This window comes from Cucurbita pepo, chromosome LG11, assembly GCF_002806865.2.
Source record: "Cucurbita pepo subsp. pepo cultivar mu-cu-16 chromosome LG11, ASM280686v2, whole genome shotgun sequence".
NCBI lineage: Eukaryota > Viridiplantae > Streptophyta > Magnoliopsida > Cucurbitales > Cucurbitaceae > Cucurbita > Cucurbita pepo.
In genome coordinates, this window is record NC_036648.1 from 6,341,234 (window position 1) to 6,410,507 (window position 69,274).

Below are 69,274 nucleotides of genomic sequence, written 5' to 3' on the forward strand. Positions count from 1 at the left end.
GAATTGGCATCATGCACAACCCCGATATACGCATGAACTAGGAAAACGATCATTATGTTTACATAATGCTGCTATGTCGACTGCTATTCCTAACAGGTGTCCGACATCAATAACTACCAGAGAATGCTCGCCCGACAAGAAAAGGGCCCAGGAGGTGTACAAACCGACTGGGGGTCCATACTCATACGTGGGGGTTGTGTGTAGAATAGTAAATACACATCTAATCACTCGCTTAGGATAGCCGCCGTAGGAATATGTACTGATATGGGGTCCATACTCGTACGTGTGGGTTGGGGGTCACTTACTGAGTATTTCTTAAAATACTCAAGTCATGTGCTACTCTTACTTTTTCAGGTAAAGGTAAGACCCCGTTGTACGGTTGATGGTGGCATCGCAACCTAAGAGACTGTGGCACATGCATAGAGTAATTTGCGATAGTAGCATATAGGTCAGTATATGACATTTTTACTTTATGTCGTTGTCAATTTTTATTATTTTATTTAAAGCCCTTCTAGATAGCAGGTAAGACCAAGGTTATGGTTTTATTATAAAGTTTTGAAAGAAATATTTCAGTGTAAAATGTCTATGATATGTATACAATTAATACTTTAGGTTAAGTAGAAATTTAGTGTCATTACACTGAGTGTATAAAGANTTTTTTTTTTTTTTTTTTTTTTTTTTGTCTAAAAAAAACTGTCTCCTTACCCGATAGTTACAGGCGGTTAGCCGTTGTTATTGTCTTTTTGCTTGCATCACATATAACACAAATTTCAATCTATCAGATCTTGCTTTCAAAACTTTCTTTTGAAATCTCTCTGCCCTCGTGTTCTAAAACTTTCTTCTTGAACCGGGGCTAGAGGCTCGAGCATACATCGCTTGGTCGTAAGCGATGCAAGAATGAATTAGCTTAACTCACTTCTTGCTGGGAAGTGAGTGTCGCATAATCGCAAGTCCGTTGCCATAAAAAACGTGATTGTGATGCGTTCACAATTTTACTTTTGGACTATTTCATCCAAGAACCAACGGGTTAAAATAGATTGAATTAAATTTGCTATCTACCTCCTCGTTTGACTCTAAAAGTTCTTAGTCAAGTTCGCCATATGAATTTTAGCAACCACTACAACTCGACGTGCCTCTCAATTATATGCGCCATTAGAGAGCTCGATACTCTCGAAGACACCATTTACTACTTGTTTAACCAAAAAAATTTTTTATCTTTTATCCTTAAATTTTGTACTTTAAAATAAAAATACTATTAAAATTTTAAAAGTTTCAATAATATTCTTAAAACTTAAAACTTAAAAGAAAAAATATAATAATAATAGTTATGGACGGAAATATTAATATTTTTAAATTTTCGTTAGTATTTAAAAAATAAACATAACTATTAAAAATATCCTTAAACTTTGCCGTTTTCCTAAAAAAAAAATACACGTAGCATTTATAAGTTTGGATTGTACTCTCAAACTAAATAATAATAATAATAATAAATAAATAAATAATGTGAGCGACTATTAATATTTTGTTTCAAAAATATTATTTAACTTTTAAAAAATATACCTGAGTTTTCAAAAATTTCATTAACGCTCCTTCATTTTTTTTAAGAACTTCAAAAATACTTTTACCGTTAATACCACATTTTAAAAATATTTGTGAACTTTTAAATATAATATTAGAAAATTTAAAGATAATTTATGAATTGTCAATAGACAGCTTTCGTCTATATAATGATGATATGATTTTTTTTTTAATTTTTTATATAAAGGTAAAAGGTTTGATATACTTTTAACTTTTTATAGTTTCATGGATCTTTTTTTCGGTATTTTTGTATTTTTTTAAAAAGGTTGAAAGGTATTAATGAAATTTTTTAAAGTTTAAATGTATTTTTGAAACAGTTAATATTTTTTAAATAAAATATTAACAATTTCCTTCCCAAACTAATTTAAAGTTCAAGTGTATTATTGAAACATTTTAAAGTTTATGAGTATTTTTTTTAGACAAAATACAAAATTTATGAATATTTTTATTAATTTAGCTTAACAAATATCTGGAATTTTGAAATTTTCAGTAATACCCTTCAACTTTCTTAATTATTTCAAAAATACCCTTGCCCTTAATATCATAATTAAAAAATACCCATGAAATTTAAAAAATGACATTAACATCCTCAAACTTTACAAAAAAAAATTTTAAAAAAAAATTAAAAAAAAAATTAAAAAAATCACAAAAATCACAAAAATCAAAAAATTTATTACATATATATGAACAAAATCCGTCTATTTACATCTCATAGATCATCGGAAAAATTAAAAGTTTAAGGATATTAATGTTTATTTTGAAAGTTTATAAATATTTTTTTTCCATATAATAAGGATGTATTTTTTTTAATTTTTTATAAAAGCTCAAAAGTCTTATTGAATTTTTATAAAAAGTTTAATGATATTATCGAAGTTTTATCTCAATAATACTTTTAGACTTTCAAAAGTTTTCCTCTCATTTCTGAAACGCTAAATTAATAAAAATTAAAGGTAATAATATTTTTGAAGTTTTTAGAAAAATTTAAATGTGTTTTTAATTATTTTTAAAAAAAATTAAAATTATTTTTAAAACAAAATATTAATAATTTTAATTGAATGAATATTTTTTAACTTATTTGAAAATTTAATGATACTTTTGAATGTTCAGTTTAAGAATATTTCTAAACATTAAAAAAAATATTTATAATACCTAGTCGTCCACCACTACCAGATATTTGGTTAGTTGCATATCACTGGCAACATTTTAGTTCGTTATTTAGTGTGGTTAACAAACACTTGTTACTTATTGTTATTAGCCTCGCGACTTAAAAATGCATATGGTATTGATAGATTTCTACACTCTTGTAAATAATGTTTCGTTTCTCTCTCCAACGGGTATCGAGTTTTGTTTCTCTCTCCGACTGTTGTGGAATTTTATTAGGATAGAATTGAATAGGAAGCTAGAAAATTTGTATTTTTTTAATTAAATTTTCAAAAATGGAAAAAAATCATCAAAATCTCTTTTTTCTAATCTCTGTATTTGGTAACCTTAAAAGAATATACACAAAATCAATAAGCTCAAAAAATCTACGGCCAACGTCATAATCACTGCCATGCCATTCTATACCCCTCCGCCGTCCGAAACCCAAACCACCGCCGCGTCAGCAACCTCAACCGATCATCCCTAACCTCACAGAACTTCCTCGGCCAGTCCGGCGGCTCCACGGCAGTGTTTCCGAGGCCCGGTGCCCTATCTTTCGACGTCGGATTAGCCGGATCCTTCCAATCCACCACGTACGTTGACACGCGCCGACGAAACTTCATCCGGAACTCCGGCCACGCCTGGTACTTGTAGTGATTCACCACCGCCTCCGACGACTTCATCTTCCTCCACCGGAACTCCTTCCTCAGTCGAAAATGGTGAATCACATTCAACAGCGACGGATCCACCGCCTCCAATAACACAATCGATTTGTGCCTCTCCTCTGCTTTAATCCTGCAATTGTAGCCCTGCGTTACTCCCTCCGCCGGATGCGAGATTCGATTCGACGGCCCGTAATCGTTGCACATAATCGTGATCATTCCGATTCCGTTATTCTCCGCTGGAATTAGCGATTTCAACATGTTCTTCGATGGTTCCAATGAATTCAACCACGACGGAGAGAAGACGAATTCGTCGATATCGACGATCATCATCCATTTGCACGATTTCTTCGAATACTCCGCGCTGTGAGAAAATCCAGCCTCCTGTGTTTTAGGCCAAATCCAGAACACGATCTCGATTTTATATCCTTCCAATTTCAATTCCTTCACGATCTCTGAAATTTCATCGTCGCTGCCATTGTCGTACAGTATGAACTTCTCAACGCCGATGCTCGAGTAGTAAATCACCCACTCCTTCAAGAACTTTCCGACATTGTACACCATCGTACAAGCACAAATCATCGATTTCGCCTCGACTGAATCGCCGCCGTAGCGCGGCGAATAATACGCGACGGACGGCACGAGGACGCTTTTCCCTCTCGCATCGAAAATTTCCAGAGTGATTTTCATCTTGTTGTAATCATCTCGCGTTGTTAAATTCGGATGACGGCATCGGAAAACCTCCTGCTCAGAGCTCGTAACGGCGGTTCTAATGGCGTCGTCGCCATCGCCGAACACGCATTTCAAATCGCTCGGCGGTCGATTAATCCCTCGGCGATGGTTTACGCCTTTGACAAACAGAACGACGTCGTCCTCTGTTTCCAAAGCTTCGTAAGCTAGAAAAGTCCATCTCATTAATTCCATCGCCGGAGAAGAAGAAGAAGAAGAAGATAACTCGTTCTTCGGCGATTTAGTGAGCAGCGGTTGAAAAAACGGCCGGAGACGACGGACGGACGGCGGCATACGACATTTAAACGTAGCACGACCAGTAAAATCCAAAATACCAGAGAAATTAGCCGGTGAAGTAGCGTTATTATGAAACAAACAGAGGAAATCCCGGAGAGATTCCGGGGAAGAAAGCGGCGTATGAATTGAAGAAATCAGAAGAATCTCCCAATCGGGGAGAAGAATCGAAAGCGTGGGGATAGAACGGAGAACGGAGGAGAGTTGGCGATTCCGATGAGCTAAATTAGCTTCATGGATAGCGTAATGAGCGACGGAATTCGTCGTCGACCGAGAAGGGAGAAGCTTATCGGAAGAGAGGGACGGGAGATCGCCGCCGGAGAAGAAGGCCTTACGGGAGATTTGAAAGGAGAAGATGAGAAAAACGGCGCAGGAGAGGAGGAGGCCGGCGAAACAAGGCTTCCGGCGCATGGTTTTCAGAGGAGAATAATCAAGACGGACATGGAGAGGAATTGAAGCGGACGGTGATGGGGCTTGCGTCACAGGGGGATTTTATATATATCCAAGGGAGAAATAGGACACGTGGAAGATACTGATTGGTGGTCATATAAGGATGAGATTTTTTTTTATCAGCTAAAATGACTAGGAAACGGAGATGATATTATTCCCTCTCCCTTTCAAAATTAAGACTTAAAAGATAAATTTATTATATAAATCGAAAATTTTAATTTTGGAAATTCAAGATTATTAGATTTTATTACAAAATTTTAAATTTTTTTAAATAAAAAGATAAAAATGGAGATTGAAATCGATGGTGGAGATGTGGACATCTTTGCTCAATAGACGGTGGAGATATGGACATCTCTACTCGTTTTACCTCACTCTATTTTCCATTATTTCTTTCTAATAAGTATATTAATATATTTAAAAGGCATTAAATTCCACAAAATAAAAAATTTATATTAATTTACCTTCGTAAAATAATTATTTAATTTCATACTATAATAAACAACAAAATTAAACCAAATTAAACTGAGTAAATAAAAAGGGTGGGAAATAAATAAATAAATAAAAGAAGATATGGGGTTAATTAAGGAATATATAAGAAGTGTGGGGATAGAAAAGGAAAAATTAGAATAACGTGTGCAATGGATAAAGTTGACTCGTAAAGTATAAGGAGAATAATAAGATTAGTTGGTGTCCGTCCAACCCTACTTAATTTACCCTTAACATACGGGTCCGTTTGCTTTGGTCGTTACAAAAAATGTTCGGGTGGTTACCACAACCCTAGCTCCAAATTTATAGTAGGCTCGATTGAGTCGTCCGTGGTAGTGAGGTGACCGTAATTTTGCTATTGGAACCATATGACGATGGTTGCTAATCGTGAGCGGTAGTAATAGTCGTAGTGGTGATTGTCGGTGATGGGTGTTGGTAGTCAATGACATGATATGAACTAAGCTATCAATCATGGTCATAAAATATAAAAATTATAACTTTGGTAACGACCCAGGTAAAATTATGAGCTTTATTATAAAGTCGATTTAGGTAGTTTAGATTGCATGTTTAGAATCATTCAAACTAGACATGATCAATCTTACTTGTGGAGTGATTCGAATCTCAAACAAGTGTTCTTACCTTAAGGTATTGGATCAACAAAGTAATCCAAATCTTACTTTTCTTGTAATGATTTCTTATCATTTGGTATCAGAGATTTCCCTTGAGTTGATTCTTTATCAGACAATAGTGACGATAATTGCGGGTAATTATCGATAATGGTCGTTGTTAGTTGCCAGTAGTGAGAGGTGGCGGTTGTCAGCAGCTAGTAACGACTGTTGGTGATTGGTAACGATGGACGGTAACGGGCATGCGAAAATGAAGGTAATGTCAATTTTCTTATATAATATAATGTTTATGTGTTAATAAAATAGCATTTATTAAGAAATGGCATATGAAATATGTGAATATAGAATATTTGCCATTTTGCATCAATCTTGCCGTCACGATGAGGAAAAGGTTCAAATGATTAAGGTTGTCTCTTTTATTTATTTCATTTTTCAGACATTATGTGTAACCATAGCTGTCTGTACAACGTCGGAGGACACCAATGTTTTTAATATTTAAATTAAATAACACAATATTTTAATATTTTAACCCGAGACGAGAGGAAGACGAGAAATATATTTCAATGTTCGACATTTTTTCTTTTATCTTTTTATTATATATATTTTTTAAAAAATATTTATTTTAAATAATTTTTAATTGATAATTTCCATTCACCCATATAAATTCAATAATAATATTTAAAAATATAAATTAATATATATATATATATATATATATATATAATAAAGGTGAAGACAGTGACAATGAATATAATGTCTATCTTTGACTTTCAATTAAGGTAAGAAATGTCTCTCTCATTCCCCATGTAAATGAGGATTCTCGACCAGGTTCGGAATGCGCTCACATGGAGCATTAGCCGTAGCATATGTGTCAGGGTGTTTTTTTTATTTATTATTATTTGTGATTTTTAATCGAGTGTTATTTAAAAATCCTAATCTCGAAAAACTTGTTTCTTTTCTACGTATATACTCTCCTCTTTGCACAAACCCTCCCGAATTTTAAATTTTTCTTACCTTAATCAAGTCCTAACACAAAATGATTTCTCGTTAGTTCATCGCATCCCTCTACTTGATCTCGTAAAAGCTGTAATATGATAATTAGTCAAGTATCTTCGAAATCAATTATTTTATACGACAAAAGGGGCATATACACATACATTGTAACATTCTATGTCCAAGATTTGGAATATGGATTTGATACCTAATGACCCCGACATTCTCCTGCATCCTTTGCGACATTATCCTGTTACTTGTTTCTCTCCCACAAACCAATACGAGGTTTTTTCAACATGTTTTGTTCTCACTCACATATTTTCTAGTATAATTTTTAGTAATATATAATAGATTTTTTTATTTCTAATGATATATATATATATATATATATATATAAAGACATTAAAAAATTGTTAAATTTTTAATTTTGTGATTTATTAATTTTTTACCTAATCAATTATTTAAAAAATAACTAATTTATTATATTTAATACTTAATATTGAATTTTATGTGTAATAAGATTTTTGAATTTTAAAAAATGTCAAATATTTGAATTATCTATTAAATATAAAATTAAAATATTAAAAAAAACATAATATTAAAANAGAGAAAGCCCAAAGAGGACAATATAGTGGTGAGCTTGGACAGTTACAAATGGTATCAAAGTCAGACACTGGGCCTCGAAGGAGGGTGAATTGTGAGATCCCACTTCAGTTAGAGAGAGAAACGAAACATTCTTTATAAGGGTCTGGAAACCTGCGTTTTAAAAACCTTGAGGGGAAGCCCAAAGGAGACAATATCTACTAGAAATGAGCTTGAACAGTTACAAATGGTATCAGAACCAGATAACGGGAAGTGTGCCAGCAAGAACACTAGGCCCCGAAGGGGGTGGATTGTGAGATCCCACATCGATTATANATTTAGTTGTTGGCAAACTGCCAGCTCATCAATTGACTTTCCAGTTTCTAAATATTTTATAATATAAATTTGCAATCACAACGACCGTTTCCAAACACGACCTTACAATTTCATTCAACTTTGTATTTTCATTAAACAAATCAAAAGTCCAGCCAATCAGATTTCTCCACGTGTCCTTAAATTTATTTTATTATATTGAAAATTAGAATCCATTAATGCTCATACCTCAAACAATTCTCTTATAACGTGTCCCATAGGAATCCTTTGTAAGGGCACACGTCCTTCCTCTTTCATGTCTTTTTCACGTTAATCTTAAAAAGTACGTTTTTTTTAATGTAGTAGTCAGCTCCTTAAGATTTAATATTCTATGAGTTTCGTTGATACCCTAATATTGTAGGGGTGGTTTAGATCCTACGAGCTTTCTTAACATTCAAATGATTCTTCTATGACGATCATCGACCTAGAATTCAATAAACTACAAGTTTCATTGACACCCGAACGTTGTAGGATCAATTAATATCCCACGAGTTTTCTTAGCATTCAAATGATTCATCTATGTCGGTCACTTATCTAAGATTTAATATCTTACGAGTTTTGTTGACACCCAAATATTGTAGGGTTGATTTAGTACCCTACGAGAATTCTTAGCATACAAATGATTCTTCTATGACGGTTATCTACCTAGAATTTAATATCCTACAAGTTTTGTTGACACCCAAATGTTGCAACGTAAGATCCCACATCTAGTGGAGAAGGGAACAAGTGTCAGTGAGGACGCTGGGCCTCGAAGAGGCGTGGATTGTGAGATCTCACATTGGTTGGAGAAGGGAACAAAACATTCTTTATAAGGGCGTTGAAACCTCCTCCTAGCAGAAACATTTTAAAAATATTGAGAGAAAGCCCAAAGAGGACAATATAGTGGTGAGCTTGGACAGTTACAAATGGTATCAAAGTCAGACACTGGGCCTCGAAGGAGGGTGAATTGTGAGATCCCACTTCAGTTAGAGAGAGAAACGAAACATTCTTTATAAGGGTCTGGAAACCTGCGTTTTAAAAACCTTGAGGGGAAGCCCAAAGGAGACAATATCTACTAGAAATGAGCTTGAACAGTTACAAATGGTATCAGAACCAGATAACGGGAAGTGTGCCAGCAAGAACACTAGGCCCCGAAGGGGGTGGATTGTGAGATCCCACATCGATTATAGAGGGAAACAAAACATTCTTTATAAGGGTGTGGAAACCTCTCTCTAGTAGACGCGTTTTAAAAACTTTAAAAGGAACCCTGAAAGGGAAAGTCAAAGAGGACAATATTTGCTAGCGGTGGGCTTAGACTGTTACATGCAAAATCGATTCAAAACCCTAAGAGTTTTCTTAGCATTCAAATGATTCATCTACGACGGCTACCTACCCAAGATTTAATTTCCTACCGGTTTCGTTGACACCCAAATGTTGCAGGATTAATTTAATATCCTACAAGTTTTCTTCGTATTCAAATTATTCATCTATGGCAGTCACATACCTAAGATTTAATATCTTACCAATTGTGTTGATACCCAAATATTATAAAGTTAGGCAGGTTGGCTCGAGCATTCATGTACGTAAAAAAAACAAAGTTTATAAAATATGATTCCAAATCGTGACATATTTGATTTTATGGGTTAGTTGTGTCGATTTTGTTTGTTTTTTAATTTTGTAATTATTATTTTAGGCAATGTAATAAATCTCTTAAATGTTTTTCCTAAATACTTTGATTTATGTGTATATATTAATATTAGGTTCATAGGTAAATAAAGTCTTTAATTTGAAATTTTTTAAAGGAAACTTTTCAACTCAAAAACTCAAGAAAAATCAAAATGATAAATTGTCAAGATTTGATTTTTATATATTTTTTTTATAAGAAATAAAAATATATTAAAATTTTGTTTGCTAATTTTTTTTCATTAAAAAAAATATTTCCATAAAAGGAATTTTTTTAAAGAATGAAAATTTTAATGATATTATATTTACATTTAATTCCACACCAAATAATAATAATAATAATAATAACAAACATATTTTTTAATAAATTAATTAGCTAATATATATATATATATATATATATATATATATATATATATGTATATAGTTGTTAATTAATAACAAATATACTTTTGTATATATATATATATGTATGTATGTATATAGTTGATAATTAATAACAAATATATTTTTGTATATATATATATATAGTTGTTAACTTCTCCTTGCCCGAATAGTTATATACTGCTAAGTTGTTGTTGTTGCATTTGCTTGCATGAACACCACTTTTAATCTCTCATTAAATCTTGCTTTCAAACTCTCCTTCGAAAATTTCTTTGCCCTCGTTTTCTAAAACTTTCTTCTTAAATCGGTGCTAGAGGCTCGAGCATACGGTGCCTTGTTGTAGACGACGCACAAACGAATTGGCTTAACTCACTTATTGCTGAGAAGTGAGTGCCACATTATTGCAAGTCCGGTGCTAAAAAAAGAGCGATTGTGACAAGTGATATATATATAGTTGTTAACTTCTCCCTGCCCCGAATAGTCATATGCGACTGTTGTTGTCTTTGCTTGCATGCTATATAACATCGTTTTCAATCTCTCGTTAAATCTTGCTTTCAAACTCTCTCTCGAAAATCTCTCTGCCCCTATTTTCTAAAACGTTCTTCTTAAATCTGGCCCAGAGGCTCAAGCATACGTTGCCTTATCGTAGGCGATGCGCAAACGAATTGGCTTAACTCACTTATTGCTGAGAAGTGAGTGCTGCATAATCGCAAGTTCGATGCTAAGAAAAGAGCGATTGTGACAAATGCTATATATATATATTAAACGCTAGGATAAAAATTAGGGAATAAAGAAAATAATAAAAAATAAAGAATATTATTTTTATTTTTATTTTTTTGCAAAGGCCACTTTCTATAAAATAATATGAGAAAAATAAATGATCGTTCATGGAACAATTGTTACGTGGCAAAAGAAAAAAAAAACCTTGAACGTTTTTAGGACGTTTCTCATTTCTAGGACGTTTAGAGCTAACTCTTTGAGCTAATTCATTCTCTGGGTGTACGTAAGTCTAGACTTTAATGGGTTCACGGTTCTTAGGTGCAAGGTCTACTAGAAACATATTGACCTAGGTTAGCATGTAAACCGCTCTAGCTATAGCACCCTAATCTTGGTTCACTCATGTATGCTTGTTAGGGAGATATTCTTATGGAGCATCTAAAGGCAGTTAGGTGAATTAACGTGGACTTTCGACTCTAGGATACTTTATTATGACTCATTGAGTCTTTCTTAGTCTCGAAGCACTAGGGTTTGGATCCTCTGACTGTCGCTCATGTTTGTAAGGTATTTATTCTACTAGAGCCATCTTGACCTAGGTCATCGTCTAGCGAATCTAACTCTAACGCTCTAGTTCTAGCTATGTGCAAATAAACACACTCTACACGGAGAACACACGATCAATTACCGGGAGCTAAACATACTATAATCATGCAAATATACAAGCTTGACAGGGAGATAACATCCATCAAACGCTCGGAGCATAGATCACAATAACCAATCCTCTATTCTAGTACAACGAAAAACATATAAAATTGTATACGCCTCAAAATCTTGATAACATTTTGGTAATTATTCTCATTATGCATTTGCTTCCATTTATAATAACCAATCCTCCATACACGAGTACTATCATACATATACCCTTTCTAGCTCGACGAAAAGCATAAAAATCAACATGCATCTCATAATCTCATTCTAGGGGTATTTCAGTAATTTTTCTAACATACTTACATACTTATCAAAAAAACGTCATTCTGAGGCCCTAAACATGCATTTTGAATAAGTCCTATGACTACTTACATAGATGACACGTGTCTTCCCGAGCAAACTTTTTTTTTTACGTTTTATGAGCTCCAAATTTCCTAACAGAAAAATAAAAGTCGAACGGAGCAAAAAAGAAGACTGAAAACAGGTGGGACGTCACCCACGCGCAGGTACACGTGCGAGTACAGACATGCTTAGGAGAGGGATACGCACGCTCTCGACATGCCACGTGGTGCACACTCATTAGCACTTCTAGAATAGGGCAAGTTAGGTGGGCAGCTCATGTTATGGGTGTTAAATTGCATTGCGCCTCGATTCACAAGTCGAGTGTAGTGGATTAAACGTAGGTCAATTCTAGGGTTCAAGTTGAATCCCTCCAACTAACTGCACAACCATGATGCCTTCTTTCTACCTTGACACACGTTCCTCTCCTCAGCTGACACGTTTTGTCATCTTAGCTAATCGTGCGACCCCATCCATCGCTTGACACGTGTCATTTGTCCTCACAGCCTGCACGTTCACATTTTCCAACATTCAAAGAGTTTTTCGATTCAATTTATTTTCTTTGCATTTTCACAACTTTTCGAGACACGAGTCTATATGCCATTAAACATGAAATCATAGTTGTATGTGCTGCAATTTACGACCTCACCTCAGTTGTGGGGTCACTCACTAACCATATTTAAATATTCATCTTATTATTAATCATTTTTAAAGTAAAAACAAATATTCTCTTTCATTTTTTATTTTTATTTTTTTTAAATATATAATCAAAATTATAAAAGAAAAAGAAATTAAAAAAATATTTTGTCTTTTACCATTTTTTATTTTCATCTTTTTTCAATTTAATTTAAATTTAATAAATATTTTATTATATATTATTTTCTTACTATAATATTAAAAAATAAAGAGAGAGGCCTAAAATGGTAATTTACATCCTAAAAACAGTATAAATCAAGAATTAGTTCATTATTTTTGTTTTACCCTTTTTGAAATATTATATTGAAAAAATAAAACCCATTATAATTTTTATAAAGTAATAAATATTAAAAATTCTCAAAATTGTTTGTGTCGGGCTGTCGTTAGCTCGTGCCGTAAGGTGTTGGGTTAAGTCTCGCAACGAGCGCAACCCTCGTGTATAGCATGCAAGTCGATCTAACAACTGTGTTGAAATACAAGACAACTTTAGCTAAATGAATTGAAAGAATTTAGGCTCTGTGCGGATAAGCATGTGAAGATCTACGTTCAAGATGGTGTTTAGGGCGGTGAGTTCTGAAGTCGGAGTTTAGGAAGTCAATGTCTGAGATGTTGAGTTCTGAAGTTGGAATTCTGAAGTCGGAGTTCAATGGCATAGAAGATTAGCATGGCCCCTGCGTAAGGATGACACGCACAATTCGAGACCATGACACATGCATAGGATAGTGGTATTTACTTTCTTAAACTTAGGCTAAAATAAGATGTTTTAAACTTAAACGCTTATTTATTTTATTTCGGGTCTTTTGTTGTCGTTTTAAAGATGTTTTCAAAATAAGTAAGTCCATGGCTGTGTTTTAAGATAAATGTTATGTTTTATGGAATTTGAATGAATTCAATGTTTATAGTACGTATACAGTAGCGACTTTAAATTAAGCAGAAAAATTTGGGTCGTTTTTTGTCCTTCTGTCGTGATGCAAGACTTTGCAGCTAAGTTGTTTGCATATCCATTGTTTTCCGTACAACGTCAATCATTTATGAGTTAATAAAAATCTTTTCCTCTTTCCTAATTGTGACAACGTTTTGGTTTCAGTATACTTTTTGGTTGACGTTGTCAAGATTTTCCTGATTGTGGATTTGAGACGTAGTACAGTATCCTTTTCTATCCAAATCTGATATACAGGTCCAAACATCTTGGCAATTATCGTGTACTGCTTCCTGAGACTCTGACTTTACCGTCTACAATTGATGCCCCTTTCTAGTTACAACCTGGTAACTTCTCTCCCACCAACCGTTCTAGCTAATATAGGTACCCGAGCTTAAATGTCTCGCTGTTTGATCTCCACCCCTCTTTCAGTAGGGCCACAAGCACTTAACTAGCTTTACATCCTCTATCGTCGACCATCAATACCTTCTGATTTTTTTAGTACATGTCGTTATGTTGTTTGTATATGTTGAAAATTATTTCATATCTTCCTTGGAAAATGGGTCGTGATGACAAGTGTGACATCAGCCCAAAACGTTTTTGGCCATTATTGTAGGATAATGCAATTATCAAAAGAAAATTTGGAGGCAGTTGACTTCACGGAGATTAAAAATATCATAGCTTACTAATCCATGTTGAGTAGAAATCGAGGGTGATTATCGTCGATGCTATCGTACTGTTATTCAGGGTATCAATGTTATCTCCTTCTTGCTTTTTTTTCCAGATCGTGTAATTTATTGGCCTCTAATCTTGCACGAGCCGTTGCTAGTGACATGAATAGAATGAGCAAAAACATAGATAACAAAGTGGTTCGAGTCGATCGAGAGTACGATATTACTAACTGAAAACTCATCAATTAAAATGAGTGGAACCTCGGCTTTTAGTGCAACACCTCCATGTTAGTGTCTTCTTTCTTTCTTTGGTTTTTCCTCTCGTCAAACTCCCAATTCTTTTCCCTCCACGTGCATGAATTGGACTCGGACATTTTTTAGACTCAACTTAATTGTTCGAGGTGTTGAAAATTTTTAATTCAAGACATTCTCATTAAATAATAAAATACATAAATATTTTATGTCGGCCCGTAATCATTTATTTAAAGTTTATTTTTTTAATAAGTAAATTATTAATAGATAAAACATTCGGTTATTTATTTTCAAACATCTTATAACAATTTTTTTTTATTAATAATAAATTTAAAATGATTTGAATTTTTTATTTATTTAAACGTAACTCAATTTAACGAGTTGATAACTAGAAATGTCCAGTCAACCGGATAGAACCGAGAACCTGTCTCCTATTTCAATTCTTGTTCCATCGAAATTTTTCATTTATTTTTTTTTATAGAAATTGAGTATATATTCTCTCGAATTTTTTCTCAACTTTATATATAAATATACATAATTAAAAAAATAGATAATTTTCATATTTTAATAATAACTTATATTAAAGAAAATAAACTATAATAATAAATTTATAAGTAAAAATATGATATAATGTTATATATATATATAGTTATTAAAAACTCAAATTTCATAATATTCAACACATAAATAAATAAAACAAATTTATTTATTTAAAATAAAGATATATAATAAATTGCGTTTGTTTTCTTTTCTTTTATTTTTTTAATTTTTTTTCTTTTTTTTTTCCGCCATTTTCTTTTTCTCCCTTCCTTCTCTTCCTGGACCGGCGAGAAGAGCGAAATCCGCACCGCGTAGAAACTCCATCGCCGACGAAAGACCATTGAGAAACCTCAGTCTGCCGATTTCCGATATCGTCGAATCAGGGCTGCTAGGGTCACTGATTGCTTGATGAATCTTCTTCCATCATCGCCAAACTCCTCATTTATGCATGGAGTCTTCACTGCCGTTCGATGCCCCACGATGATTAGAAATTCCGCCGTCATTATCAACTCAGGTCAGCTCCTCATCGTTCATGGATTCAGGCTTAGATTCACATTTTCACTCACATTTAAGTTCTTCACATCAACTGCTTCTCTTCCTCAAAATCTTCCTGTAGAACATGATATATCCGCGCAGCTCTTCTCCATTCTCTCTCGCCCCAATTGGCAGAAGCATCCTTCTCTGAAAGTTTTAATCCCTTCTATTTCTCCGTCTCATATCTCTGCTCTTTTTGCCCTTAATCTCGATCCCCAAACTGCTCTTGCGTTTTTCAATTGGATCGGGCAGAAGCATGGATTCAAACACAACGTTCAATCCTATGTTTCTATTATAAATATCCTTGTTCCCAATGGCTACCTCCACATTGCTGAAAAGATGCGGATTTTGATGATTAAATCGACGGATTCCTTAGAGAATGCTCTGTTCGTGTTGGAAATGCTGCGGAGCATGAACCGCCGGGGGGATGATTTCAAATTTAAGCTCACTCTTAGGTGCTATAACATGCTCTTGATGTTGATGTCGAGGTTTCTCATGATTGATGAAATGAAAAGTGTGTATTTAGAGATGTTGGATGACATGGTTACACCAAATATATATACCTTCAACACAATGGTAAATGGATATTGTAAATTGGGTTATGTAGTTGAAGCAGAGTTGTATGTCAGTAAGATAGTGCAAGCCGGTTTGAGTTTGGATACATTTACTTATACGTCTTTGATATTAGGATATTGTAGGAATAAGAATGTAGATGGTGCGTATAGAATTTTTCTATCGATGCCGAGCAAAGGTTGCCGCAGGAATGAGGTTTCTTATACTAATATGATTAATGGATTTTGTGAAGCCAGGAGGATTGATGAAGCTCTTAAATTGTTTTTACAAATGCACGAGGATAATTGTTCGCCAACTGTTCGTACCTATACGATTCTCATACATGCAATGTGTCAATTGGGCAGGAAAACAGAAGCATTTAGTATGTTCAAGGAGATGACTGAGAAGGGTTCTGAGCCAAATGTATATACCTGGACGGTCCTTATTCATAGTTTATGTGAAGACAACAATTTTGATGATGCCAAGAAAATGCTAAATGGAATGCTAGAGAAAGGATTGGTTCCAAGTTTGGTCACGTACAATGCCTTAATTGATGGTTATTGTAAGAAAGGAATGAGTATGAGTGCCTTGGAAATTTTGAGCTTGATGGAATTGAATAATTGTAGTCCAAATGCTCGCACTTATAATGAATTGATATTGGGGTTTTGCAGGGCTAAGAATGTCCACAAGGCCATGTCACTACTTAATGAAATGCTCGAGCGGAAGCTTCAACCAGATGTAGTTACCTACAACCTATTAATCCATGGACAGTGCAAAGAAGGGCATCTGGATAGTGCTTATAAGTTGCTTAGTTTGATGAATGAAAGTGGTTTGGTTCCTGATGAGTGGACTTACAGTGTCTTTGTAGATACACTCTGTAAAAGAGAGCAGGTTGAAGAAGCTCGTCTTCTCTTTGACTCTCTAAAGGTGAAGGGCATAAAGGCAAATGAAGTAATATACAGTGCTTTGATTGATGGCTATTGCAAGGTGGGAAAAGTCAGTGATGGCCATTCATTGCTTGATAAAATGCTTAGTGATGGATGGGTTCCAAATTCATTTACTTATAATTCCTTGATTGATGGATATTGCAAAGAGAAAAATTATCAAGAAGCTCTTTTACTTATGGAAATAATGATCAAGAGGGGCATTAAGCCTGCTGTTGATACTTACACCATTTTTATAGAAAATTTATTAAAAGATGGTGAGTTTGACCGTGCTCATAATATGTTTGATCAAATGCTTTCCACGGGTTCTCATCCTGATGTATTTATATATACTGCATTTATTCATGCATATTGTAGCCAGGGTAGACTAAAAGATGCAGAGGTTTTAATTTATAAAATGAATGAAAAAGGAATATTGCCAGACACTCTTCTTCATACACTATTGATTGATGCATATGGACGGTTTGGATCAATTGATGATGCTTTTGACATTCTGAAGCATATGCATGATGTTGGTTGTGAGCCATCTTTCTACACATATTCTTATTTAATTAAACATCTCTCGAATGAAAAGCTGAAAGAAGTAAATAGTAATTCGGAGTTGAGTGATTTGTCATCAGGGGTTGCCTCCAATGATTTTTCCAACTTTTGGAGGAGAGTAGATTATGAATTCGCTTTGGAGTTGTTTGGGAAGATGGTCAAGCATGGCTGTGCACCTAATGCCAATACTTATAGCAAGTTTATTACAGGTCTTTGCAAGGTTGAATGCTTGGAAATAGCCCAGAGGTTGTTTGATCATATGAAAGAAAAAGGACTATTGCCTAATGAAGACATTTATAACTCTCTTCTCGGTTGTTCTTGCCGATTGGGATTGTATGGGAATGCAGTGAGATGGTTAGATATCATGATAGAGCAAGGACATTTACCACATTTAGATTCTTGCAAGCTGCTGCTTTGTGGATTGTATGACGAAGGAAATAATGAGAAAGCAAAAACAGTGTTTTATAGTTTACTTCAGTGTGGGTATAATTATGATGAAATGACTTGGAAAGTACTTATTGATGGCTTACTTAAGAAGGGCCTTGTTGATAAATGCTCTGAATTATTTGGCATCATGGAGAAACAAGGTTGCCAAATTCATCCTAAGACATATAGTATGCTGATTGAGGGATTTGATGGTATTCAGGATATCGATTAATCATTTACAGGGTCAAGGAGGACAACCCTATTTTGTCTTTCAGTTTGTTAACTAATGAACTGCAAATTTGTTACCCACTTGCCCACTCTTTATCACCTTTGCAACGAACTTCTCTGGTAATTGAAGGTGATGTTGTTCAGTGGAGGGTGCGCGTTCGGATTTTTTGGGTGGGTACCTTATTACGGGCAACCACGTCTTAACAAGTAAAACTTCAGCAACCATGCGAAGGCAAGCTCTTTTACTCTTTTGATTTTGTATATTCTTATATACATTTAAAGTTCATATGTTTGTTTTTCCTTTGAGCGATCTTCTCCCGGCAACTAACCTGACATTGTTTATTAATTGGAGAGCCTTTTTTAACTTTTTGGTTTGGAGGTGGTTTTTACCTTCCTTTTGTACATTTCAATCAATAAAATGATTTGTAAGGGGATTTATGTTACTGAGTTAAACTTCACATTTATTTGTTGAGCTTGAGATAGAGCCCAAGTGTCATTTTTTCATTAGGCAGTCTGCCATGAAGATGAGCATTTCAGGAAGATACGAGTTTTGACATAACATTAAGATAATAACTCTTGTTATTCTTCTCTCTTGATGTTTATATTATTTGTCTATGAAGTATGGATAATATAAATTAGTTAATGTGTTCCTTCACATATCGAACATCTTGACATTTTGGCACTTGTCAAGAACTCTTATACTAGATAGTCAGTTTCATTTTTGTTTTTTTTTAATTGTAGGCTCGTGGACATAGCTAAAGAAAATATGTTGAGGAAAGTTGAGGCTTCAGTAGAAACACTTGCTCATTCTTTTAGCATATTACTGAGTGAATATAATTCATTTTCTTTTCATTGGATCGTAAAAAAGCTTTGTACAAGGCGTAATTATTACAAAAGTGGAAAATGGGATAAGGTGTCACCTCAATCTAGGCTAAGGAGGAGGTTACATAAAGGTTCTCCCGTTAGCAATGGTGACAGGACTAAGTATTATGGTTTCTATCTGGGAGTTCAGACTAGAAGCAATTAGAACAATGGTACGAAACTCTCTGATGTCTTGATTGAGGATAGGGATTATCTCAATGCATATTATAATTCTTGGACTGTCTCAGAGAAGAGTCTAGAACCCGGATCCGTGAGTTCACCAGCAACTTCTTTTCTAGTGTCTTGATGATGACAGAGAGGTAACCCGACAATATTAGGACCATTTGGAACCTTAGGATTGCAGAGGAAATTGAGTCCTCCCGATACAGTTTTTGTTTTTTGATATCTATTGCGGTGGACTAATGGCAAGCTTGACCTTGTAATGTTTGCTCCCCCACCGTAATTGATGTTTATTGTGCTTTAGTCCCAACAAGAGCTTGGACTACTTGTTTATTCATTGCCCTTTTTCAGGAAGCATGATGTGAGCCTCTGTTTCATAAATTTAGTGTCTTTCTAGTGGCACCATACTGTTTCTAAATTTTTGTTAGGATCCCAATTTCAAGGAACAATATAACTATGTTGCTGTATCAAAAGAGAAATTACAATATCAAATAACCTTTCAAGAGGGTTATCTCTCTCCCATACTACTATGGACTTACTTTTCAAAACTATGCATGCCCTTACAAGTTCCTAACCCCCTCTAGTTATAACCACCCTTTCCTAATAAACTACCAAGTAATTACAATTGTGCTACTAATAATATTCCAAATATAACCTTAATATTACTAAAACTCTTTCGGCTAATGGTTGAACTGATTGACCCTTTCTGCTAAAAGCTAGAGTTGAGTGTTCTGGTGAAATATCCTTTAGTCTCTTTGCTATAAACGATTGGTTGGTGTAGGATCTATGCCTTTTCCTGCTTACACTTTTTGTTCAATTTATTTTTAATAGATTGTTCTATTTGATTTTACTGCAAGCATAGAAGTTTGTTGATAAAATAGCAAGAAAGGGGAGATAAGGAGTCTCTTGACAGTCCCAGAGCAGCACGAATTATTGTGAAGTACTCTCATTTCAAATTCATATAAAAAGGAAAAATTACTGAAGATCACTTGAAGAAGAGACAGTGAATTATACAATTTCCCGAAGATTACAAAAGGATCTAAAGTCATATCCAAAGATTTTTCTATTTCTTTCCATCCAAAGCAACCAAAAATAAAACCTTAGCGATGTTTCTCCGAACTTATGATCAGAACTAGAAATTGGAGTAGAAATTAACCGAAAAGTGCTGTTATAAGAAAGGAAAATCACAAGTTTCTTAGACCTCGAGTTGTCTGGACAATCTCCAAAATTAATACCAAATTCTTCCCATCTTTCCAATACTGGTACTCACTATTCATTACCCTTCACTTAACAAGTTTTATAGCAAAAAACTAATAAGTCCTCCTAATATCTTAATAATATTCCTATTATCTCCCCACTTCATTTTACTTTGCCTATAAAACACACCCTGGCCACATTGTGTGGATTTATTGATGGAGTAGAAACTCACGCCAAGTTATTCTCTACTGCAAATTCAGAAATTATAGATGAATAAATTTCATAAAAGGTACAAAACTCTCCCGTGGTGTTAAGCTTCCCATTAAAAAAATGTACAAAACCTCCATCCACACACTGGCTTGTAAGACCATCTTCAATGATTCATTGGTTGATTAGTGTAAGTTTGTTACTGTTGCAAGCATGCCAACCTTCATCTACGTCCTAACCTTAGATTCATCTTGCATTGCCCATGTACCAAAATTTAGGCAACCCCCTTTCTTATGCTTCATATTGTTTTATTTTTGGAAAACCATCCAAGCAATATTAGGGTTATTTTCCTCCAGTATGACCAATCTGCCACCTCCAAACATATCTAAATAAATCCGAATCCCTCCAAAGATTCCTTTTTGGTTCGTAAGTATCTTCAACTTCGCCTGATATTAGAAGTTTCATTCCACCCAAACCATATCCAACGTTCTTGACTGGCTTGCACAAGGGGGATGGGATGCCTCACTTCAATAGCTCCAATAATATGTTGGCCCACCCACAAAACTTATCTTGCTCATTCATTTGTGCAAAAATATGGTGTGTATTAGTTTTATGAAATGGATCCTGTGTATTTCGGTTAGCCCAAACCCATTCGATGGTCTTCTTTCAACTTCTAATTAGCGTTAACAACAAGAGATTAGTTGTCTTGAATTTTCTGTTGTTCCATAGGTTCTTCAACCCAGTTATCTTCCCTCCTTTCTCCCATTTTCTCAGGCATGCATAGATGCATTATCCTTCCTTTTACTGTACCTTTTTTTGTGCCACGGTTGCTGCCTATAGTTCCACTGACAACCACAATTGAAAACTTCCTCCATTGGTCATTCTTCTACTTGTGTTAGTCGCTCATCTCATTCCTTCTGTATTTTCTCCCTCCATCTGATACCTGTATGCTTGTAATTTTGTTTCCATCTAACCTGCTCCTGAACTTCCTTGCATCTCTGTCATCTAATCTGTCTCGCTGGTGATGATAATTCTTCATCTTTTCTTCCTCTCTTTCTGTCCAACTTGGTCATAGTTGTATCGACCTCTACCCATACTGTTTGGAAGCGCAAAATGTGTTGGGATTCACCCTTAGCTGCCACCCTCCTATCTAATAAACCTGGCATCGGATAGTTGGCTGCAAAATTTAACATTTTCTTGCCTCAATCTTGACAGAAGAGAAGACCTTAACTAAGCTCTGCCAATGGCTTTATATTGAACAATGTCATTTCTTCTCCCTTTTTTTTCCCTATTTCATACGTTTCCAATAATGTATACCTTTGAATCCATTCGCAAGATTTATCTGTACCAATTTGATACAAGGTATTAATTGACCAAAAATGCTTTATAAACATTAGCTTACCTATGTTACGTGTGTGATATCTGGCAGCCTCCAATCCATCTTTATGAGGTTTAGTTGATAGTTTTTACTTACCCAGGATGGTGGATAAAACTGACGTTTGTATTGGGAAAGGTCTTACTACTTCAACCTTCATTTGAAATTTATGGTTTTAGAAGTATTGAAACTAGGATGTTTGTCATTAATTTGAATTGGAAATTGACTCGCATTCCCATGCAGAATATAAATGTGAAATTGTTGATCTTAGATTTTTATTTTTATTTTTTTATTTTTTGAGGAGATCTTTGTGCCTTTTATATATATATATACACTTTGCTTTGTTAATTGGATGTCTATAAGTGAGCTTAAAAATATTGAAGTTTAATTATTTTGTAATTGATTAGAATTTAAAAGTGGGTAACAATAGAGAAGTTACATTTTAGGAGTTTAGCTGAGAATTAATAAAACTATGTTAACTAAGCTTATTCTTCGCTCTGTGCAGTTTTGAGCAATTATTCATCAAATACACAAATATAAAGCTGCCATAACTCTTCAACCAGGTATTCATCGTTTCTTTCTCTTATTCAGTGTCAAATTTGAATGCCATAATGATATTTAGCACCAATTCAAGACAGAGCAAGAAGAAATTGATCAAAGCTGGCATACTATTTGTTGATATTCAAGCTCTCCTGTATCCCATTTAGAAGGTTCATCTCTCCTCTTTAGAACTTTGATCCTTGAGTTATGAGCTTCTACCCATTCTTTTGCAGTTGATTTCTTTTCATTTTAAAAACTTACAGAAATGATAGTTCTAAGAAACTATATCATCTAAAGTACAAAAGGGTGAAAGAAATCCTAAAACTTAAGGTTTCTTGGATCAAAGTTTATTATATTTGATATGAGTTGCAAAACATTTGCCAAAACTGTCCTTAACCATTTGCAAACTGAACACAACTCCCTTGAGAAGACTTAAATTAAAAAAAGTGCTACTGAACAATTTGTTAACAAGAAGAATGCCATGATGAACCTGTTTATTAACAAACAAATTGGATAGTCTGAACCTGAACCGTAAGTTCAACCTGTTTGAACCCTTCGTACCCAACTTAGCCCCTTTTATGCTATGGAAGTAAAGAGCAGGGTAAGCTTATTTCCTTAAGTAAAGGTTTGTGCACTCTTGGACAATATTATTTGAAATTGAAGGGAGACGGTGAATAGTATTGAAGCTTTCATTCAAACCAAAAGTAATTATTGTTTTTTAGGAGTTTTTTTTTTCTTTCGTTTGTGCTGTCTGGCCCGTGTGGACCATTTTATATTTTCAATCACCTCGGCTTCGCTCCTCTCAAAAAAGGCCAACAGCAACTATTGTGGTTTTGTTTGTGCAGAGATTGAACCTCTGAGTTCTTTGGTCGGTTGTGATACAAGGATTGTGTTAAACTTGGTGATTTTTGCAAACATCAAACTTCTAACTGGACAACTGATTGGTTTTCAAGTAGCAAATACATTGTGTGTCCATATCCAACGTGGTTATCACTGGCCACAGGATATCTGCTGTCTTCTGATTTTTCATACGTGAGTGCGTATACCTGCCTGCTACAATGAACACCCAACAAGTACTCAACTCATCCTGGTTGCAGTGGTGTGGTTCAGTCAGTGTCTCACATTATTTCTGGAGCATTACAAGAGGAACACTTGGCGCAGCTGTAATTGAAGTAGAAGCTAGAAAAATTGTAGTTAGTAAATGAAGGCACAGATGAAAAGAGATATTTTAACATTCAAGTGCTTGACATTAAAAATATGTATGAGATTCGTTTAGTTTTCATTAAATTACTGTAAATATTCAACAGGTGTCCTGAGACTAATTCTATCAATAAAATGGCACCTGCCGTTCATTATTTCGAACATTTGCCTGAACATAAAAATTGTTTGTTTACATTTTAAATGAGAATGAATATAGTCTTCTATTCTGATTGCATGTTTTCCCCTCTGAAAAATGATCAGGAAACTTCAATATTATCTTGAAGCTGGCTTAATATTATTCATGTGGACAGACTTGGTGCAGGCTGATAGGCGAGTTAATGAGAGAGAAAGGGCATACTGAAAAGGAAGACTGAGAAATGCAACTTCAGGTCCTGAATCTGAGATCCCACGTCGGTTAAGGAATAGAGTGAATCATTCTTTATAAGGTGTGGTAACCTCTTCTTAGTAGACGCGTTTTAAAATCTTGAGGGAAAGTCTGAAGAGGAAAACCCAAAGAGGACCATATTGAGTTTGAGCCGTTACAAATAGTATTAGAGCTAGATACCGAGCAATGTGTCAGCGAGGAGGTTGAACCTCAAAGGGGGTGGACACGAAGTGGTGTGCCAGCAAAGACGTTGGGCTCCGAAGGGGAGTGGGACGAGAGTCCCACATTGATCGGAAAAGGGAACGAGTGCTAGTAGGGCTCGGAAGGGGTGTGGATTGTGAGATCACACATCGGTTGGGGAGGAGAACGAAGTATTCTTTATAAGAGTGTAGAAACCTCTTCCTAGTAGACACGTTTTAAAACCTTGAGAAGAAATTCGAAAGTGAAAGTCTAAAGAGGACAATATCCACTAGCGGTGGACTTGAACCGTTACTTGTGTAGAGAAGGTCGGTAATTTGGGAGTATATGTAATTTCATTCTGCTAGGATAATGGTGTTCAAACTTTGGGATCCATTAGGCTGAAACAGCTACTCTTTACAGAACTTTTGATAGCCAAAAAAAGTAGAACAATGTTACAGGAAGAACTTTGATTCTTTCCATGAGCAGCTAGCACCTGAAATGTTGTCGGGATGGAGCTGCAGGCAGCTGGATAATTCCTTTCTGTTGGAACCTTGCGGATTTGATAGCCGAGTGAATTCTTTTACGACACTCTACCTTAGTTTCAGGAGAATTTTCTTCTAAGAGACCACGAGATTCTAGAAGTTGACGAAAACATCTTGAGGTAAAACTTTGTGTTTGTGGATCAATGGAATTCAAAAGGAGCTAGGAATTTCTTGATATGTTCTTCTCTAAAGTACTTTTCAAAGGAAATACCGGAGGAGATGTGTAACGGTCCAAGCCCACCGCTAGCAGATATTGTCCTTTCTAGGTTTTTCCTTTCGGGCTTCCCTTCAAGGTTTAAAATGCGTATACTAGGGAGAGATTTTTATACCCTTATAAAGAATGCTTCGTTCTCCGCCCCAACCGATGTGGGATCTCACAACCCACCCCCCTTTGGGGCTCAGTGAGCTTCATTCTCGTCTCCAACCAATGTGGGATCTCACAATCCACTCTCCTTTAGAGCCCAGCTTCCTCGCTGGCACTCGTTCCCTTTTCCAATCTATGTGGGACCTCCCAATCCACTCTCCTTTAGAGCCCAGCGTCCTCGCTAGCACTCGTTCCTTTCTCCAATCTATGTGGGACCATTCAATCCACCCCCTTTCGAGGTCCAGCGTCCTTGCTGGCACATCGCCTCATGTCCACCCCCTTCGAGGCTCAACCTCCTTACTGACACATCGCCCGGTGCCTGACTCCGATACTATTTGTAACAGCCCAAGTCTACCGCTAGAAGATATTGTCCTCTTAGACTTTTCCTTCCAGGCTTCCCCTCACGGTTTTAAAATGCATCTTATAGGGAGAGGTTTCCACGCTCTTATAAAGAATGCTGCATTCTCCTTCCCAACTGATGTGAGATCTCACAATCCACCCCGAGGCCTAGTGAACTTCGATCTCCTCCCAAACCGATATGGAATCTTACCATATGGATATCTTTTAATCCAATGCACTCATACTAAAGATGCTGATGTGAGCTGAACCTTGGATTGGTACGTTGCTTGGGAATTCTAGGAACAACCTTCACCAACTCTCTAGCGGTGAAACCTCCTTTAAATAGTCAAAACATTTGTTGAATTTTAACCTTTGAATTTTACAAGTATATAATTAAATTTAAATAGTCAAACATTCGTTTGATTCTTTAACCTACAGAAATTCTCCTTTAAACTAGTAGAGCCCAGGCCTCGCAAAAACCCGCTTCAAATAAGACAGGAAATCCTCATTTAAACTAAGAATGAAGACGGAATGGGGAGAAATTTTTCCCAATTAAATAAACGGGGCCGAAGATAAGGATTATATTCTTTATTCTCATCTCGTCCGTGACCTATTTCATGTCTACGTGCTTTGATATAAATATATTCTTAAAAAGGACTTTCTAAATTCAACTTTAAAGTTCCAAAATATATATTTTTTCATGAAAAATTTTGTAGGGACGAGAAATGAAATAAGTGATAGGGATAGGAACATGGAACACTTTTCCGTCCCCACCCCTCGTCGTGAACGGAGGTCACTCAACACAAAACTATTCCAAATCAACCATACTTAAACTCTTCTTTAACCATAATTTCACATCATCATAATCAATCACTTTCATTCAAAGCGGTCTCATTTCATTCATCTACTCCTCGTTTACTCAAGCGTTCCATTTTAAAAGAAGATATCTGTGCAATATCTCTTAAGCTATTCTTTATCGACATTTTCATTGACACTTTTCATAAAATTAAGATTTTCCCTTTTATGTCGGTAACATTATTTAAAATCGAGAAGATCTAGAATGGTATGATTACAAGAGAAATGATACCTTGGAAAGAACAATGGGTGGGAGTAGGTTAATGTGAATGCAAACCAATCTATTTATAGTTTTTTTAATTTAATTTTAGCATTAAAGTTTAAAAAAAAAAAAAAAAATTAAACAAATAATAAATATATTAGATGGAATTTTATATTTGGATTTAAAATAAAATAATATTATTAAAAATTAATTGAATTCTGAGAATTAAAATAAATAAATAAATAAGTAAAAAAAGTCAAACAGCGTGTCACTGAATCAAGGACGACGCTGACTTTTATATTACGATTTCCTAGGCCTCCAGAAATGGAAATTCCCGAGGGGCATATCTGGTAAATAACACTATTTTATAAGGGTAGTTACGTAAATTGACAATGATCGGCGGACAGAAATTGCAATCAGAACGCGGCGGCGTGGCAGAACAGGCCCACCGCCACCGAACGCAATCCTTTTTTTTTTTTTCTTTCTATTTTCTTCCATTTCTTTAATTCTCTCAAAAAGATGTGTATGATTCACGAGGCACTCTCCGCTAACTGTGGCGCTAAATCGCTCATTGATCTTTCTTTTTTTAGGTTGGTTGTTTTTTCATTGCAATTATTCCTCTGTTTCTTTGTATTTCTAACGCGATTGTTCGCGAAAATTCTCTGCGGTTTTTCTTTCTGACTTCTCTGATTCTGCCGTTGCAGATTTTCGAGGCCGCGTTTTTTGGTGCAATAATCTCTGCCCCACCCTTTTGTTCGTCTTTTTCTCGTTAGATTTCTGGTTTCCTTTTTTTTTCTTTCGGTGGGGCAGGGAGTTTTGCGCCGGTTGTTTTCATTCTGTGAGGGTTTTCTTCTCTTAATCTCTCCGATTTGGAGGGGAGGAGGAGGAGAAGACGATGAATCTCTTTTTGTTTCTGTGATTTTTCTTTCAGCTTCGCGGCATGGGTATGATTAGGGTTGTTTTGTTGTTTTAAGAAATGACGAGGGCGATTGTGGCTCCTTAATCTTTTGATTTGTGTTCGGCGATATGGGTTGCTTTTCTTGTATTAATCCTCGTACTAAAGATGGAAGCAGGGTGGAAATTGATAGTTCTGTGCGATTTGAATCCCGGAATTCTGTTAATTCCTCAGGTTTGTCTTCATTTCCCCTGTGATTTATATATCGGATGATGAACATTTTCTGTATTCGGAAGGATATAGCGTTGTAATGATTTGATGACGTTGTTGGTGTTGATAATCTTGTTCTTATTTGTACTTCTACAATGTGCATTTGGGTAATGATCTTACTGTTAAGGCTATTAACCATTAAAATCTAGGTTCGAAGGGGAAAGAAGATCANTTTTCTGTATTCGGAAGGATATAGCGTTGTAATGATTTGATGACGTTGTTGGTGTTGATAATCTTGTTCTTATTTGTACTTCTACAATGTGCATTTGGGTAATGATCTTACTGTTAAGGCTATTAACCATTAAAATCTAGGTTCGAAGGGGAAAGAAGATCAGGTCATCACTGAAAGCTGTTCGAAGGGGGGCGTAGCTGCTCGTAGTTTCACGTTTCGTGAACTCGCCACAGCTACGAGAGGTTTCAAGGAAGTGAATTTGCTTGGAGAGGGTGGTTTTGGACGCGTCTATAAAGGACGTTTGGAGTCGGGACAGGTGAGGATTCCTTGCATTTTGTCAGCTTGTTATTTGGTTCATTGAGTTATGTATACCATTTGTTGTTGTGGGCAGATTGTTGCAGTTAAACAGCTTAATCGTGATGGCCTTCAAGGCTTTCAGGAGTTCATTGTGGAGGTTCTCATGTTGAGCCTGTTGCACCATGCCAATCTTGTCACCTTGATTGGTTACTGTACTGATGGAGATCAAAGGCTTTTGGTCTATGAGTACATGCCTATGGGAAGCCTGGAAGGTCATCTTTTTGGTAAATGATTTTCTTTTTTTACTCTGCCTTGTTCCTTTTAAATGCGTTCAATTATATTTTAATAATATGAACTCGTTTTAACGATTAAGGGTGAGATCTCATATAGGTTAGGGAGGAGAATGAAGCATTTTTTATAAGGTTGTGGAAATATCTTCTAGCAGACGCGTTTTAAAAACTTTGAGAGGAAGTCTAAAGAGGACAATATTTACTAGCGGTGAGCTTGGGCTGTTACAAATAGTATTAGACACCGGACGGTGTGCCAGCGAGGACCTTGAGTCCCAAAGGGGGTGGACACCGGGCGGTGGGCCAACGAGGATGCTAGGCCCCGATGGGGGGTGAATTGTGAGATCCCACATCGATTGGAGAGTGGAATGAGTGCCAGCGAGGACGCTGGGCCCCGAAGGTGGGTAAATTGTGAGATTCCACGTCGATTGGAGAGGGGAACGAAACATTTTTTACAAGAGTGTGGAAACCTTCCCCTAGCAGACACATTTTAAAAACCTTGAGGAAAGCCCGAAAAAGAGTTCAAAGAGGACATGGTGGGCTTGGGCGGTTGCCAAGAGCTATTTTGTTTCTAAAAAAATAAAAGAAACTGGATGCTATTAGTTCCTATCCAAGTTGCATCTTCCTTTTTGCAAGCACTATCATCTTTTTTGTCCAATTTATAGTGAATGATCATGTGAATATCCAGACTATAATCATATACATGGAATATGAGAGGGACCTGGCCCGACTTGGTCCAGGACCAAGTTGGCCGATGAATTGGGTGAATCAGCCTAGCGATTACGGTTTCTTATAACTCCAAAATCTCATGTTCGATAAGAAAATGTTTGATTTGTTCATTGTTAACTTGTTATTTTTCGAAGGGGAAATTATTATGTTGAATTGATATAGATCTATAGAAAGAAGTAAAGAATCAAACTAATTATGTAATCTGGTACCTTCATGGTGAATTTTCTTTATTTCAGATTTGAATTCTGACAAAAAGCCACTGAGTTGGAATACAAGGATCAAGATTGCAGTCGCTGCTGCCCGAGGCCTCGAGTATCTCCACTGTAAAGCAAATCCCCCAGTCATATACCGTGACTTGAAGTCGGCTAATATCTTATTGGACAATGATTTCAATCCTAAGCTTTCAGATTTCGGGCTAGCTAAATTGGGACCTGTTGGTGACAATACTCACGTTTCGACGAGAGTAATGGGAACGTATGGATATTGTGCTCCAGAGTATGCCATGAGCGGCAAATTAACCCTTAAATCCGATATTTACAGCTTTGGTGTGGTTATGCTCGAGCTTATTACGGGGCGCAGGGTTATTGATTCTAAAAGGAAACCAGGGGAACAGAACCTAGTTGTTTGGGTTAGTAATTTACTGAACTTTTTTGCTCAATGATTCTATATTACTCTTCACATCTGTCCACCTTTTACATCGTTTTCGTTCAATTTGCAGTCCCGTCCTTTACTTAAGGATCGCAGAAAGTTCGTGCAATTAGTCGATCCCCTGTTGGAAGGACACTTCCCACTTCGTTGTTTGCAACACGCCGTTGCGATTACTGCAATGTGTCTTCAGGAACAGCCGTCGTTTCGCCCTCTTATTAGTGATATTGTCGTAGCTCTCGAGTATTTGGTTTCTCAGAGTTATTTACAAGAACTACGCCATGTTAAGATTCTCGGTTCATCACAATTATCACCTTCACAACATAATGAAGACATCAATGCCCAAGAATCAGGGATTCCCTGAAATCCCTAAACTTCTGTTTGGAGATTGCTGTACAGAAGCTGCCGAAAAAGCCACGTAAGGAATCCGACATATCGAGTTTCTTTTAAAGCATTCAATCCTATTTTCATATGCATACGATCTTCTATTTTTTGTTCGTAGAGAGAATTTTTAGGGGGCGGGTCACTACTCAACTGTGTCTTGATTGTTAAAATTCGTGTAGATTTTAAGAACGGGAAACCAGAAACGAGTTAACCGCTTGAATTCAAACTTCGAGAGGTGTAGATCTTTTCGAGATTGTTAATACACTCTTATAATCAGCTCCTCGATATGCCCTGTAATCTTTTAGGGGTTAGGACAAAGTTCACTTTTTTCGGTGTTATTATCCCAACCGTCTTCTGTGACTGATATGAGTCTTTCCTTTTCGTATACGTGCTTTCTTTCAGGTGCCTAGACATGTCGTGAAACGTGTAAGATAAAAGCAATGTGAAGCATATGTTATATTTATTGTAATATATTCCGATTCAAAGGATAGGTATATAACCTGTACAAAGCTACGTACAAGTATTTGATTCGATTCGATTTGAAGGAGAAGGAACGTCGTGAATGAACATGTTTGACGCCTACGTCGGCAGAAAGAATCTCAGTTAAAGGTACGTATCGATTTTCTGCTGTGTTTTTAAATTCGTATAAGCTCAGTTCAGCTCGATGACCGCGAAAGCTACTTGGGACATTCCAAGGTACATATCATTGTCTTTGCTCGGATGTATTTGTAGATGAATAATACTCGTAATTGGAAACCATATGTGTAGTTTTGTAAGAGGATCCCTGAATCTCTTTTTTCTTTGCAATACATTACCACCTCTCTTTTCTATATTGGAAAATGTGAGTTATGATATGAATAATACAAGCATCTTGCCTCTTGCAACATTATTATTATTATTATTATTCGAGTTTCGTGTATGAATTAGGATAAGACGACTTGCCTTTGAGAGAGCTAGCGGGATAGATTGATGATGCTTGTGTCTGAAGTTTCTTTGTTTATAGCTAGAGGACGGATTTGTCAGTCCATCGCTAGCAAATATTGTCTTTTTTGGGTTTTTTCTTTCGAGCTTCTCCTCAAGCTTTTTAGAATGTGTCTGCTAGGGAGAGGTTTCTACACCCTTATAAAAAATGTTTTGTTTCTTTCTCTAACCGATGTGGAATCTCACAATCCACTTCCTTCGAGGCCAGCGTCCTTGCTAGCACTCTTTCCTCTCTCCAATCAATGTGGGATTTCACAATCCATCAACCTTTGTGGCCTAGCGTCCTTGCTGGTATTCGTTCATCTATCCAATTGATGTGGAATCTCACAATCCACCCTCATCAGGGCCAGCGTCCTCACTTGACCCACTGTTCGATGTCTGGCTCTTGTACCATTTGTAACCGTCCGGTCTCTTTGGGCTTTCCCTTCTAAGCTTTCTTTCAAGGTTTTTAAAACGTGTTGCTAGGAAGAGATGTGGGATCTCACAATCCATCTCCCTTCGGGGTCCAGTGTCTTCTTTAGGCTTTCTCTTATAGGCTTCTCCTCAAGGTTTTTAAAACACGCCTATTAGGGAGGGAGATGTTTTCACACTCTTATAAAGAAAAATGTTTTGTCTCCTCCAACCGATGCGGGATCTCACATACACCAGCCCTATAGATTTAAGAAATTCCATCCAACAATCTATCATACCAGAAAACTTAATATGGGCGATCTTTGTACTCATATGATGCGTAGATTTCACAAGTAGTCCTGTTTCAAGTTTAGAAACATGTGTACTAAAAGAAAACAGCAAAAGTTGAGTCCACTGAGATGTGAAAGAAAAGAAGAAGGAAAGAAAGAAAGACGTGTGGTGCTGGTTTGTTAGAACAATGTGAATGAGGAAGCAGTGAATTGATTACTAAATAACGACGGGCGGGGAAGGGGTTGGGTTGACTTGACCGAGCAACNAAAGAAAGAAAGACGTGTGGTGCTGGTTTGTTAGAACAATGTGAATGAGGAAGCAGTGAATTGATTACTGAATAACGATGGGCGGGGAAGGGGTTGGGTTGACTTGACCGAGCAACCCCCTTCAAGGGGTCGTTAGGTCATTAAGTTGAGTAATCTCCGTAACGAGTCTAAGGACAGAACGAATCTGAAAAATTGATTGATTGAGAGGTAAGTGTTGAAATTTTCTCACATTAAGAAAATGAGTTTCTAATGCACTATTTTTCTTTCTTTCTTTTTTTAACTAAATTATTTAAAATTCTCTTGAATTTTATTTTTGTTTAAAAAATACCAGTCGAACGTACTTTTTTCATTGATATTTTCAAAAGCTGTATTAATAACCTTCGATTATGAAATCTTTAAAATGCAAAAAGGGAACTCCGTATCAATAATAATAATAATAATAATAATAATAATAATAATAATAATAAAAGAAAAATGCATAATTCTTTTTGTCCTACTAGTCTAATTCAATGATTTAATAGTAAATTTGGAGGTTGAATTATGGTCCCATAAAATATATTTTAATAGCTATAATCTTTTAATTAATTAATTTTTAGTTCCCTTTTAAAATTGAAGACTTATTATATATAATTTTGACCCCAAAAAATAATTGTAGAAATAAATTGCTTTGGTGCTGAGTCACTAATGCAAAGTCTTTTTATTATTTAATTATTGAACTAGTTTATATTATTTTTACTCTTTTATTTTTTTAATGAAATAATGATAATGGTTGGTTTTGGGGCCCACTTGACATTATTTATATTTTCTTTTTTTATTATTTATTTATTTTTGAAAGATTCCTAATCTTAGATCTTCCAAATCTAATGGAACCCTTCCATCTCTCACTTCAAAGGATAAAAGTGTCCTTTTTTATATTTGTAAATAAAAAATAAAATAAAAAAAAGTTAAAAATTATGGTTGAATTTTCAATCATTAATATCTCTAATTATTTAAAAATATAAAAAGAATATTCATGAATTTTTTAAAAAAAGAATGTTAATATCCTTAACCTTTTAATAAAATATTGATATCGTTAATGTCTTTAATAAACTATTGGTATCGTATTAGACATGTTTCTAAAGCTTTGTACAACTCAAAGTTAGATTATTTCTACACATCGGTACTAATTCTTTCGATTTGTTTTTTCTCTCACTCACTTGTTTTTTTAAAAAAATTAAGAGATCGTCTGACAAAGAATTGGCCTAAACGAATCACGTTTGCTAGTACACCTTATCAGTATAGGTAGCTGCTCTCATTCAAACATAGAAAATTGGTAAAAGTAAACTGAGTTGGGTCGAATTTTTTAGTTCCATTTGTGGGTTTACATTTTTTTTTGTTGGGTCAGCTCCACTAACTCGAAAATAGAGTCACAATCCAACTTTACCTTACCCTACTTTTAACTCCGGATGAAAATGAAAAATATTTGACATTTGTAACTAATATTAGTAATACATTATGACGTGTGAGTATTTAATATTTGAGATTCATTGATAATTAAGATTTTTTTAAATAACTCAAAAAAAAAAAAACCCGACAACCCAATCCAACCTAACTCAAAGATTTCAGACCGAGTTGGATCGGTTGTGAACTCTGTTCAAATTACTCGAGTCACCAATCTAAGAAACTCGAAATTTTAGATTAGTCCAAAAAAAAAAATTCCAATCCAATCGAACGGTGTATGCTACTAAACCAAAATTCAAATAAAATATTTTATACTATGTTTAACAAATTGACAAAAATGTTTGGTGATTAAAAAAAATTAATTAGGGTTAAGTTAATCATTGAATGGGCCGATTTTCTATTAAAATTAAAATTAAAAAAAAAAAAAAAAAAAAAAATCTTGGTGGGGAAGCATGGATGTGAGCATTGACTTAGTTGCAAGAACATATATATATATATATATATATATATATAAATATATATTTAAAAAGTAATGGAAAATAATTTTAAGACACGTGGGAGAAGGACACTAAAGGACTGGACCGGACCAAACCGGACCGAACCGAACCGAAATCACTTTACGTGGTAGAACAAGTCAAACTGGAAGACAAGGGTTAGGGGCGTAATTTCCAGTGTCCTTCGCAGAACTGTGTCGACATCTTCTTATATGAAGCCCATCCCATCGCTAAGCCTCGAAGCAAGCTCCGAGCCTCCCTCCATGGGCAACCTCTGCGGCACTCCCGTCGACGCCCACTCCCTCCCTCCGACCAAGCCTTCCTCCCCCGGCCACCTCACATCTACACCACGCGCCTCCTCCACGCCGCTCGATCTTAAAGTTTACACTCTCTCGGAGCTGAAGACGGCCACCAAGAATTTCCGCCCCGACACGCTGCTCGGAGAGGGCGGATTTGGGCGGGTCTTCAAAGGCTGGGTCGATAGGGAAACCTACGCGCCGTCTAAGGTCGGCGTTGGCATCCCCGTCGCGGTCAAAAAGTCAAATCCCGACAGCTCTCAAGGCCTCCGGGAATGGAAGGTTTATTAATTTCCAGCTCATTGTTTTTTATTTTTTATTTTTTAATTTTTAAATTTTGTGGGTAATTTTCATAGGCTGAGGTGGAATTCTTGGGGAAATTTACCCATCCAAATGTCGTGAAATTAATCGGCTATTGCTGGGAGGACAAGCACTTTCTCCTTGCTTATGAGTACATGGAGAGGGGTAGTTTGGAGAATCACTTATTTCGAAGTGAGTTTCCGGTTTTGCCCTTCTAATTTGACTAAATAAAAGTCCTTTTTTTTTTTATAATTTTTTTTGAAATTTTTTTAGAAGGTGTACAGCCACCGTCATGGGAAACGCGGATTAAAATAGCGGTGGGGGCGGCGCGTGGATTGACGTTCCTCCATACGTCGGAGAAGAGCGTGATTTACCGCGACTTCAAAGCGGCTAATATTCTCCTGGACTGGGTAATTATTAATTATTAATTATTAATTTGTTTTTGTTTTTTAAATAATTATTTTGATTTTTTATATTTATATAAAATAAAAATGTTGTTATTTCAGGATTTTAACCCAAAATTGTCGGATTTTGGGCTGGCGAAACTGGGCCCATCGAATGGTTACTCCCACGTCAGCACGGATCCAGTGGGCACCTGCGGCTACGCTGCCCCTGAGTACATTGCTAGTGGTATTATTTACCTTCCTTCTCCTCTTTTTTTTTTCAAAATGACTTTAATACCCCTGAACTTTTTAGTAAATTCCAAATAGACCCTTCAAGAAATTTCCCTAACGTGTAGGTCAAAATTAGGACACATGTACGGGTATATACGGGTTGGGTTGAGAAATTTATTTGAATCAATCCAAAATTTCGAGTTGGTTGGTGAGTTGGTGATCTAAGCAACACGAACAGAGTTCACAATCTAACCTAAACCTTCTATTTTTGGGTTGAGTTGTTGAAATTAGATGAACACGACCCTTCACAATGGTATGATATTGTTTTTTGGTCTCATTCCAATGGAGAGAGTATTCCTTGATTGTATAAACTCAGTCAATGTGGGACTTTCATCATCCAACACCTCATCTCGAATAAAGTACGCCTTCCCTTAATCGAGGCTCAACTCCTTTGGAGTCTTAGTTATTTTTTACTGCCTTCAAGGATGCTTGACTCCTTTTCTTTTGGAGGATGCTCGACTCCTTTTCTTTTGGAGTCCTTTGTTCGATATTTGAGGATTTACCAATCTATTGGCACGACTAAGTTTAGGGCATAGCTCGGTACTATGTTAGATGAACACGACCCTCCACAATGGTATGATATTGTCCACTTTGAGTATAAGCTCTCCCAAAAGGCCTCATACCAATGGAGAGAGTATTCCTTAATTATAAACCCATGATCATTCCCTAAATTAATCGATGTAAGACTTTCATCATCCAAAAGTCGAGTTGTTTTTTAATTATTTAAAAAATGCATACGGTAAAATATTATTAATTTTCATAATAATCTTAATAGTAGAGTTTGGTTGTGTTGTAACCTTATTTTCAAGTTGGTCAGGTTGACCCAACCACCAAACAATATCAACTCACGAACCAACTTGAATTTTTCGAATCTTTTCACAACCTCGACAACAATTGAACAGGACGTTTGTACATTAAAAGCGACGTGTACGGGTTCGGAGTGGTGCTCCTCGAGCTCCTGACCGGAATGCGGGCAGTGGACCCAAACCGACCAAGTAAGTCTCACAACTTGGTGAAGTGGGCCAAGCCATCACTGAGCAACAAGAAGAAGATGACGAAACTAATGGACCCAAGACTTGGGGACGACTACTCGCCCGGAGGAGCCTGGGGCACAGCTGAACTCATTTTAAAATGTTTGAAAATGGACCCCAGAGATCGGCCCTCCATGGAAGAGGTTTTGGTGACCCTTGAAGAAATCAGTACCTTCACAGACAGGCCCAAGAAGAAGCCCAAATCAACAGCTAGGAAGCCCAGACCTTAATGACTTTGGGCCTCACTCCTCAGCCGCACTAAGCCCAATGTATGAGGCCCATTTAGATTTTCAATCCCTCTTACGTGGGCTTCAACTATTGGCTGATTTTAAGTGGTCATATATATATATATATATATATTTTAAAGTTTGTAGATGTGATCCGTATAAAAAGGTATCTTGGTTAGATGTTTTATGAGTCCCTTTCGACGTCGTCATCATGAACCTCATCATTATCACGTCGTCATCAGAACTATAGCTAGTAGGTCCTCAAGGCACGACCTTGACGTCGACTACAACTCATAGTTCTCATCATATTGTTATGGACATTGTTCTCAAATTCTCTAGTAATGATTAGTTAGATCTGAGTGATTGAAGACCCCTAACCATGATTTGTTCGAATACGGATTGGTAAACAAGAGTTGGCTAGGCTGAGTGATTGAAGACCGACCCCCCTAACCGCACCCACAAGGCTTTTATAAAGTTTTCATAAGGTTCACTGTATTTTTAAAGCTCAACCCTAACTCTATCAACTTATAAAGATACTACTATAGACCCATGCCCGGGTAGATGAACTAAAAGAAACTAATCGGTCAACCTCTAATAGTCTCCACAAAGCACAAATCAAACATAGCCAATTCTAAAATATTATCCCGACTCTCAACAAACGAGCTTAATTCACAATTAGGAGATTGTTGGTGAACCCCTAATCGTCCTCGTATAACAATATTAACATATTATGTCCAAACATCGTTTTGTCGTTTTCTTAAAAAATCAAGCATCTTAACGGTTTCAGTTCTAAACTTAACATGCTTTTAATCGTTCTAATCAACTCATCTTAATTCTAAACTTTAATAACACGCTTCTATAGATATTACAAATTTGTCTTAATCTGACCTCTGAAAGTGCTATTACTACCTATGGTGAGTACTTTTTAAGTCGGTTTGGTTCCTAAGAAAACTTCAAATTCTTCCCGAATCTTTAAATAGGTCTTGATGTTTGCGCAAAATCTAGTCCATATTCACAACCTCTCCATGTGGAAGCGAGGAAAATACTCACATCGATATAGTGCTATGTCCAACACGTTCTAATGTCTCTAGCGGAAGTCCTTGTCATGGTAGTAAGAATCAAAGGGAAGAAGACAACATACCACAACTTGGCTAGTACTAAACTCGTAGGTTGTTTCTTCTTTTAACCGCCTCTTCATCAAGGGTTACGTAGATGGTTGACCCACACCGCACCACGACAATTAGGTGGACCATGAACTTAAGGATCTGAATCTTATCCTCAACGTTTATACTTTTCTTCACCAAGGGTTACGTATATGGTTGACCCACACCGCACCACGACAACTAGATGGACCATGACTTTAAGGAATCGAATCTTATCTCCAACGTTCATACTTTTCTTTACTAAGTAAATAAATAAATACATTTATATAATATAAATATACAATAAGTTAATCTTGACCAGGTTGGGGAGGAACACAAGAACAGAGATATACAATTTCCATCTCCGACCCCACTTGGCTCACAAAAAAAAGATTTATGCCTACTGTCTCTTCATTTAAGTGAAATTTTTTCATCCTGTTCAAGGCGGGACCTTGCTTTTTGAATTAAACAACATCTATAACGGGAAAACTTCAAAATCATAATTAAAGAGAGATCGAAGACAAACACAAACGATAGAAACTAAAACGTCGAATACAATACAAAGATCATTGCATGCTGGTTTGAGCGATAGAGAGAGAAGAAAAAGAAGCCATTTTTATTCATAGGAAGCAACAAAGGCGACCAATGGGAGGGATTCAAAGCATAAAAACACACCCATTTGTCAGCCGCCATACAAAGAAACAGCAACAAAGTTGAACGACAGGGACCCAAATTACAACAGCTTTAGTCTTACATATGCATAGTTGAACACGATCTTCTTACATATTAACCTTAAACATTCCGAAGCTTCACGGCGTAATAATGTCGGGTTTGTTACATGTTTGGTCTCGCATTCATACGAGACGCTATCTTTTGTCCCAGAGACCTGTCTGCTTGAGTCCAATACGAGATCCATATGTTGCGAACCTCATGAGTCACTTTCGGGTCCGATAACGCTTCTACGAACCGATTCACGAACCGTTCTTGCCTGGATTAACATATAATAAGCTTTATGAAAATTGATCTGTTTTGGTTCTAAATAGTTATGGAAAATTATATAGCTGTATGGGGTGGTGGGTACCTGTCTGGTGCCCATGATCGGTATCTGTCTCCAGCTTGCTTGAAGTTATGATTCTCCTTTGGAATCACACACTGAAAAGTTGTGAAAAAGTCAAAAAGTTAAAGCCCCACCACTAATTCTTGTCTCTTCCACTCACTCCATTATTAACACAACACACCAAAACATAGTTGTTGAACATAACACAACACACGATAACGTATTTGGTATGATTGAGGATATTTAGTCTTCTATTATGGTTTCATATAGGCATCGGATTTGATCTTTTATTATTATAAACAAATATCATTCATCCTTTGCTCTCCTTTCCATTCCTTTGTAATTTATTTGATTCGGTAAATAATTGTACATAGATAATTTTTACCACCATTTAAGTGTGGTGGGTTTAGTAAATATTCTCAATAGTGATAGGTACGGGGCGAGGTGGGACTTCTCTATCCTCATCTCTTTCAGGCGGGTAAGATGGGAAATATAATCATATTCTCGACCCCGTTTAGATAATGAGGAGAAATCTCTCTCTATTCTCTAAATGGAGATTCTTAGCTCCATTAGAGATGGGAAATATAATCATAGTTCCCGACCCTGTTTAGATAATGACAAGAAATCTATCTCTGTTCTCTAAATGGAGATTCTTAGCTCCATTTGAGATGAGAAATATAATCACAGTTCCCGACCATGTTTAGATAATGAGGAGAAGTCTCTCTCTATTCTCTAAACGGAGATTCTTAGCTCCATTCGAGATGGAAAATATAATTACAGTTCCCGACCCTCTTTAGGTAATGAGTAGAAATCTCTCTCTATTCTCTAAATAGAGATTCTTAGCTCCATTCGAGTTGGGAAATATAATCACAGTTCCCGACCCTCTTTAGGTAATGAGGAGAAATCTCTCTCTATTTTCTAAATAGAGATTCTTAGCTCCATTCGAGATGGGAAATATAATCACAGTTCACGACCCTGTTTAGATAATGACGAGAAATCTCTCTCTATTCTCTAAATGGAGATTCTTAGTTCCATTTGAGAGACAGGGTCTTTACTAGCTAAATAAACATCTCTAATAAGAAACGAACACTAACCCTTTCTCTTTTTCCGCTCAACACATTGGGCGGCATCGGGTACTTCTCAGCATGGCGACAAGCATCGTATCTGGAAGGGAAGTAATTCACCTAACAAACCAAAAAAAACCCATCAAATAACAATTTCGAAAGAAACCCAATTCAAGAAACAAAACGAAATCACAAACCAACCTCCTCATCTCTATGCATAAAGTTCATAAACCCTTCATGATGATTATTATGGTGAGGACACTTAGGAGCATTAACCGGCAGCTGAAGATAATTAGGGCCAAGCCGATGCCTTTGAGTATCAGCATAAGCAAAGCTCCTAGCTTGCAACATCTTATCATCGGAGTAATGAATCCCCGGCACCAACGACATAGAGAACGCCAACATCTCATTCTCAGCAAAGAAATTATCAATATTCTTATTCAAAACCAACCGTCCCACCGGTCGCAACGGCACGACATCCTCCGGCCAAGCAATGGTCGTGTCGAGCGGCTCAAAATCATAATTGTTTTGGTCTTCATAATCAATGGTTTGAATGTAAAGCCGCCACTCCGGGAAGTTCCCGGCGGCAATGGACTCATAGAGATCTTGAGTGGCGTGGCTATGATTGGAGCCGCCGACTCTAATGGCTTCCTCCTCAAGCATGCTCTTAACCCCACAAGTGGGTTTCCAATGGAATTTAACGAGCCGGGCTTTACCGGCTTTGTTGATTAAAGAATAGGCTTGCACGCCGAAGCCCTCCATGTGGCGGTAGTTAATAGGGATGCCCACGTCATCATAGAACCAAGCGAAGGAGAGCAAGCTTTCAGGGTGGTAAGAGCAAAAATCTAGGAATCTCCAAGATTCTTGGAGATGGGATTTGGGATTTGGTTTAAACGCGCGGATGACGTCAGGGAATTGCATCGCGTCGCGTACGAAAAAGACAGGGAAGTTATTGCCAACTAGATCGAAGTTGCCTTCGCGCGTGTAGAATTTGACGGCGAAGCCACGTGGATCGCGGAGGGTTTCGGGGCTGCCACGTTCGTGGATGACGGTGGAGAAACGGACGATAACGGGGGTTTGGACGCCCGGTGCACGGAGGAAGTCGGCGCAGGATAAGTCGGAGACGTCGTGGGTTACTTCGAAGAAGCCCTTGGCACTGGCTCCTCGCGCGTGAACTACACGCTCCGGGATTCTTTCGCGAGTGAATGTGGCGATTTTTTCGATGAGTTGGTAGTCTTCTAGAAGGATGGGGCCTCTTTCGCCGACGGACATCACGGCTGTGTTGTTCCATATTGGTGCGCCGGAGTTTGTCGTGCAGAACGGTGTGTTGTACGCGCTGGATGGCCGGTACTGTCCAATTATATCATCACAAAAAAAAAAAAAAAATGATTATTATTATTATTATTTATTGAAATAAAAATATATATATATTAACTTTCCTAATGTACTAAATAAATAAATTCTACTTGAAATATATTTACTTTTAAATTTTTTGAAAAAATAAATAAATAGAAAAGCAATCACGTGGGAAAGTAGGTGGGATTTTCAATCATAAAATTAAATATTAAAAAAAAAATTAAATTGTATATTTTATTTTAAATTTTCACAAAGGCAAAACTGACCAACAATAGGACGAAACCATAAAGTTTGGCAAAAAAATATGATGGTGGGGTCTTAGTCCTCCTAAGGCTGTCGTGACTGTGTCAAGATCACGACGACACACGGTTGAAGATGTACGACTGTGACAGTTGGTATCAGAGTCATGCCCTTAATTTAGTCATGTTAATAAAATCTTCAATTGTTAAGTCGTGAGCCTCATAAGTATAGTTAAAAGTGACTCAAGTTTCGAATAATAGGTGTACTTCATTTAGGGCTCCATTAACTTCAAGGGAGGCTCTATAGTGTACTTTGTTCGAGGGAAGGATTGTTGAGGAATGTTGGAAGAGGTTGAGCCATCATTATTAGTACGAGACTTTTAGTCTCGGGAAAACAAAAGTAAAGACATGAAAACTCATGTTCAAAGTGGATAATATCATACGACTGCGCAGATAATCGCAATTTCTAACCCAAATCATTTAAGAAAAAACTCACTAGATCCTGTATCATTAGAGAGTCAGCATAGTAATCAATTCGATCCAGCTCATCGAACACACAACTAAACAGATTATCAATACTGTAGTCAAAGTTTCATATAACTATTATTTTCCCGAAATCTTTTTATAAAAAAAAATTAAAAATACTTAAAATAAAGATGGAAATTTATGTTGTTAGTGGTCCAAACAATTTAATAACACGAATAACCTTAACCAAATCGAATTAATTTTATATACAGATTTTCCAGTAATTTAAAATATATATATATATTTTTTCCTTTAGCTAGTTACTGATCCGGGTCAAGTCATATTCCAGACCCGATAAATTGACCGGACTTGACCACGTTTACACGTCTAAAGAAGACGACAAGCATCCGATCGGGTCCGACCCGACCCGACCCGTCGCCATGACGTTGGAAAACCGGGAATACGCCGCCGTAGGGCTGAAAAAAATCAGAACTCCGGCGCCGGAAATCCCAGATCTGGCGGTTATTTGCAGAAAAAAGGAGAATAGTTAAGGAGAATACCTTGTAGGGATCCATGGCGGACGGCGAGGAGAGAGAAAGAAGTAAGAGAGAGAAGTAATGGGAAGATAGTGAAGAAGGAAGTGAGGGAGAATGAGGGGATTTTATGGTGGATTTTCTACAGTTTTCTCTTACTTTTTTCACCGACGGTTCATTTAGTGTCGTTTTGAGATAAAAGAAAAAACGACAAGTCGGACTCCAAACAGTGGGCCCCTTTCCTGATCGTAATCCACACCAAGCCAATAGGGAGGTTGGGGAAGGAAGACGGGCGTGGAAAAATGGGGATGATATTTTTGGTGTCGTTTTCCCATTATGTCCCTGACTGAGATAGAAAGTGAAGCAACAATCTCTCTAATTGCCACTACACAAGGGCTCTTTTGTCATTTCGCTATCATACGTGGCCCAGCGTCCAAATCACTCTTACCTTAAAAATTATTCAATTCTATTTTTTTTTCCATTTTTATTTCTAAAAAGTCTAATAAAATTTGTTAGTAATAGGAAATTACGAGGTTAATTTGATCGTACGGTTAAAATCATTCATCGAACGTCTAATACACCGTTGATTGGTTGTTGAAAATTGCAGTATACAGTAAAAAAAAATATATATACAAAAATAATAATAATAATAAAAGAGCGGTATATCAGCGTAATTTTGAGGGTATGTTGAAATTCCAATTTTACCCTTGTAGTGAGATTACGATGTGTCTTGAAAGGTGTATTTGAATTTTCACCCACTTGTCAATTTTTATATTTGTTTTCAAAGGCAACGTGTTATTTTCTCTCCTAACTTAATAATTAATAATAAAAAAAAATTATGTGGTTAATTTAATTATATTAAAAAGAACTACGGTTCAACTTATCCATCTCACTCGGTGTTGAATTCACGAAAGAAAAAAGTTTATAGTGAGTCAAAAATGTCAGAGTCAATACTTGAAAAATTATAGTAAACGACAATAAAACGAACATTTAATTGAAAAATAATTTTTTTTTTCTTTCAAAACGGTTGATTTTAGCCAAAATGATATCAGGTTGAAAATAGACAATGCAAATAATTCAAATACTCGGTCCATAGATCGCGAAGATTAAAAAAAAATGTTATCCAAATCATAATTTTTGTATTAAGAAATTTAAAATAAAGATAAAAATACATAGGTTAATTTTTAGACTAAAGTCTCTCTAATTTATTTATATATTCATAATTAAAATAAATAAATAACTTTTTTAAAGATTAAAAATAAAAAAATAAAATAAAAAGTTAGATCTATAAAATAATATTTTAATATCCGACAAAGAAAATAATTATAACACGTAAATCCATAAAGTTGGTGAGGTGTCCATTGGGTAGTGGACCCACACCATTTACCCATGCTGGTTCTGTACTTATCTATATATTCAAAAAAAATAAGAAAATAATAAATAAATAATTAATAATGTTCGGTCCAATTATTAACGCTATAATTGTAATTTTATGCTTATCTTTTTCATTTTATATTAAATAAAAAATTAATAAAAAAAATATAGAGCTATTATTTTTATTTTTATTAATACTAAGTACATAATAATTTAGCGTTTATAATTAAAAAATTGTTAATTTAATTTGAATTAAGAGATAAAATTTATTTAAAACTATCATTTTTATATATTAAATATTGATAATGAGATTTTTTTTATTTAAAATTTGGAGGACTAAATTAAATTTGAGTCTAATTTGTTTTATATTTATTTATTTTAATTTATTTATTCTATNTTTTTCTTTTTTTTTTAATTTTTATTTAGGTTGTTTTTCAGCTAAATTAAAAATTAAATGTTCGGTATCTAAATCCTTAACTCTATCTATATATTTTTAGGAATTTAGTTGAATGTTAAAAGAAACTGAGAATAATGTGACCTACAAATTATTAATTACTTACCTAACTATTTAAAATAATATTTAATTTCGGTTGATTTTCATTTTTTGTTTCATCTATCAATATTTTGATGCAAGAGTTTTTACGCCAACCATCAAGAAAAGGTTTTTCGCATCTTTGGGTTATGCAACACGATAGAAACAATAGATACAAACATAAGCGCACATTTATCAAATCTTTCGTATTTGAAAACTTTGAATACGACGCTAGCCGACCAGCGACATCAGTTTTAGAAACAAACTATTGTTGATCCCGACATGTCAATTTCCATCCATCGATTAACCGAGGTTAATGACGCTGGCCAACCGATCANGGGGGGGGGGGGGAAATAAGACATATAAATTTAATTATTCTTTTAATGTTACAAAATTAATATTTGAGTTAAAAATATTTAAATTATGTGTATTTTATTTTAATTTCAGATTGTTTGTAGAATTACTTTTATATCCACGTGGTCACTTTATTGAATTACGTGCCAAATTTTGATGTAGTTTTGGCTTATCTGCCCTAATTAAGCAATAATTAACTGTTTAAAATCACATTTTTAAAGAGAGTAATTTTTTAACTTTTTAAAAAAATTTAAAAAATACCATTGCCACTAATATTATCTTAAAAAAATATCTATGAAATTTTAAAAATTACAATTTTATCGTCATGAACAAAACTATGAAGATAGATTATCTCTAAACTTTTTAATGTTACTTTTTTAAAGTTCATGAGTATTTTTTTAAATTACCAATTCAATGATATTTTTTAAATATTTTTAAAAGTTAAATGCTATTTTTGAAACCCTTTTAAAAGTTTAAGGGTATTTTTGAAATAAAATATTTAACAGTTTTATACCGTAAAATATATATATATAGTTTTTAAACTATATCCTAATTTTTTATTTTATTTTATTTTAGAAGTTTTAAGAGTATTAATTAAATTTTTAAATAGGGTTAATTTATTTAATTTAATATTTAATATTATTTATTTTAGTAATTTTAGTTAAGTTTTCTAAATTTCCTAAAATAATATTTGTTTCATCAAATTTGAAATTGGGATTTTACTTTTTTCTTTTTTTTTTAATTTTTATTTAGGTTGTTTTTCAGCTAAATTAAAAATTAAATGTTCGGTATCTAAATCCTTAACTCTATCTATATATTTTTAGGAATTTAGTTGAATGTTAAAAGAAACTGAGAATAATGTGACCTACAAATTATTAATTACTTACCTAACTATTTAAAATAATATTTAATTTCGGTTGATTTTCATTTTTTGTTTCATCTATCAATATTTTGATGCAAGAGTTTTTACGCCAACCATCAAGAAAAGGTTTTTCGCATCTTTGGGTTATGCAACACGATAGAAACAATAGATACAAACATAAGCGCACATTTATCAAATCTTTCGTATTTGAAAACTTTGAATACGACGCTAGCCGACCAGCGACATCAGTTTTAGAAACAAACTATTGTTGATCCCGACATGTCAATTTCCATCCATCGATTAACCGAGGTTAATGACGCTGGCCAACCGATCACGGGCGAGATGAACTAAAAAAAAACATGAGAAGGGGAGAAGATGCTGATGAAGAGATAAGTTGATAGGCAACTTGGTTCATCTCAGAGATCCTTGTGCAAATTTTAATAAAAAAAAGAAACCATATGGCATTGAATGTATGATCCAGCAAGCAATCTCCCAACAAATATGAATATACCAAATCTCAGTACAGGAAAATCAAGATCAACCATACAATACATAGTCATTGCAATTTCAATCTCTTCTCAAATGAATGACAGCAATTCTCATGAGCAAATTCAAATTTATTTTTAAATAGAAGACATCACATTTTAGGGGAAAACTAGCAGGAAAAGGAAGAAAGAAATGGAATGGGTATCTAAGCATGGTGGCCGGCCATCCTACAAAACATGTCTAGTTGGGGAGCATATGACTCAATCTTTTAAGGTATCAAGTAATTCAAGCTAGCTAGTTAGAATCATGCAGCCTTCTCTACTAAGCAGCTACTGAAACTTGTTTTGGATTCTTACCAGCTACTTTTGAAGACTTTTCGATGATTTCTGGTTTGTCGATGCCTTCGATATCGATGATCCTCAACTTCGTTAATTCCTGTGATACAAAATATTGCAGAAACAGGCCATCAGATGACTTGAAAACGAAACTCTTTTATTCGAATTGGATAGTCTGGATATATATACCTGGCGATGTCCTTTGGTTCGACGGTAATTCTTCCTTCTTTTTTTCTTGAAGATGATTACTTTTGCATCCAATGCCTTTGAAAAGGAGGAACGATCATTCAGTTCTAACAAATTGGAACACAAATTTGAAAACAAGAGAGCGAGGAAATGAAAGATTTACATTCACATCGGAAGTAGAAGACATCCTATTTTTAGTTTTATATGTGCCGACAAGGATTCAAATTCCTGATCTTTTGGCTTAACACATATATCTTAACTAGTTGAGCTATGCTTTGAATCCATTTAATATATAGATTCCCAAATGCAGATAAGAGTAGAAGCATATTTTCTAAAGCGCACGAAGAACAACAAAATTAGTCCTTCGAAAATGAAATGTAAGAGACCACAGGGTAGCATCAGTAAAAACACAACAAAATTTTCTTCTTATACTATAGTGCACTAGCAAGAAAATGTGAGTAAGTAGTTTAGCTGTCAATCTTACATGTTCCTCAACAACTGCTTGAACAACTGCACTTGGTACTGTAGGCCTACCGACAATCGTTTGTCTACTTGAGCCAAGCAAAAGAACCCTATTCAATATCAACTGCAAAAGATAAATTCATAAAAGAATAATCATTAAAGTTTACTCAAGATGAAATGTAGAAAAGAATAACAAGCCAATGACAGTACGGAAGTTCTACACAGATGATCAAAATCCTTAAGTAGGCAAGGTATAAAGCAAACATTACAGAACAGTATTCAAGTTTGTCAAGGAAAAAGGGGTCCTCTAATGAAGTATCTCACAAGTGAGCAACAATATGAACGTGAATAAAAGCTACCAAACGAAAAATATTTACGTTTTCCTTGTTTAGTTAGCCTGAACCGATCCTTCGTATTAAATAAAATACATATTTTGGCCACATCTATGAAGAGCAGAAAAGTGCAACTTCTTATGTATGTAAAACAGTTGGTGTTTAGGCGCTCTTCTAATACAAACAAAGGAGCTCTCCTGTACTTATTAAATCCGAAAACTGCTCCACCAAATTAATGCCTACATCGAATCTTTGTACCAATCAAAACAACATAGTAATACCATAAACTTGAAATTATTAATTTTTCCGAAGGTACTTGAAGAAAAATAATTTGTTTAAAAAGCATTCATTATTCCAAACACACTATAAGACCATTTAGAGATGCAGCATTATTAGTTCGGTTAGACCGCAAATATCAAAAGATTGGGAGTAGGACACCATGTGGAAACATGGCCAAAAGCTAGGGTATGAATCAAAAAAGGATGATCTACATCTAAAAATTCCACAACATACAATGGTATAGGAATTGCAAACCTTGTCATTCACATCGCAGAATTTTAATCTCTCAGTAAAAATACTATCTCCGTTGCTAACCTTGAATTGGTGTGAGCCAATCTACAAGAGCCACCAAAAGAAAAGAGTGGATAAATGATAACAGACCAACTACTAATTCATAAAACTCATTAATACATGCAACAGTTTGAACCTGAACGACAGCAAAAACAGGTTCATAAGGCTTGAAAACCTCACTAGATCGATCAATTGGCCCAACTACTTTATATCCAATAGCAGCTGCTTCTGCCTCCTTCTCCTCCTTTGTATACTCCTTTTGCATACCCCTACTCGGCACTGAAATATCATCATCCTCACCACTATCATAATCCTCGTCATCTTCATCATCATCTTCTTCAGTATCATCATCTTCATTGCCATTCTGACTATCAGACGAGAGATATCGGGAATGTGACCAGTTGGTACACAAAGAAGGATCGATTTTAGCAAATAGACAGTTTGGTACAGAAGCATGTGTACGAAAATTCTGGGAAAGGAAGGAAGGTGCGATCTTCAGGGAGTGGATATATGGCTTGGTGGAAAAGATGGCCGAGGCATGACGAGTTAGTACTTGTAAACACCGTCTGTTCGCCATGGTGGTGATCCTAATGGCCTCTGATCTATAGACAACACCTACACATGCTGCAGCAATATTCTAACCTTCTCAGTCTGCAGAAATAAAATAAAAACATAAACCCTGTCTGGAACCCCTGAATATAATTAGCATGNCTCCGGATGGAAATAAAGAAAATGACAAAATGCTGTTAGAAAAAAACAAAATAAATTAATAATATAAAAAAAAACATGTTTCCAATTAAACCCTTTAGGAGATCCCTTTTGATTAATTTACCCCTTCTCACGGCAGTTCATATGCATCAATAATGTTTTCAATATTCAAGCAAACTCAACAAGCTAACTCAAGGTCTAGTCATTCCTTGTGTCCGGTGGATCCTTTTAAAATCTTGTAGAAACAAGAAAGTGAACGGTGTAGGGAGGAAACGCCTAAGAAAATTTTCCTTTGTATGTTGTGGTTTTTGTTCTAGCTCCCCTGAGGGGTTTAGGAGCAGGGCTTTCAAGTCCGATCCTGAAAATCTCTACATGCTCTCCAATAACACTTTCAGAGAATCGCTTGCATTATCTGATGTTCTTTCCTACTTATGATTTTCTTTTTGGTATATGCTACAATATTTTGCCTCCAACTACCCTGCATTATTTTCGGTATTTTGCTGTTCTATTTTAACTGAAACAATATTTTCAATACAGCTTTTCGATTCCAACTAGTTTTTTTCACTAGCCAAAGCAAACTACATGCAGATGTGCTTTCTTTTTTGATTTGTAATCTTCTTGAACTTTTTTGTTCCCTTTTATTTATTGATTTGGATAAGAATAAATTTTTGTAATTCAATCTGCATTTTACTAATCCATGATGTATACATTTTTAGTTTTACGTTTTCGTTTGGATTGATTTAACATTGGTTGAAAAGGAAATCAACAAGAAGATTATCCTCCTTTTGCTTTACTTCTTCGTGTGAGAACAGAATAAACAACATAAATCAACGAAATAAAATGAAAAACAAAACAAGAATCAAAACCTTGGGGATCTAAAAAATGAGCGGCGCTAGATGAGAGGAGGATGCGATCTCACCAACGACGCAGGTAAGGGGCTGAACCACCGATTCTGTTTCTGAGAAGAAGAGAAAAAACACCAGAAATAAGTAACTCTGATTGCTCGAGAGGCGAGAGAGTGTGACAGGGAGGAAGCGGCGGCGGCGACGTCGTCAGAAGGTTGAGACTGCGTTGTGAGGGAGCGGCGTGCAGAAGCGGGGTACAGTGACTGGAAATGAGAGGGAACGGAGGGAGGTTTGCCTAAACGTGAAATGAAATAGGGTTTTTGAAAAAAAAATAAAAAATAAAAAAATTAATGTGGCTAATAATTATTGTTTTTATTTTTAAAATTAAATTATACATAAAACCTCTAAAATTATTATTATTATTATTATTATTTTATCTGTAATGTGAAAGTGATTTTGTAGCTAATTCAATAAGTTATTCATTTTAAAAACTTAATAAAATAAAAATTTTAGAACACAATTTTACGACATAAGAATTCATTCATTTTCATATAAGAGTAAGTAGATAAGTCGTTCTAACGGTTGATTTTGGGATTTGAACAACGGAGTCTTACCCTCTCACTGACCCAAAACTTAATTTACAATTGGAGTATAAACAAATTGTTCGTTAGATTAATTAAAGAGTAAATTATATTTACAAACAACTTGGAAAGGACTGACTTGATTATATCCATGGACACAACTTGTTTAACCATGCATACTGTTCATAAGAATGCAACTTTAAATTTAGAGTGGAGTCACTGTAGTTTAAGAATGAAAATTAATTAGAGAATCAATTTATACTTAAGAGGAAAGATGTAATTACAAAAGTAAAACGAACTTATTATCTAACTGTAATTATGAATAATTCGTGAATGATTGACTTGTTTGTAATGATTATATCAATGAAAGAATTTGTCTTAGAGTGCATAAGACTACAACTCTAAATTTACAATGAAACGATCGTATTGGTAGGTTATAAAATCCTCTTGCTAATTCATAATAGTAAGTTGTTTAATTGAAAGAAAAAAAAAATGAATGTGTTTAAATTAATATTTAATATATTAAGAGATATATTAAATAAATAGGAAAAATATATTTGTAGTAGAGAGGTTAAATGTAAATAAAAAAGAAAATTAAATTAATATTTAATACGTTAGATATGTTAAAATGAAAAAATATATTATATATAAATATTAAAATAATTAATGTATATTATATCTTACCTTCGAATATATTTAAAATTTGAATGAAATTCAAATGAGTCGAATAAGATTTATTGAAATAATATATATTAATATTCAAATATATTATTTGGTAAAGATTTTCTAAAGTGGGGACAAGATCCTGGTTGAGCAATTTTTCTTTTGGAAGAATTTTTTTGAAACTCTTCTTCTTCAATCTTTTTCGGATTTTCTTTCAAGAAGTTCACACATTTTGGATTTTTCTTTCATCATAATTTCTCTTTTGAAACCTCGTCCTCCAATTCTTTCAGGATTTTTTTTTTCCAGAGGCTCTCACGGCCTTGTGTTTGAGTCATAGCAAATAATATATTGTGAAATGTAGAACTTATGCGTTGTTGGAATATATCAAGGAGGTTTGCATGCGGTCTATGCAAAGATAAAATTGTTTTAATTTTAATTCTAATAAAATCAAAACGGTTTCCAATATTCCCTAGAATGGTCCATCCCATCCAATTACAAAACCCTACTATGTTGCTGTAGGAGGAAGAGTTCATCCCATCCAATTATAAAACCCTACTATGTTGCTGTAGCGATACGATTACGTTAAGTGATATGACTTTTTGTGCTTCTGTGACAATATGTAAAGATGTCCTAAAAATGTCCTAAAGATGTCCATTTAATTCGTAGAGACAACAATGTAGAAAAATAAATAGGGTAGAAAAGATAGATTATATTTTTAGTCAAATCTCCACCCCACCTCACTTTTTATATATAAATATAAATATATTTATATTTATATATTAAAACTAAGACCCAAAACAACTTATTATATTTATATTTTATACGTACAAATTTATTTCTTTATTTTCTTTTTAATTATTTAGTAATAAATAACTTTTGAGGTTGGAAATTTTAGAAATTATGTTTAGTATTGTATTATATTTTTTTAATTATGAAATATTATTGAATTTATGACCATTTTTACATCTTTAATAGATTGAAAAGCGGAAATTATTCACTATTTATTTTATTTTTATTTATTATTTTTTTTTTTTTTGTTGCAATAACTCAAACCTTCAGAAATTTATGTAAAAATAAATGCAGATTTTGTAGAAATGAAGATTGAAATAAGAGGTGGAGACAAAAACTAGATAGGCTTCCACATGTCTCAACCTACGAACACTCCTACTCACTATGATGCTTTTCTATAGACCAACTTGACTCGAGCATAGCTTGGTTAAGTGAGATAAATGTCTCAACCCACGAACACTCCTACTCACTATAATGCCTCTATAGACCAACTTGACTCGAGCATAGCTTGGTTAAGTGAGATAAATGTCTCAACCCACGAACACTCCTACTCACTATAATGCCTCTATAGACCAACTTGACTCGAGCATAGCTTGGTTAAGTGAGATAAATGTCTCAACCCACGAACACTCCTACTCACTATAATGCCTCTATAGACCAACTTGACTCGAGCATAGCTTGGTTAAGTGAGATAAATGTCTCAACCCACGAACACTCCTACTCACTATAATGCCTCTATAGACCAACTTGACTCGAGCATAGCTTGGTTAAGTGAGATAAATGTCTCAACCCACGAACACTCCTACTCACTATAATGCCTCTATAGACCAACTTGACTCAAGCATAGCTTTGTTAAGTGAGATAAATGTCTCAACCCACGAACACTCCTACTCACTATAATGCCTCTATAGACCAACTTGACTCTATAGACCAACTTGACTCTAGCATAGCTTGGTTAAGGCATGCACGAACATTTCAACCTTAACCAAAGAGTAAAAAATTTGAACCCCACCCCACATATGGTAACCAAAAAGATCTCACAAGAGTCAAATTATCTATCTATATATATACACACCCACGTAGACTAAGCTGAGTTAATAAAGCTAACGACGTCAGATAAGAACTTCCAATAGAAAATTAAAGACCAAGACAACAATTTTATGGTAATTGGACTGATTAGGATGTTGGATTACAAAGTGTAATAAACTCAGCACATACTTCTCTCACTAAAACATTTTGTTATATGAAAAGAAATCTTCCAAAAGCCTTTCCAAATTGTTCAAACTTAAAGAGTACAATGGATTCTTACGTAATTTATTGTTTTTGCTTCATATCCAAACTAACCTGCAGGTGGAGTTTCATGTTGTTGGCAGTAGCAACACTTTGTTGCCCAAATCAAACTCCAGAACGGAAAGCTCTATGGAAATGATACCCTGCCTGCTCTCATGGAATGCTGGTTTGCTCGAAGTTACAGCCGGCTGTTGTACCAAGCAATCAACAAGTTTGTCCTGTCGTGCAACCATGGCAGAAATGGAAAATGGCCCTCTCATTTAGTTCTAACAAAGCTTCTTTCGGATGTCACTGAAGGTTGCCCAGAATATTCAAAGCCTTCATCCGTTGGATCTCTTTCCCTGTAGAACATAAACCTGTTAGCTACCTGTTCAATCCAAGTCACAACATTGGTTGCATGTTGCAAGCACACGCGAGAACAATCGAACATTATTCTTGTTAAGAATGAGAAGCTTTGATACCATGTTAAGAATGATGCTCTGATAGCATGTTAAGAATGAGAAACATAACTGGGATTGAAAGTCCAAGAAACAGAAGTGGGACCAAAAGTGACAGTAAAAATCATCAATATTTTTCTTCTCGACAATAAAAATCCTAACTGATTACGGCTATATAAAATATATTCTAATACTTCCCCTCAAGTTGGAGAGTGTAGTCAATAACACCCAACTTGCTTATTACGGCTATATAAAATAGATTCCAATAATTCTAAGAGACATTCTAAGAAGAAAACCAACATAATAATCTGGTCTCTTCGGTTTTGGAAGATTAAAAGTGACGTTAAAGGAACAAAATATAGATTTGATGGAATGTTGGGGTGATATAAGAATGTTCTTTATCCTAATACATCATCATAACATGATATTTGAAAGAAGTTTGAAGCAATTTTACCTTCTTCTACTGACAGATGCATGGATTTCTTTTCCAGATTAATGGCAAGTCTGCTGAGCTCAGAGGGAGGTAAACCATGGAGCACTATAAAGCGAGACAAAGAAGAGCATTCTTAGCAGTGTCGAACTTAAATACTGAAAGTGAGCTACAGTGATTATTCAACACAACTTACACTCGATAAAGCCTTTTTGATCCGACTCGTCACAATGTTTTAGGAGATTCTGAAGATTGAATAAACGCTCTGTTCTCTGCTCATCAGTAATCCCATTTGAATCAACAGAGTGAAGAATCTCCAAACCAGGAGGGATTCCCAGAAGATTGGATCCAGTAACTGCTAGAAAATTACCAGGCTTTTCTGTGAAAATGGGAAGTGAAGACCTAACAGGTGAAAACGCCATCGGAGAGGCTGCAAGAGAAGAAAATGCGGGTGCACAAGATGTGCTACCTCCCAATGCTCTTTTTTTGCCAGGCTTCACATCAACTTCTCCGTTGGCATAAATGATATGCTCAGTTACCCCAATCCCCTTGAAGGATTGATGGATTGCAGAGCTCGGTGAGCATGTCGGGTTGGATCTCTTACTTCCTGAAACCTTACTCCCATTCACAAGTTTGCCGCCCAAAGAACAGGAAGTTTCAGAATAGTTATACACGACACTCCTATTATCATTCTGCACATCTCTTAAAGCAACCTTTTTCATTGCAATTGGAGACTGCTTGCTCTTATACATAGACAAATGAGTTTCGCAGCTACCCATCCCACCGCTGTTCAACTTGCTATCAATCATTTAGAACACTTGAAGAGCTTCAACCAAATAACGATTTCAAATTATCTCCTAGAAAGCCAAGAGAGCAAATCAAATCTCCACCCAAGAGAGCAATATCGTTATTTCACACAACCACACCAACAATCAAGTAAAAGGATAATCACACATTAACGTTGAATGCTAGCTAGCTTATACTGCAAAGCTTGAAAATCAGACCACAGATACCACAAGACAATCAAAGTACATAAATCAAGAGGTCGATAAGTGAAGTGCGTTTATATATTTTCCATGACAATCAGCAATTTCCTTAAACTCGTATCGAGTACAGAATTATTTTTCAGATAAATACTAACTTGAAGTTAAAACTATCTTATACAGCAAAAAAATTGATCAAATTGTATACATCAAATGCCTGAATAATATATCTTCCATGATGTTTACAACCCCTTTCCAAGCTCTTACTTTCAAGTTTCAACTACCTTAAAGTACCAAACTCTCTACTTCGCTAAATTACAAAGTTTAACTCCATAATAATATGCAACACAATGTTCATCAAGTATCCATTTACCTATGTTAGCATAACACTTAATATCGAACTTGCACGATGGCACATTATGAAACAAAAGAATGTTGGTTTAAATTTTGTTTCTTTAGATTTTCATGCTCATTCCAATTTGATTCTTAAACATTCAAACATTTTACTTTAGTTCTACAGCCTTGTGCAAAAAATCTTACTGGTGCTTGCTACTAATTTCTTTCAATAAAATGTTTAATATAAAAACTAGACATAAAAAGAAATAAACATTTGATCATTAACTACATGAGTAAATGCCTACATAAAAAATTGGTTGCACCACATAGTAGGTCAAGCACCAGATTTCAAAACGGATCCAGAATTTTGTTCAATGATAAAGGACAAAAACAATTTTCGATGCAAAATTTAAGAACAATTGAACACTGACAAACTAAGAGAGAACGTCTGAAAAATTAGGTGCCAAAACTAAATAACCATGAAAGATTACGGACGAAAATAGGATTTAAACCACAAACGTTTCATCTGGCTAAATTGACCATGTCTTACTAAAACACAGAACACCAAAGAAAATGTAAGAACTCAGATCTAGGCAGAACCATTTCCGTAACACGTAGGACATAATGAAGAAAATTAACAGTTCAGGTCCAAATGAGTCAAGAGAAATGCAACAGGTCAATCAATCCCATACAATATTCCGCAGCAACATCAAACGAAATCAAACTCATCCACATCCACAGCCAAAAAGTTACAACGATTATAATAGTGAATCCTGTACTCATTCTAGTTACATGGATGCATCTACAAGCAGAAATGAAAATCAGTCGGCAAAGCTTCTGCTACGCAACGGAGGAGGGGGTAGGTCGGAGCATCAAAGGATCGAAGATTATGCGTTGTAAGGAAGGAAAGAAGGAATCGAGTAGAGAAATGGTACCTGAGAAGGAAGCTTGTTCGGCTTCTGCAACCGACGAGAGAGGGAAAGGGAGAGGGAGAGGCGAGTTCAAAAGGGAAAACTTTGGCTCGAAAGAAGATGGGTTTTCTATTTTCAATTATTATTATTATTATTTTTTTTTTAAATTAATTTAAAAGTAGCGGTCGTGGGCCCACCCTAGAACGAGGAAAGACTAGAAAGCGGCTTATGATTCTTCGGGACGACGTCGTATCGACGGGATTTTCAGAAATTGAAATTGAAATTATTATTCATTTTTATTATTATTTTTTTTTTTTAGTTCACTTTAAAACTGTACTAAATCACCCATCTGTTAGGGTCGAAACGATGCTAAGGGTATAATAGCAAAATATTCTAAAATTTTGAAGTTCTAAGGTTAAAATGGTTGAAATGATAATAGGGGTATAATTGTCATATATGGTTAAAATAGTTGAAACGATAGTAATGATATAATTATCATAGATCTAAAGGTTAAATGTTAAAATGGTTGAAACTATAATAAGGGTATAATTGTCAAATATCTTAAGGTTTAAAGGTTAAAATGGTTGAAATGATAATAAGGGTATAATTGTAAAATACCTTAAGGGTAAAAGGTTGAAGGTTAAAAATGGATGAAACAATAACAAGGGTATAATTGTTAAATACCTTAAGGTTCAAAGGTTAAAAGTTAACATGGTTGAAATGATAATAAGGGTATAATTGTCAAATGTCTTAAGGTTCAAAGGTTAAAGGTTAAAATGGTTGAAACAATAATAAGGGTATAATTGTCAAATACCTTAAGGTTCAAAGGTTAAAGGTTAAGATGGTTGAAAGGATAAGAGTCAAATACCTTAAAGTTTAAAGGTTAAAAGTTAAAATGGATGAAACGATAACAAGGGTATAATTGTCAAATACCTTAAAAGTTCAAAGGTTAAAGGTAAAAATGGTTGAAACGATAACAAGGGTATAATTGTCAAATACCTTAAAGGTTCAAAGGTTAAAGGTTAAAATGGATGAAACGATAACAAGGGTATAATTGTCAAATACCTTAAAGGTTCAAAGGTTAAAGGTTAAAATGGTTGAAACGATAATAAGGGTATAATTGTCAAATACCTTAAGGTACAAAGGTTAAAGGTTAAAATAGTTGAAACGATAACAAGGGAATAATCAAATACCCTAAAATTTAAAGGTTAAAATGTAAAACGGTTGAAATGATGATAATAATAAAGGTAAAATTTTCTTGTACCTTAAATTTCAAAGGTTAAAAGTTAAAGGATAATAAAGATGTAATTATCACATACTCTAAAGTTCAAAAGTTAAAAGATAAAAATGGTTGAAATGATAGTAATGTTATAATTGTCGTATACTCTAAAGTTGATTAATCGATATAAGGGTATAATTGTCATATTCCCAAAAGTTCAAAAACATAACTAAAACATATCTTAAAGTTAAAAGAGCATCCGATGAACTCTCTTGCCCATCGGGAATTCATTTGATTTTATTAAGAATTAAAAGAAGCATTCATATAAGCGTAATAACTCTATCTTTGTATAAACCACAGCTTATAAGCCTATTTGATGTATTAAAAAAATGTAGAAGTTCTTCTACATTCTTAAACATCTTCCTTGCTATGACCCGAACAAGGCCAAACCACAAGATCTTTCCACATTTTACAAGATTTTCTTCGTGTACGACTCCTTGTTATGTCTCGAACAAGGCCAAGACGTATAGAAACGTCGAAGAAAATCCACCGAGGAACTGAAAAAAGGTTCATGTGTATTTTTGAAACGTGGTGCTAACCGTAAATATATTTTTTATTTTTTTAATTTTTTTTAAGTATTTATGAAACTTTTGAAAACTCGGTATTTTTGAAACCATTTTGAAAGTTGAAGAGTATTTTTTAAACAAAATGTTGAAGGCTTCCGTAAGAAAAAAAAAATAATGGTAAATATATTTTTGAGACTTTTTTAAAAAATTTAAAAATATTATTGAAACTTTTAAAATTTTTTTGAGTATTTTTGAGATAAAGTGTAAAGTTTAAGAGTATTTTTATTAATTTAACCGTTTACTATGTCATATTGTGTTACCGAACATGTTATCTCTGTTGAGTTATGGAGTCTGCTCCCTGTATTTATAGCTTGGTCAATGGCTATATCCGGTAAAGCTATATATGGTACATAGCTATATATAGTAGATGGTTAAATCTGGTAAAGCTATATTTAGTAGACTGAACCATATATATATCCCGTCCAGTAAAGCTCTTAAATGTACTTTTCTATTCTCTGTACTCTCTTGTTGTACATGCCTGAAGTCATCAATAAAAAATCCTTTTAGCCAGAGTTCTCCTTGCAACTTCTCTCTATCCTTCTCTTTGTGTTCATCTAGATCGAGCGTGTGCGTTGTTGTGCGATCCTAACAACTGGTATCGATCCTAACAACTGGTATCAGAGCAAGGCAAAATTCACCACGATCTGTGAAGATGGAAAGTTCAAAGATTGGAATTGAGAAGTTCGATGGATCCGATTTCGGTTTCTGGAAGATGCAGATTGAAGATTATCTGTACCAGAAAGATCTTCACGAACCTCTGTTGGGGGTGAAGCCGGATACCATGACCACGGAACAGTGGAAGCTCAAGGATCGACAAGCCTTAGGGATGATCCGGTTGACGCTATCCAGAAACGTGGCGTTTAACATCATCAAGGAGAAGACAACGTCAGATCTGATGAAGGCGCTGTCAAATATGTATGAAAAACCGTCGGCTATGAACAAGGTGTATTTGATGCGTAGATTGTTCAATCTACAGATGTCTGAAGGTGGACGTGTTGCGGATCATATAAATGAATTCAATATGATCATAAGTCAACTGGGTTCGGTGGAAATTAATTTCGAAGATGAAATTAAAGCGTTGATTTTGATGTCATCCTTACCCGAGTCATGGGATACTGTTGTTGCCGCAATCAGCAGTTCCCGAGGATCTGATAAACTGAAGTTTGATGAAATTCGAGATGTAGTTCTCAGCGAAAGTATTCGCAAACGGGAAACTGGAGATTCATCAGGCAATGCTCTCAGTGTTGATCGAAGGGGAAGAAGCAAATCAAAGAGCTCAAACAAACATGGGCGTTCAAAATCAAAGAACCGGGGAAAATCTCCAAACAAACCCAACGTAACGTGTTGGAGCTGTGGGGGAAAAGGACACTTTCGGACAGATTGTACAAAGCTAAAGAAGAAGCAGAATCATAAATCTGAAGATGATGATGATTCTATATACACAACAGAAGATGCTGAGGACGTTTTAATCCTTAGTGTGGATAGCCCAGCTGAATCCTGGATTTTGGATTCAGGTGCATCGTTCCATTCGTCTCCAAGTAAGGAATTGTTTCGAAATTTCAAATCAGGAAATTTCGGGAAGGTGTATCTTGCCGACAATAAAACCTTGGAGATTGAAGGAAAGGGAGATGTCTCCATACAAACTCCAGCAGGAAATCAATGGACATTACAAGATGTCAGATACATTCCTGGTCTCAAGAAGAACCTGATCTCTATTGGTCAGTTGGATAGCACAGGCTATGCAGCAGAGTTTGGAAAGAGTTCCTGGAAGATTGTGAAGGGCGCCATGGTTGTTGCGCGTGGCACAAAATCTGGAACCTTATACACTACTGCAGAGTGTATAAACATGACTGCTGCTGCTGAGAGTGCTTCCAATTCAAGTCTATGGCACAATAGACTTGGACATATGAGCGTCAAAGGAATGAAGATGCTCACTGCGAAAGGAGCTTTAGAAGGCTTAAAATCTGTTGATATGGGTCTTTGTGAGAGCTGCGTTATGGGCAAACAGAAACGAGTTAGTTTCACAAAGGCTGCCAGAGAACCGAAGAAAGTGCGGTTGGAAATGGTCCATACAGACGTCTGGGGACCATCTCCAGTTTCATCACTTGGTGGATCAAGGTACTACGTCACCTTCATCGATGACTTCAGCAGGAAGGTATGGGTTTACTTTCTGAAACATAAGTCAGATGTGTTTACCACCTTCAAGAAGTGGAAAGCTGAAGTTGAAAATCAGACCGGCTTGAAGATCAAATGCCTGAGGTCTGACAATGGAGGAGAGTACAACAAATCAGAGTTTATAACATTTTGTGCAGCTGAGGGAATTAGATTAATAAGAACAATTCCCGGTAAGGCAAGACAAAATGGTATTGCAGAAAGGATGAACAGAACCTTGAATGAGCGAGCAAGAAGCATGAGGATTCATTCTGGATTGCCAAAGGCATTCTGGGCTGATGCTGTGAACACAGCAGCATATTTGATTAATAGAGGGCCGTCAGTACCCTTGAAGTTCAAATTGCCCGAAGAAGTATGGACAGGAAAAGAACTCAAGTACTCTCACTTGAGAACCTTTGGCTGTACTGCATATGTTCATGTTGATCCAGAGAAGAGAGATAAGCTTGATGCTAAGGCTGTGAAATGCTACTTCATAGGCTATGGCTCTGACATGTTCGGGTATAGGTTTTGGGATGAGAAAAATATGAAGATCCTAAGACACTGTGATGTGACCTTTGATGAAAATGTCATGTACAAGGACAGAGAGAAGATAAACTCTGAGACTACGAAGCAAGTGGGAGTTGAATTTGAGTGGCAAGAAAATTCACACAGTGATGGTACAACAGAAGCTCAAGAAACTCCTGATCCTATTGCTGAAGAACCAGACGTGGCTGATCCTATTGCTGAAGAACCAGACGTGGAGCAAGTTGCACCTGAACAGGTGTTGAGAAGATCATCCAGAACTACCAGAGCACCAGACAGATATTCAACCTCATTACACTATCTGTTGCTGACTGACGAAGGAGAACCAGAGTCCTTTGATGAGGCCCTACAAGTGGAAGATTCAACTAAGTGGGAGCAAGCCATGGATGATGAGATGAGCTCACTTGAAAGGAATAATACGTGGGTGCTGACTGAGTTGCCTACAGGAAAGAGAGCTCTGTTGAACAAATGGGTGTTCAAAATCAAGGTTGAACCAGATGGCAGAAGGAGGTTTAAGGCTCGGTTAGTAGTTAAAGGATATTCACAAAGAAAAGGCATTGATTATGCTGAGATCTTTTCTCCAGTTGTGAAATTAACTACTATCCGAATTCTACTGAGTATTGTTGCATCGGAGAATTTGCACCTTGAGCAAATGGATGTAAAAACGGCATTTTTACATGGAGATCTAGACGAGGAGATCTATATGCAACAACCCGAAGGATTTGCAGCTCCAAGCAAGGAGCACATGGTGTGTAAGCTCAATAAGAGCTTGTATGGACTGAAACAAGCACCGAGACAATGGTACAAGAAGTTTGACTCCTTCATGAGCAAGAGTGGTTTCCACAGAAGTGAAAAGGATCAGTGTTGCTACCTCAAGAAATACACTGATTCTTATGTGTTTCTACTCCTGTATGTGGATGATATACTAATTGCTGGATCAAGTATGAGGGAGATAAACCACCTGAAGGCAAGCTTGTCTTCAGTATTTGAGATGAAAGATTTAGGTGCAGCGAAGCAGATCCTTGGGATGAGGATTTCTCGAGATAGATCTGCTGGCACATTAAATCTATCCCAAGAGCAGTACATTGAGAAGGTGTTGTCCAAATTCAAGATGAATAACGCTAAACCCAGGACTACCCCCTTGGCAAATCATATTAAATTGTCAAAGGGGCAATCTCCCAAGACAGTTGAGGAACGTGAGCACATGGCATCAGTTCCGTACGCTTCTGCAGTTGGGAGTTTGATGTATGCTATGGTCTGCACTAGACCTGACATAACACATGCAGTGGGAGTTGTTAGCAAGTACATGGCAAATCCAGGGAAGGAACATTGGGAAGCTGTGAAGTGGCTTCTAAGATATCTGAGAGGTACATCCAATACTACACTTTGTTATGGCAATGGCAAAGTAGTTCTGCAAGGTTTTGTGGATGCTGATCTGAGTGGAGATGTAGACTCCAGCAAGAGCACATCTGGGTATATCTACACTATAGATGGAACAGCAGTGAGTTGGATGTCTAAGCTTCAGAAATGCGTTGCTCTTTCATCTACTGAAGCTGAGTACGTGGCCATAGCTGAAGCTGGAAAGGAGATGATATGGATGACAGACTATCTAGAAGAATTAGGCCGGAAGCAGTGCAAGAAGATCCTTTATACAGATAGTCAGAGTGCCATACAGTTGGTGAAAAACCCAGTCTATCATTCAAGAACAAAACACATTAGAAGACGGTACCATTTCACTCGCAGGTTAGTGGAAGAAGGCGATATGTGTTTGGAGAAGATAGAGGGTGCAAAGAATCCAGCAGACATGTTGACAAAATGTGTTGATGTTGGAAAATTAAAGCTATGCAAAGCCCTAATTGGTATGGTGTAGGATCAGTCTCCAAGTGGGAGAATTGTTGAGTTATGGAGTCTGCTCCCTGTATTTATAGCTTGGTCAATGGCTATATCCGGTAAAGCTATATATGGTACATAGCTATATATAGTAGATGGTTAAATCTGGTAAAGCTATATTTAGTAGACTGAACCATATATATATCCCGTCCAGTAAAGCTCTTAAATGTACTTTTCTATTCTCTGTACTCTCTTGTTGTACATGCCTGAAGTCATCAATAAAAAATCCTTTTAGCCAGAGTTCTCCTTGCAACTTCTCTCTATCCTTCTCTTTGTGTTCATCTAGATCGAGCGTGTGCGTTGTTGTGCGATCCTAACAACTGGTATCGATCCTAACAATCTCTTCCCCACGTACCAATTTATTACAAATCTCCACCTTAGTTGTTTCATTTTAATAAACGAGTTTAAAGTTTAAATGGAAAATTAACGCCAAATTAATATAATTTGTTTATATTCAACGTTAAATATTTTCGATAATACTTTTGAATTTAAATTTCGATAATAGTATTTTGTTTCAAAATTTGAACTTCGTTATTACCTTATTCTTGAACTTACAAGAGTGTCGTTAATATTCTTAAACTATTTTTGAAAAGTTTAAAAAATTCATTAATATCTTTAAAAAAATTTAAATTTTTAAAAAATACTTTTAGCAACAGAAACCCATTAGCACCACATCTCAGACATACATTTGAACTTTTAAAAGTAGCATTATGTGATGTCCCATATTGGTTGGGGAGAACAAACCACCATTTAAAGAGTGTGGAAACCTTCCCCTATCAGATGCGTTTTAAAACCTCGAGAGAAACTCTGAAAGGGAAAGTCCAAAGAGGACAATATCTGCTAGTGGTGGGCCTGGGTCGTTGCAAATGGTATCCGAGCTAGGCATCGGACAATGTGTCAGCTTTCTCGCTATTTCCCGAAGGGGTAGACACGAGATGGTGTGCTAGTAAGGACGCTGGGCCCCGAAGAGGGGTGGATTTGGGGCAATTCCACATCGATTGGAGGAAGGAAAGAGTTTTCTTCCCTGAAGGGGGTAGACACGAGGCGGTGTGCTAGTAAGGACGCTGGGCCCCGAAGGGGAGTGGATTTGGGGGCGGTCCCACATCGATTGGAGGAAGGAAAGAGTGCTCTTTCCCGAAGGGAGTAGACACGAGACGGTGTGCCAATAAAGACGCTGGGCTCTAAAGGGGGGGAGGGGTGGCTTTGGGGGCGGTCCCACGATTGGAGGAAGGAAAGAGTGCCACCAGCTTTCTCGCTGTTCCCCCGATTGAAGGAAGGAAAGAGTGCCACCGAAAAAAATGAAAGATGATCTATTTGTGTACATAAACAATTTTTGTTCGAATATTAAATGTGATTTAAAAAAAAAATTAAGAATATTAATGATGGTATTTTTTAAATGTATGACAGATAGATGTATTTTTGAAAATTTTTTTAATTAAAAAGAAATAATATTTTAAAAGTTTAAGGAATATCTTTAAATTTTTTTTTAAAAAAAATTAAATATTTCTGAATTACTTTAAAAAGAAAGTTAAAGGCATATTTTAAATAGTTGAAAGTTGAAACGATAATTTCTATATAAAGAATATTTTTTTTTTAATTTTTAATTATTTTCAAAGGTTTAAGGTATTATAAAAACAAATGACGCTTTTATTAATTTAATTTAAAATAAAATTAAAATTTAAAAAGTTTTAACCATTTTGTTTAATTTAACGAGACAAATTCAGAGTATTCAGTAACGATGCACGATCAAATCAATCAATATTGCGAGATCCCTTCTCCACCGTCCAACAATTTCCTGTTCGTGATCGAGAATTATATCACTGTGAGCTATCGATTCGCTACCAGATTTACAAAATTTCACGGTTTGTTACGTTGTCACGTGGAAGATGATGTTTTGTTCTTCATCTTTTTCGGACAAATCACTCGAATGGAAACAATAAGTGACGATCGAAGAAGACAGTTGTTTCAGCGTAAGGAATTAACGATGGAGAACGTTTTGATCGAGTGAGGCATTTCAATCGAAGTGAAATAAATACAGAGTATCGAAGATTTCTCAGAATCGGAATGTTGAAGCGATTCTAAGTTGCAGAACATGCTGGCTTCTCCTTGTGTTCTTCCTTCGACTGCTCTTGCTTCTTTGTCACTTTCGGCAAAGAAGAATTTCACTTCGGTACTTCTCATTGCTTTATAGGTTTCCGAGAATCCTTTTCCCCTCTTTGTTGTGCCCTGGTTTTCTACTTGTTTGAGGAGTTTTCTTTTGATATTGATAGGACTCGAGGAATCAATGTTCTTCATTGAGACAACAATTTGTGCTGAATTTTGGGTCTAGAATGTCGCATCACCGGCAGATGCACCCATTTATGGCTCCATTCTCGACTTACAAAAGGGTAATTTTTCTACTATCATTGTATGGTGATTAGTGTTACTTGCAGGGCATACAAGGGAAGGACATTCTCTTTTGTTCAAATTTCGAATCCAAAAGGCAATTAATGCATTTACTTTTCGTTTGTTTAACTGAATGCAAAGATTTCCAATCCAAGTATGAGGTTTCTAACCTTTGTGGCTATGATTGTCCAAGAATTTTTCTTGGTATCTGCTATGATCTGATTTGGAGACATTATTTGGATGGATTTGTGTTTAGGTTTTGATTTTTTTTTGTTGATTCTGAATATATGGAATGCATTATGAGGCACAATTAAAGCTTATTTTGGTAATATGTTATGACATTGGCGTCTTTCCTTTGTTAGGTTCACAGTCCTGCTATTATCTCTTCTGTCATGACAGATGATACATCAACAGTGTCATCTGCTGACGAGAACATGAAGGATATTGGCATCTTGCGCCATGATCCAAGCTTGGAACCCTTCAAAGATCATTTCAAATACAGAATAGGGAGATATTCGGATGTTCTAAACCTTTTTGATAAGCATGAAGGAGGCCTTGATGAATTTGCACGAGGTGCTTTCTTAAATCACATTGAAGATTTCTTGCTTCTTTTAAGTCATTGATTGATTATCATGGAAACTACTTCCTTTGCAAGTCTTTTGTGTTATAATCCATTTTTTGCTGTAGAACATGCTTGTGTTCATTCAGGAGGCATCAGTTTTAGTGTCAATCATTCTCTAGACTTGAATGAATTATAATTTATTAATGTTTTTCTTCAATTAGCTTACTTCTTCTATTATGCTTTAGGATACCTAAAATTTGGCTTTAATAGAGAAGGAGATGGCATTGTGTATCGTGAATGGGCTCCAGTTGCTCAGTAAGATTTTGTTCTTAGTATTTTATTTCTCTGATCATACAAATGTCTTTATTTTTGTTGTTCCAAATGGAAATGTCATGTTCTATTATTTTCAGGGAAGCACAAATTATTGGGGACTTTAACGGATGGGATGGTTCCAACCACCGAATGGAAAAGAACGAATTTGGCATTTGGAGTATAAATATTCCTGATATTGATGGCAAACCTTCCATTGCTCACAATTCAAGAGTTAAGTTTCGTTTTAAGCATGGAAATGGAGTTTGGATTGATCGCATACCTGCTTGGATTAAATACGCCACTGCAGATCCTACAAGATTCGGGGCACCATATGATGGCGTTTATTGGGAACCCCCTCCTTTGGAAAGGTATTGGCCATCCAATGTTTCTTACCGAGGTTCACCGTCTTATATGAGATTCCGAATACTATCTTCTAGTCTTTGAATGCAAAGATAATTGGTAAGTTAATGTGTCACTGTTCTGACCTTAATGCAGATATGAATTTAAGCATCCACGTCCAGCAAAGCCCGAGGCCCCACGGATATATGAAGCTCATGTTGGAATGAGTAGCTCAGAACCACGAGTTAATTCATACAGAGAATTTGCAGATTTTGTTTTACCTCGTATTAAAGAAAATAACTACAATACCGTTCAGTTGATGGCTATTATGGAACATTCATATTATGCATCATTTGGGTATCACGTTACGAACTTTTTTGCTATAAGCAGTAGATCTGGAACTCCAGAGGATCTGAAATATCTTATTGACAAGGCTCACGGATTGGGTTTACGGGTGTTGATGGATATTGTTCATAGCCATGCAAGTAACAATGTCACTGATGGCCTTAATGGCTTTGATGTTGGTCAAAGTACCCAAGATTCTTATTTCCACACTGGAGATCGTGGTTACCATAAGCTGTGGGATAGTAGACTCTTCAATTATGCCAATTGGGAAGTTCTGCGTTTCCTTTTATCAAACATAAGATGGTGGTTGGAGGAGTACCAATTTGATGGCTTTCGATTTGATGGAGTAACTTCGATGTTGTATCATCACCATGGAATCAACACCGCTTTCACTGGAAATTATAATGAGTATTTTAGTGAAGCAACAGATGTTGATGCTGTTGTGTATTTGATGCTAGCAAATAATCTAATTCATAGCATTTTGCCAAATGCCACTGTAATTGCTGAAGACGTTTCGGGCATGCCTGGTCTTGGAATACCTGTTTCTGAAGGGGGTATTGGTTTTGACTACCGCCTTCAAATGGCGATTCCTGACAAATGGATTGATTACGTGAAGAACAAAAATGATGAGGAATGGTCCATGGGCGAGATAAGTTGGAACTTGACAAATAGAAGATATTCAGAGAAGTGCATATCTTATGCTGAGAGTCATGATCAGGTGAGATTCTTATTCTATTTCTATAGTTTGATAACAGCAAGAGTAATTACAAAATTAATGTTCGTGCTGTTATTTCTCGTGATTTTTGTCAAAACTAATATAGTTGTGGCAAATTTTTCTTTGCATATACTGGACAGTCGATTGTTGGAGACAAGACCATTGCATTTCTGCTAATGGATAAAGAAATGTATTCTGGCATGTCTTGTTTGACAGAGGCTTCTCCTGTTGTTGAAAGAGGGATTGCGCTGCACAAGGTTTAGTTTCTTCCTAGTTCATAGATTCATCTACTAGGCAGCTTTAACATAAAAGAGGCGGCCCGTTATGAAATAGAAGGTCTCATTTCCGGACTATCAGTCTCCAAATATAAGCAACATGCCAGGATTATTGGCAGTCTATGTTCGAGCATAATCGATGATTTCCTACCTTCTTCGACCTTGTTATTTTCCCATCAATGATTATTAGCATATTGGTCATCCTATTCTGACACTAAGCTGCCATTTTTTGTGTGGCAGATGATACATTTTATAACCCTGGCTTTAGGAGGGGAAGGTTATCTTAATTTCATGGGAAACGAGGTGAGTTTAGTTTCTAAATCTTCTGCTCAATCTCTTGGCCTGTTGTTAATATATGAAGTTTTATCTCTAATAAACTGATATTAGCTTACAGTTTAGTTTTTGTTGGAAGTTCGTTTTTTAAATTTGGATCCTGTATGTTATCAATTGCGCTATGTAGTCTATGATCTTTTAAAAATTCTAAATACATTTCGAGTATTTCAATTTTGTTTTGAATAGGTCATCGTTGTTAACTCTATTAGTTTAACATCAAAGAGTGTACATGGTGGATTATATATAGGTAGGCAACTTAACGAACAGGGTTCGAGTTTAGGGGATGAGCTATTTGTGGAGCTGACTTGGCACATGTTGTGCATGATTATCATAAATTCATAATGTTAGCATGCCACATCAGTATTGAGCCAATAGTGTTAATGACAGATTGTTTAGAACTAAATAGAAAGTTTAAGAAATAATTGAAACCTTTTAAATTCTAGAAACTAGATATGGAATTTAACCCTTTATGTTTTTTTAGTTATGATTCTAGTTTTGGATATGTGCCCTGTGGTTTCGAATGGTTTAATTTCACATTCTTAACTGACATCATTTTATGCGAATTTTTATTATGGATTCTTATAGTTCGGGCATCCCGAGTGGATCGACTTCCCACGAGAAGGCAACGGGTGGAGTTATGACAAGTGTAGGAGGCAATGGAATCTGCCTGACACAGATCACCTGAGATACAAGGTCGGACGTTTCATTCGTATATTGCTATGTTAATAATAGGTTCACGTTAAAGTTTTATCAATCGACGACATTTTCAGTTGACCGTTCGTTTGTGCTATCTTTAGACCTATCTCAATGAAAAATAGTTGCAGCTTTTCCTTTCGCGAATTCAAGGGCGTCGACTTTGTAGCAAACTATGGATTTTTTCGATTTTGTAAATGATTTCTGATTTTGTTAACTTATGGTGGATAAACTCTAACATTTCCCCATCCCATATCCCTGGTACAGTTTTTGAATGCTTTTGACAGAGCAATGAACTCGCTTGATGATAAGTTTTCATTCCTTGCATCAAGTAAGCAGATTGTGAGCTGTACAAGTGAAGAAGAAAAGGTGCTTACTCCCTCAAACCTGAAGAACTGAATCTTTTTCACAGTAATTTGTATTCTTGGATTATCTAGTTAGGATCCATGATGGTTTCAATTCATGATAAAATGAATAATATGCGATATTAGTATTTGAAAGGAATGAAAGCTATATTAGCTGGAAACCATCTAGCTTAACTGACCGTCGTGATGTAGGTGATCGTCTTTGAACGTGGAGACCTAGTGTTCGTGTTCAACTTTCATCCCATAAACACTTACGACGGGTATGTGGTTTTGTGACGTAGAGCACATGGATTTCATAATCATGGTATAGCCAATCCATTCCCTTACAATTATGATATATAATCCTTCAAATGCATACAGATACAAAGTCGGGTGTGACATACCTGGAAAGTACAGAGTCGCACTTGATAGCGATGCTTCGGAGTTCGGCGGACGTGGAAGAGTAAGAAATCCTTGGCGGTTCATCATTTCTTAAGTTTTTATTCATTTCCTTCTTTGGGATGCATAAGAAAACTACATGTTGCTTCTCTGATGATCTTTAGCTTCATGCATCGGTAACAGGTAGGCCACGACATCGACCATTTTACATCCCCAGAAGGAATCCCCGGGGTACCCAAAACAAATTTTAACAACCGACCCAATTCCTTCAAAGTTCTTTCACCTGCTCGAACTTGTGTGG

At 35.7% G+C, this 69,274-nt stretch overlaps 8 protein-coding genes and 1 non-coding gene across 16 annotated transcripts in view; 5 read left to right on the forward strand and 4 right to left on the reverse strand.

The window, feature by feature from the left end:
- Positions 1-3,040: 3,040 nt before the first annotated feature.
- LOC111805790 (glycosyltransferase family 92 protein At1g27200-like) lies at positions 3,041-4,855 on the reverse strand. The gene has a single exon (XM_023691023.1). It carries the CDS (start codon positions 4,812-4,814, stop codon positions 3,123-3,125), a length of 1,692 nt encoding a protein of 563 aa, XP_023546791.1. The 5' UTR covers positions 4,815-4,855; the 3' UTR covers positions 3,041-3,122.
- An 8,175-nt stretch (positions 4,856-13,030) lies between these two features.
- LOC111806241 lies at positions 13,031-13,134 on the forward strand. Its single transcript, XR_002816791.1, has one exon. It is a non-coding gene; the product is annotated as a U6 spliceosomal RNA (small nuclear RNA).
- A 1,889-nt stretch (positions 13,135-15,023) lies between these two features.
- On the forward strand, positions 15,024-18,256 carry LOC111805206 (pentatricopeptide repeat-containing protein At5g65560-like). 2 transcript variants are annotated; one of them, XM_023690146.1, is made up of 2 exons: positions 15,024-15,314; positions 15,417-18,256. In XM_023690146.1, exons 1-2 carry the CDS (start codon positions 15,209-15,211, stop codon positions 18,026-18,028), a joined length of 2,718 nt encoding a protein of 905 aa, XP_023545914.1. In that variant the 5' UTR covers positions 15,024-15,208; the 3' UTR covers positions 18,029-18,256. The 2 variants fall into 2 exon arrangements, with proteins under 2 accessions (XP_023545914.1, XP_023545913.1); XM_023690145.1 differs by having other exon boundaries at positions 15,024-18,256.
- Positions 18,257-26,908: 8,652 nt separating this feature from the next.
- Positions 26,909-31,016, forward strand: LOC111805207 (probable serine/threonine-protein kinase PBL21). Of its 3 annotated transcripts, none has more exons than XM_023690149.1 (8): positions 26,909-27,041; positions 27,156-27,580; positions 27,929-28,104; positions 28,180-28,369; positions 29,338-29,729; positions 29,820-30,164; positions 30,249-30,365; positions 30,533-31,016. In XM_023690149.1, exons 2-6 carry the CDS (start codon positions 27,478-27,480, stop codon positions 30,108-30,110), a joined length of 1,152 nt encoding a protein of 383 aa, XP_023545917.1. In that variant the 5' UTR covers positions 26,909-27,041; positions 27,156-27,477; the 3' UTR covers positions 30,111-30,164; positions 30,249-30,365; positions 30,533-31,016. The 3 variants fall into 3 exon arrangements, with proteins under 3 accessions (XP_023545917.1, XP_023545915.1, XP_023545916.1); XM_023690147.1 differs by having other exon boundaries at positions 30,310-30,365; XM_023690148.1 differs by lacking the exon at positions 30,249-30,365.
- Positions 31,017-34,147: 3,131 nt separating this feature from the next.
- LOC111805209 (probable serine/threonine-protein kinase PIX13) lies at positions 34,148-36,900 on the forward strand. The gene is made up of 5 exons (XM_023690150.1): positions 34,148-34,570; positions 34,645-34,780; positions 34,862-34,998; positions 35,095-35,218; positions 36,165-36,900. Exons 1-5 carry the CDS (start codon positions 34,205-34,207, stop codon positions 36,521-36,523), a joined length of 1,122 nt encoding a protein of 373 aa, XP_023545918.1. The 5' UTR covers positions 34,148-34,204; the 3' UTR covers positions 36,524-36,900.
- A 1,356-nt stretch (positions 36,901-38,256) lies between these two features.
- LOC111805312 (catalase isozyme 2) lies at positions 38,257-42,509 on the reverse strand. The gene is made up of 5 exons (XM_023690320.1): positions 42,404-42,509; positions 39,985-41,133; positions 39,814-39,903; positions 38,744-38,814; positions 38,257-38,650 (listed from the first exon to the last, which is right to left on the reverse strand). The coding sequence occupies exons 1-5, from the start codon at positions 42,416-42,418 to the stop codon at positions 38,497-38,499; spliced, it is 1,479 nt and encodes a 492-aa protein (XP_023546088.1). The 5' UTR covers positions 42,419-42,509; the 3' UTR covers positions 38,257-38,496.
- Positions 42,510-45,976: 3,467 nt separating this feature from the next.
- LOC111804809 (50S ribosomal protein L21, mitochondrial-like) lies at positions 45,977-49,729 on the reverse strand. 4 transcript variants are annotated; one of them, XM_023689607.1, is made up of 6 exons: positions 49,497-49,729; positions 48,006-48,493; positions 47,834-47,914; positions 46,990-47,091; positions 46,509-46,583; positions 45,977-46,419 (listed from the first exon to the last, which is right to left on the reverse strand). In XM_023689607.1, exons 2-6 carry the CDS (start codon positions 48,444-48,446, stop codon positions 46,306-46,308), a joined length of 813 nt encoding a protein of 270 aa, XP_023545375.1. In that variant the 5' UTR covers positions 48,447-48,493; positions 49,497-49,729; the 3' UTR covers positions 45,977-46,305. The 4 variants fall into 4 exon arrangements, with proteins under 4 accessions (XP_023545375.1, XP_023545374.1, XP_023545373.1 ...); XM_023689606.1 differs by having other exon boundaries at positions 48,006-48,520; XM_023689605.1 differs by having other exon boundaries at positions 49,444-49,729.
- Positions 49,730-52,585: 2,856 nt separating this feature from the next.
- LOC111804962 lies at positions 52,586-55,961 on the reverse strand. 2 transcript variants are annotated; one of them, XM_023689808.1, is made up of 4 exons: positions 55,867-55,961; positions 53,809-54,469; positions 53,637-53,720; positions 52,586-53,086 (listed from the first exon to the last, which is right to left on the reverse strand). In XM_023689808.1, exons 2-4 carry the CDS (start codon positions 54,419-54,421, stop codon positions 53,034-53,036), a joined length of 750 nt encoding a protein of 249 aa, XP_023545576.1. In that variant the 5' UTR covers positions 54,422-54,469; positions 55,867-55,961; the 3' UTR covers positions 52,586-53,033. The 2 variants fall into 2 exon arrangements, with proteins under 2 accessions (XP_023545576.1, XP_023545578.1); XM_023689810.1 differs by having other exon boundaries at positions 53,809-54,438; positions 55,867-55,960.
- An 8,265-nt stretch (positions 55,962-64,226) lies between these two features.
- LOC111805769 (1,4-alpha-glucan-branching enzyme 1, chloroplastic/amyloplastic-like) overlaps positions 64,227-69,274 on the forward strand; it is a 5,597-nt gene continuing 549 nt past the window's right edge. Inside the window, exons 1-13 of the mRNA XM_023690989.1 lie at positions 64,227-64,441; positions 64,542-64,658; positions 65,019-65,229; positions 65,464-65,533; positions 65,629-65,898; positions 66,026-66,932; positions 67,070-67,186; positions 67,445-67,507; positions 68,123-68,230; positions 68,498-68,599; positions 68,788-68,855; positions 68,956-69,037; positions 69,157-69,273. Of these exons, the coding sequence (XP_023546757.1) occupies positions 64,364-64,441; positions 64,542-64,658; positions 65,019-65,229; positions 65,464-65,533; positions 65,629-65,898; positions 66,026-66,932; positions 67,070-67,186; positions 67,445-67,507; positions 68,123-68,230; positions 68,498-68,599; positions 68,788-68,855; positions 68,956-69,037; positions 69,157-69,273 (2,310 nt within the window). The 5' untranslated portion in view covers positions 64,227-64,363. The remainder of the gene's footprint in view (positions 64,442-64,541; positions 64,659-65,018; positions 65,230-65,463; positions 65,534-65,628; positions 65,899-66,025; positions 66,933-67,069; positions 67,187-67,444; positions 67,508-68,122; positions 68,231-68,497; positions 68,600-68,787; positions 68,856-68,955; positions 69,038-69,156; position 69,274) is intronic.

Coding starts and splice junctions, on each gene's coding strand:
- LOC111805790 (XM_023691023.1), bottom strand. CDS start 4,814: ATGCGCCGGAAGCCTTGTTTCGCCGGCCTCCTCCTCTCCTGCGCCGTT.
- LOC111805206 (XM_023690145.1), top strand. CDS start 15,209: ATGAATCTTCTTCCATCATCGCCAAACTCCTCATTTATGCATGGAGTC.
- LOC111805207 (XM_023690149.1), top strand. CDS start 27,478: ATGGGTTGCTTTTCTTGTATTAATCCTCGTACTAAAGATGGAAGCAGG. Junction 28,105..28,179: donor GACGTTTGGAGTCGGGACAG/GTGAGGATTCCT, acceptor TGTTGTGGGCAG/ATTGTTGCAGTTAAACAGCT. Junction 28,370..29,337: donor CCTGGAAGGTCATCTTTTTG/GTAAATGATTTT, acceptor TCTTTATTTCAG/ATTTGAATTCTGACAAAAAG.
- LOC111805209 (XM_023690150.1), top strand. CDS start 34,205: ATGAAGCCCATCCCATCGCTAAGCCTCGAAGCAAGCTCCGAGCCTCCC. Junction 34,571..34,644: donor AAGGCCTCCGGGAATGGAAG/GTTTATTAATTT, acceptor TAATTTTCATAG/GCTGAGGTGGAATTCTTGGG. Junction 35,219..36,164: donor CCCTGAGTACATTGCTAGTG/GTATTATTTACC, acceptor ACAATTGAACAG/GACGTTTGTACATTAAAAGC.
- LOC111805312 (XM_023690320.1), bottom strand. Junction 39,904..39,984: donor TTATGCATAGAGATGAGGAG/GTTGGTTTGTGA, acceptor TTGGTTTGTTAG/GTGAATTACTTCCCTTCCAG. Junction 38,651..38,743: donor CGATCATGGGCACCAGACAG/GTACCCACCACC, acceptor ATGTTAATCCAG/GCAAGAACGGTTCGTGAATC.
- LOC111804809 (XM_023689607.1), bottom strand. CDS start 48,446: ATGGCGAACAGACGGTGTTTACAAGTACTAACTCGTCATGCCTCGGCC. Junction 47,915..48,005: donor CTGTTTTTGCTGTCGTTCAG/GTTCAAACTGTT, acceptor TGGCTCTTGTAG/ATTGGCTCACACCAATTCAA. Junction 46,584..46,989: donor AAGCAGTTGTTGAGGAACAT/GTAAGATTGACA, acceptor TCCTTTTCAAAG/GCATTGGATGCAAAAGTAAT.
- LOC111804962 (XM_023689808.1), bottom strand. CDS start 54,421: ATGATTGATAGCAAGTTGAACAGCGGTGGGATGGGTAGCTGCGAAACT. Junction 53,721..53,808: donor TCAAAAAGGCTTTATCGAGT/GTAAGTTGTGTT, acceptor CTCGCTTTATAG/TGCTCCATGGTTTACCTCCC. Junction 53,087..53,636: donor GCATCTGTCAGTAGAAGAAG/GTAAAATTGCTT, acceptor TATGTTCTACAG/GGAAAGAGATCCAACGGATG.